We start from the raw sequence: 72089 nt of genomic DNA, 5'->3' as shown, positions 1-72089 counted from the left end.
AATATGACAAACCATTTAAACCTCACATTGGAAGAGAGTACTATTTTAATAGTTCTTGGCTAACTATAAATGGTACATATAAGTGTGGTAACAAGATGTAAGGCCTGTGAATATCTAACAATAGGCAGAAATGTTCGTTCATGTGTGACAGGTCAAACTTTAGACATCAAAGGATGTATTAAAGGGACACTCAGTCAAAATTAAACTTTAATTATTCAGATAGAGCATGCCATTTTAAACAACTTTCCAATTTTCTTCCATTAACTAAATGTGCACAGTCTTTTTATATTTAAACTTTTTGCGTCACCAGCTCCTACTGAGCATGTGCAAGAATAAGTGTGTATGCATTTGTGAATGGCTGATGGCTGTCACATGGTACGTGTATGCATTTGTGATTGGTTGATGGCTGTCACATGGTACAGGGGGAGTGGGAAAAGACATAACTTTTAAAATTGTCAGGAAAAAAAAAAAATCTACTACTCATTTGAAGTTCAGACTAAATGCTATTGCATTGTCTTGTTATCTTGCATTTGTTGATAATGCAAATCTACTGCGTTGACTGGTCCTTTAAATTGTTCTACGTCCTATGTAGTCTACCTAAAAGAATGCAAAATACATCATCTAGTATGTAGGTATGACTACTAGGGACGTTAGAACTTGGATATGTGGACATTTGGGATATATCTTGAATGAGATACGTTGCTCAGAATTATCCAGGCACTTTATAGATGTACACAATAAGAATGTAAATAGATTCAAGTGGTGTGCTATTGAAAAGGTTGGTAATCCACAAATAGGTGTTGACAAAAATAAAGCACTTTCTAGACAAGAAGTATTTGGCATATTTAAAAAGTGACAGGAGAGGTCTTCCAGATTAACACCTGTATGAACTGTATGACAGAAAGTGTCATATATATGCTCACATGTCAAAAGTGCAGAGTTCAGTATATTGGTCTCACTTCAAGGGACATTAAGACAAGAATTAGGGAACATATATCCACAATTTCCAGAGGTAAATCCCAAACCCCCCTGGTAAAACACTTCACTGAGAAACACAAAGGAGAAATAAATACATTAAGGTGGTGTGCAATAGAGGAAGTAAAAATCCCCAAAAGGGGGGGTAATTTAGATAAAATCTTAGCAAGAAGGGAGATGTTCTGGATTTTGAGACTCAGAACAAGAATCCCTGAGGGTCTCAATTCCAGGTATGATATCATTAATTATTGGGAATGATTATTCCCAATCATTGAACTCCAAAGGTTAGATTACCCCCAACATGACCCCTTACCTTACACATTATACAGGCACCTACATTCCTTCAAATTACCTTAATACAGTAACTAAAATATCTCTCTTTGTATTCCAAAACAGAGTGTAGGTTTTCAAATAAGCAGCAAATAAGTTAGTTAAGCTTCTAGATAAGGAAGAGGAGCAGCTATACACACAATAGGTCTGTGGTTTTCCACAGCCAATTAGATTAAAAGCTAATAATCCACCATGGTAAAATATTATGAGGGATATATAGAACAAACAAGTATATGTTATATCATTTACCCTCACTAAAAGTGTATAGAGGCACGTCTACCTAAGAAAAGTTGAGTGAATGTAATTTACTACAATTAATATTTTAGTATTTAAGAGGCCTAACACCATTTTTCCTACAATAAGGGGGTACTAAGTAGGTTTTTTCACCCCAGAAGTCCAAGCTATTGATAAGATTAGTTCCAAGGTGTTTTATCTGGCATATCCCTTTAATCGAATATGATGCAGAAAGTAGAATTTTCTGTTAAAAGTATGAGGAACCAAAGAACAGAAGATATAAGTATGAATTTAAATAGTGATAGGGTTAAGTACACAGCTGTAGGTGTTTAGCATTACCTGGGCATTAGAAGGAGGAAAAGCGCATAATGTTTTTAACCAATTAGAAAATATTCAGGTGTTCTTAAAGGCAGGGAGCACAGACACACAACAGGCTATGATTACGGCTAACAGCCGAAACGCGTAAGCCCGTGTGCTGCGCTCTTTCCCCAAAACAAGTGGCTAGGCTGTCACATATTTCTATTTTTGAATTTTTTGAATTTTAAAAATACATTCAATAAATCGTCAAATTTTTACGGAGTGTGGTTGTGTCTTTTTTCCTTGGAATATATTTAAAAAGGGACATAAAACAAGTAGAGATTGAGAAAAAATATATGTACTTTAAAATTCTTTACTTGCGAATTTATACTGAGGTGCCTCGTCATTAACTCTTTCTTTTAAGTTTTAGAATTGTACAGCTCTTACTCCCCCACACAATTCAGGTGCCTCGTCATTAACCCTTTCTTTTAAGTTTTAGAATTGTACAGCTCTTATTCCCCCACACAATTCAGGTGCCTCGTCATTAACCCTTTCTTTTAAGTTTTAGAATTGTACAGCTCTTACTCCCCCACACAATTCATTCTATGGCTGCATCTATAACCACCTTTGATTTGGTAGAATGCAAGACTTTAACACTTATCTGCTTGGAACATGCCTAGAAGCAAATAAGCTGCTGTGTGTTGAAATACAATGCCTGCCTGTGTTTCTAATGCCAAACACTGATAAGGGGGGTGGATCAGACACATCCAGCTGATTTTGCTTATTTTTGAAAATTATTTTAAAATACTTGCCAGCAATTTTTAAACAATTTTTTTATGCAAACTATTTTTACTTAATTAGCCCTTTTAAGATATGCACAGATCTCAGCACGTTTTATGGCATTTTAAGCTGGCTACCCAAACAAATGGATTTAATCCAGAGTATGTCATCAATTATTGGTAATAGTTTTCGCATGGTTAGGTGTGAGTATGAAATTCAATTGATTCTCAAAATTATAACTTTCAAAAAGGTTTTCATCAAAGAAGTTTACATTTTTTAGGTCTTTTTAAGCACTCAGTCTGTTTACTAAATGTGGTGCACTGATTAATATGATTTTACAGGTTTATCAGCAATTTTTGCAAGTAAAGACACTGTAGTTAGGAAGTGTCTTATTGTGTTTATTACTATGCTTGTGGTTATTTCCCTGTAAATATAAGTATGCATCTATGCATTTATTTTTGCTCTTATCTTGGTTTGCAATTATTGTTGTTTTGTTAATTTGACATTAGTAAAAAAAAAAAACTATATCTTATTATTATTTTCTCAGACTGTTTTACTTGTATTTACCTTTAACTTGAGTAATACGCAAATGGTTAAGCAGGTGTGAATGATTAGTAACATTCAATAGGAATCTGAATACTACTTTTAAAAAGTTCAATGACATATGCTAAGTCGGAGCTATGATTACGGCACTCACCCGAAACATGCAAGACCAGACAATGCCCAATGTTTCTTTCCTGTATTTTAAGGGTTTGCAATAAAGACTTTGTTTTATATTCTTCAATGGACTCCGGATTACATTTTTTGAATTATTAACTGCATTGGGGACTACGAGGAGTCCTTTTTCTATCCGGAGTACCATATTGGATTTCCCTGGCACCTACGTGAAGTTTATGAGGTACATCAGTGGTGAGTCTCCTTTCCCACTGCCCTACTGTTCAGCGTTCAGGAAGCTGTTATCTGATTGGCCTCTTCTGATTACAGCATGCTCGATGTTGCCCCGTTGATTTACTGTGGAGGGAGGGGCGTAGCTCTCCCGCCAGGTCTCAGAGGAATTTTGCTACTGGCAGCGTTCTGTTTGCAACCTGGGATTGCCTTAGCCGACACAGTAAGTACTGAGCATATTACTATATAAAAGAAGGTCTGAAGGATTAACCCTATTATGATTATACGAAGTGGCAATGTGTACTACCGATATGTTTGAAATGAGCGAAACTTGCTTTATTGGCACCAAGAGACTATTTTCGTAAACTGTATGAGGTTGTTTGCTTATTGCTTTAATTACATTACAGATATTGAACCTTTGTCTCTAGGATTTGTTGCTTTTGTTTGTTAATTATAATTTTTTTTCAAACATTCCAAGTAAAAAAAACAAAAATGTAATATATTCAACATATTTTATAATACACTGGTTCATGAGTATTTCATTGCAGTGTTAATTGATGTATATTTTGTATTCAATACTAAACAATTTATTGGTACTGGCATGTTTAGGATACAATGTCAACATATGTTTCATGGTAACCTCAATAGATTATACCTTATTTCTGCTAATGAAGGTTTATTATTTAAAGTGAAAGTCAATCCTAGCGTTGTACAAACGCTAGGATTGACTATTGAAACAAATAAAGGGGACTTTCATTCATGAAGCATAAGATACTTCATGTAGAAAGCTCCTTTATTTGTTTCAACCGATCGCGCTTCTTAGCTGCTACAGCAGCCCACGGCTAAAAAAAAATTTGCCAAGAGGTGACGTTTTCCCCTCTTAGCCAATAGCCATGCGGTAAATCCATCTCCCGTGGGCGCCAAGCCGGATTTACTGCACAGCTATTGGCAAAGAGGTGAAAAGTCAAAAATATTTTTGGCGTGGACGGCCGTAATAGCTAAGAACGGCGATCGGTTGAAACGAATAAAGGCACTTTCTGCATGAAGTATCTTATACTTCATGAATGAAAGTGCCCTTTATTTGTTTCAACAGTCAACCCTAGAGTTTCCAAAACGCTATGGTTGACTTTCACTTTAAGGGAAGTTAAGAAAACACAGATTTGCATAGCCTCCCCTAAGAAATATACAAAAGCCAATATTCCAGGTACCTTTGAAGTTGTTACTGGACCTTCTACAGATATTAGAACAAAAATTATGATAATAATAATAATAAACATATAAAGAGTTTTAAGTATGAAATGTATATCCTATTAATTACTTTCCCATTTAATTCTAGCAATTTTTCTGATAATTGTAAATAGGAAATTAAAATATGCATGTCAAATTTGTGGAACTTCCATTATGACTTCACATAGTATCCAAATACAGGAATAAGCTAACTATTGCAGAACACACACAACAGAAACAAATGGATTAAACACTTGGTTAAAGTCAGCTCCACAGCAGCAATGCACTACCTGGAGCTAGCTGAAGACATCTGGTTAATCGATGACGAGACACACCAATAGACAGCTAGCTCCACGTAGAGTAAGATATGTGTGTATACTTTTTCAACAAAAGATACTAAAAGAACAAAGTCAATTAATTTTCAAGTGTCTTAAAATGACATGCTGTATCTGAATCATAAATAGCAGAAAGATAGTGGAAAAGAGAGAGAATTCCACCTAGAAAGGATGCATATATATAGCACTCTGCGTCCAGACTGCAGGTGGGAATAACCTAGGTAGGGTAAAACTTAACTTTTATTAGACATTAAACTAAAATAAGGTTGCACACAAATTAAAATTCCAGGGTGCGAGTTTCCGATCAATAAAAATAGTGGTATGAATGAATCAACAGTATGACCTTATTATGCTCGTTAGATTCTATACCACTCTAGATTCACAATAGTCTATATAACATTGTGTTGTGTACTAAATCAGTGTTCTGTCGAGAGAGTATTAAAGTGAATGTAAATTTTGATGCTTAAGTGCCCGGTTTTTAAAACTTTGATTAAAAACAGGGGCACTTTAATTCATCAAAATTTACATTTCACTCCTGTTGTGACAAAAATACTTACCTTTTAATCTTCACAGCAGCTGCTGCTTCCTCCGGTCTCACAAGCCATTTCTGATGTCAGAAATGATTGATAGGTCATCCTCCAATCACAGATCCCCCCCCCCCCCGGGGGATTCAGTGTCTGATTCACTGCTGTGATTGGAGGAAGCCAGATACCTCATTTTAGACCCAGGAAGAGGCTTTGAAATGGGTGGAGGAAGCTGGAGCTGCTGTGAAGATTAAAAAGTAAGTTTATTTTCACAACAGGAGTGAAATGAAAATATTGATGAATTAAAGTGCCCCTGTTTTTAATCAAATTTTTAAAAACCGGGCAGTTTAGCATTAAAATTTACATTCACTTTAATTGTGGGTGAGTTTCATATGGATACAAGTTACAGCATTACAAAATAATTTGGTATTGGAAACTAGTTCAGCAGTGTCTATTATGTGCACACCGTTGAGTGATGGGCGAGGAATAGATGTAATATTCTACATGGGAGGTCTGGCTATGTGCAGCACGACCTAAGTTTCTGTAGATAGCTCTCTGTGTAGTAAGATAGAGCTACTAACAAAATCTTAAGGATAGAATATTGTTATACTGTACATGTATTTATATTTTCCCCCCAATGTGATAGGATATCACAATTACTATGTGAATTGTCAATTTGACTACTGCTATAAACGGTGGTCTGTTTTATTATGTGATAGCAACCCCCGAATCACTATGAGGGAAACTAATGGATCATACACCCTTGCAACGTGGTGCAGGATAGTCAAAAGGTTCACTTAACTCCAACAGAATTAATGCTCCTATTACATGTGGACTTTTAAATCATAATGGATGTTAGGAAGTGTATATGTTATGCTTCAACACATGTTTGATTCAACTTTCTGAATTTTTAAACAACTTTGCTACTTGTCAGCCATTGGTTGAGGATTTGTAAGGTAATAGTGATATGGGTATACCGTTTTCTATGCCTTTTTCACAATAATTACAAAATGGCAAGTGTTTCAAGTAACTATTATATTGAGAGTAATTATTAAACTCTCTAATAGTCAAAGTTTTTGTATGTAGAATGAATCTAGGTGATGGCTTTATATAACGTATTCTATACTTTTAACACAATAGTTGCAACATGGCAAATGTCTCAAGTAACTGTTATATTGAGGGTAAGTATTTAACTCTCTAATGATCAGAGTTTCTGTGCGTAGAGTAAATCAATCAAGGTATCAACTATAGCAATTTGTTCTAATTCTCAATACTGAATTTAAACCAAGGTTGAGTTCAAAAGATACAAAAAAATTACTGAACGCTACCGTAGGTAAGTGTGAGATCGCTATGTAATAGTATGGACGTGTTCTATACCTTTATTCAAATAGTTGTAAAATAGCAATTATCTCAGGTAACTGTTATATCGAGGGTAATCGTTCCGTTCTCTAATATTCAGGGTTTATGAGTATAAAATAAATCCAGGTATGGGCTATAGCAGTGAGCTATTATTCCTGACATTGGATTTCAATAAAGATTAAATTAATAAGATTCACAAGGATTGTGGATCACTACCATTTACAAGTATAAGAGGCTGTATGTAAGTGCAAACGTGAATGTTATTGGGTGCTAGGAACCATTCCCTCTTGTAAGTGTTGTAGACACTGAACTCTGTCACAACCCAGCTACTGCTATTTGACTTGCAAGTGCTTAATGGTAGATTAAGTTATAGGTTTTTCAAGTATGGCACAACCGGTTCACCACTATATTACTCAGATATTGCTAGTGTAATCCCTAGCAATCTGTCTAAGTGTTGTTACCTGGATATATATACCAGCTATAACTGTTGGCTGCTCTATAAATATAGTATGGTGTACCGTGCTGTATCCCAGGTTGAATTATTAAGTCTCCAAAAGATTACAGACCGCTATCAACTTTGGTATAAAGTCGCTGTGTTTCAGCGAGCGTAACTATTATTGAGTGCTGAGGTGCGGATCCCCAATGGAGTTTACTGTACGCTGCAGTCTGACACAACCCTGACACTACTATCAAATAGATATAGTGAATTACAGTCTAAGTATTAAAGTCTGGCACAACCCAGACACCACAATTACTCTCTAGTATCTATAGTAATATACTACAACATACGTCTCATTATATTATTATGATCGATACTGTAGCCCTGTGTTTAAAAATTGCCCCCTAGAGCTCTGTGTTGTTGTCTCTTTTCACTGTATCTGAATCATGTACGTTTAATTATGCTTTTCCTATCCCTTTAATATTCTGGTTGACTCCTACGTTTTGTATACATTTTTGAACACATTTCCTAATAAATATTTACACATTATCAACTGTTATTGAATATCAACGTATAACAACTAATACAGTTCTGCAAAGGGAATAAAGTAGTATGCACTTTTCTTTACCAGTTAAACTGGCTGTATTCCAATGACTCCTTTCTCGTCCACCATGTCGTCTTGGTCTAGGGCTTGGGATTTGAGGGAACGATTTACTCAGTGGAGAAATACTGTGCAGTGGGGAGTTGGGGGACTGTGGAATAACTGAAGCAGCCATTTTCAACCAAATCTATATACACAGAAAGAAGATCATAAGTACAGTGTTTGCAAGTGTGTCAATCTGAATTTAAGTTGTAGTACAAACATTTTATACATTCACATCATATTTTCAAAAACAACTTTTACATGCATCTCAAAATAACCTCAAAAGTCCATGACTCGCATAGTAAGTGAATTTTCTCCACACTTTGTGGAACCTCCCTTTCCATTAAAATATACATGCCTAACTAACCTACATGTAAGCACTGCAATATATAGAAATGTAGCATCTCACTAGAGCATGCATAACTAATTACACATTGCTATGGCGGTGCATGTAGATTCTACTTGGCTCCATTAAACGTGATATACAGTCGTCATTCCAACTTTGATGGAGAAATCGAACCCAGAACAATTAGCAACTCCTACATAATAATGCCAGATGCTCAGCTGTCACTCAAACGTGCTGATATCACCAGCTATTGAATAATCAGTCTATGCATGAGACCCAAGCACGTTATACACGATACCTGTTAAATCACAACACAAGCTCCACGCGACACATAACCACTTCCAAGCTTCATATATATAACATGGACAGTTCCTAAACAAAACGCTTTGTCCCACCTGGTATAACTACCCACACACGACTCGAAAAATCTCACCTATTATGTCATCTCTAGAGAGATGCTGTCAACAGTTAGACGGAAAAGGCGGGACTAGACATTTTGAACACTTCCCCAATCCAGTGTTTGCTTCTAGGTGACTGGTAGGTAGCCCGACCAATCGTTGCAAGTATAGCTTTGCTAAGGCTGGCCACGCCTTCTCAATGTTAGAAAAATCGAGTGCTTGTTGGTTGCTATAGACGCAGTTACAGACAGAAGAGCAACTGAACTGATGAGTGATGAGACAAAGTCTTTAAACGGTTTGAGAAGCACCAGCGTTTCTATAAAGTGCTTCAAAAAACTATTTCTAAATGAAATTGCTTCAAAGAGTGGTTGTTTGATTACAGTGTTTTTATATCGATATTATGTAATTAGCCTGCCTACGTCTTGAGGTGATTCGGGGGCTTTCTAACAGAAGAGAGAGAAGTGAAATGTTTGATTTTCTTGCCAAAACGTATATTTTTCATTAACATATTGCAAATGTTAAGATTGCTGTAGAAAGCATTTTTTTTTATAAAACACAAAAATCAGATTATGCCTGCATGACACCATGTCTAAGAACACCAATTGGGTATGTACTAAAAGGAATGACAAGGGTGAATGACAAAATGGAATGCCCATAGACTTTAATAGGATGTAAAAATAAAAGTGTTGAAGCAACAAAACTATGAGATATATCAACTAGATATTTACCAGATATGTTCCCCAGGTACAGTAGCATATTCTGAAAGTGAGATTACGTGAGATTATAGCTGCTTTCTATGGAATGACAAGGGTGAATGACAAAGTGGAATGCCCATAGACTATAATGGGATTACATTTAGTGCTATAGCAACAAAAATATGAGACATATGAAGTAGTAATTTACCACATATGTTCCCCAGGTACAGTAGCATATTCTGAAAGTGAGATTACATCAGATTATAGCTGCTTTCTATGGAATGACAAGGGTGAATGACATAATGGAATGCCCATAGACTATAATAGAGATACATTTAAAAGTTCTATAAAAACTAAAATATCGGACATATAAAATAGATATTTACCTGATATGTTCCCCAAGCAACTATAATCTCACGTAATCTCACTTTCAGAATATGCTACTGTACCTGGGGAATTTATTTGGTAAATATCTATTTGATATCTCTCATATTTTAGTTTCTATAGCACTTTAAAATGTAATCCCATTATAGTCTATGGGCATTCCATGATGTCATTCACCCTTGTCATTCCATAGAAAGCAGCTATAATCTGACGTAATATCACTTTCAGATTATGCTACTGTACCTGGGGAACATATCTAGTAAATATCTAGTTAATATGTCTCATAGTTTTGTTGCTTTAACACTTTTAATTTTAAATCCCATTAAAGTCTATGGGCATTCCATTTTGTCATTCACCCTTGTCATTCCTTTTAGTACACCCCCACCAATTGCCCTGCTGTGAATGCACTTTTTTGAAAAAAATAATTTTTATTGAGGTTTCAAATATTACAGACAGTATGTCGTGAAACACAGTAAAAACTATTTAGAATATGGTATTCTATATAAAATTTGTCAGCTTTTCCAGAGTACATAATATTTATGACAAACAGGTTTAAACAAGCATCAATAGAACCTCTTTATACATAGGGGGGTAGTTATTAACGTGTCAACTTTCCTGCCTTCGCCGGCCCAATACGCCCGCCTAAGCTCGCCTACCATCGCCGCCGCGGACCTGAAAAAATTCGCCTAAGTTATCAATAAATCTGTCTCGCTTCTCTTCGGCTTTTTGACAGCTTTATTGCTAGCCTGTCACTAAGCACCCACACTAAACTACACTGTTCTACCCCCTATACCGGAGCCCCCCGCAACTCAATAAAGTTACTAACCCCTAAACCGCCGCTCCTAGACCCTGCCACAACTCTTATAAATGTACTAACCCCTAAACCGCCGCTCCTAGACCCCGCCGCAACTCTTATAAATGTATTAACCCCTAAACCGCCGCTCCCGGACACCGCCGCAACCTACATTATACCTAGTAACCCCTATCCTGCCCCCCCTATACCGCCGTCCGCTATAATAAAGTTATTAACCCCTATCCTGCTGATCCCGCACCTCGCCGCAACTAAATAAATAGTTTAACCCCTAAACCGCCGCTCCCGGACCCTGCCGCAACCTATATTAAATTTATTAACCCCTAATCTGCCCCCCCTACACCGTCGCCACCTATAATACATTTATTAACCCCTATACTGCCCCCCACTACACCGCCGCCACTGTAATAAATTTATTAACCCCTAAACCTAAGTCTAACACTAACCCTAACACCCCCCTAACTTAAATATTAATTAAATAAATCTAAATAATATTTCTATTATTAACTAAATTAATCCTATTTAAAACTAAATACTTACCTTTAAAATAAACCCTAATATAGCTACAATATAAATAATAATTATATTGTAGCTATTTTAGGATTTATTTTTATTTTATAGGCAAATTTCAATTTATTTTAACTAGGTACAATAGCTATTAAATAGTTGTTAACTATTTAATAGCTACCTAGCTAAAATAAAGAGAAATTTACCTGTAAAATAAAAACTAACCTAAGTTACAATTACACCTAACACTACACTATACTTAAATAAATTATTCCTATTTAAAACTAAATACTTACCTGTAAAATAAACCCTAAGATAGCTACAATGTAATTAATAATTACATTGTAGCTATTTTAGGATTTATATTTATTTTACAGGTAACTTTGTATTTATTTTAGCTAGTTAGAATAGTTATTAAATAGTTATTAACTATTTAATAACTACCTAGCTAAAAGAAATACAAAATTACCTGTAAAATAAATCCTAACCTAAGTTACAATTAAACCTAACACTACACGATCATTACATTAATTAAATAAATTAACTACAAATAACTACAATTAAATACAATTACATAAACTAACTAAAGTACAAAAAATAAAAAAAGCTGTTACAAAAAATAAAAAAAATAAGTTACAAACATTTAAAAAATATTACAACAATTTTAAGCTAATTACACCTAATCTAAGCCCCCTAATAAAATAACAAAGCCCCCCAAAATAAAAAAATTCCCTACCCTATTCTACATTTAAAAAGTTCAAAGCTCTTATACCTTACCAGCCCTTAAAAGGGCCTTTTGTGGGGCATGCCCCAAAGAAAACTGCTCTTTTGCCTGTAAAAGAAAAATACAACCCCCCCCAACATTAAAACCCACCACCCACATACCCCTAATCTAACCCAAACCCCCCTTAAAATAACCTAACACTAATCCCCTGAAGATCATCCTACCTTAAGTCGTCTTCACTCAGCCGAGCCACCGATGGAACTGAAGAGGAGATACGGAGCGGCAGAAGTGATCCTCCAAGGGGCGCTGAAGAAGTCTTCCATCCGATGAAGTGATCCTCCAGGCGGCGCTGAAGAAGTCTTCCATCCGGGCGATGTCATCTTCCAAGCGGCGCTGAAGAAGTCTTCTATCCGGGCGATGTCATCTTCCAAACGGGGTCTTCAATCTTCTTTCTTCAGGATCCATCTTCATCCCGCCGACTCGGAACATCCTTCTTTCCCGACGGACTACCGACGAATGAAGGCTCCTTTAAGGGACGTCATCCAAGATGGCGTCCCTTCAATTCCGATTAGCTGATAGGAATTAAGGTAGGAAAAATCTGATTGGCTGATTGAATCAGCCAATCAGATTTAGCTCGCATTCTATTGGCTGATCGGAACAGCCAATAGAATGCGAGCTCAATCTGATTGGCTGATTGGATCAGCCAATCGGATTGAACTTGAATCTGATTGGCTGATTCCATCAGCCAATCAGAATTTTCCTACCTTAATTCCGATTGGCTGATAGAATCCTATCAGCCAATCGGAATTCGAGGGACGCCATCTTGGATGACGTCCCTTAAAGGAACCGTCATTCGTCGGGAAGTCGTCGGTGAAGATGGATGTTCCGCGTCGGCGGGATGAACATGGATCCGGAAGAAAGAAGATTGAAGATGCCGCTTGATAGAAGACTTCAGCCGGATCATGGACCTCTTCAGCTCCCGCTTGGATGAAGACTTCAGTCGGATCATGGACCTCTTCAGCTCCCGCTTGGATGAAGACTTCAGCCGGATCATGGACATCTTCAGCCCCCCGCTTGGGCTTGGATCAAGACATCGGAGGCTCTTCTGGACCAATCGGTGAACCCGGTGTGGTGAAGACAAGGTAGGAAGATCTTCAGGGGCTTAGTGTTAGGTTTATTTAAGGGGGGGTTTGGGTTAGATTAGGGGTATGTGGGTGGTGGGTTGTAATGTTGGGGGAGGCCATGAGATCTATCTCTGGAAGACCCCACATCTGAACAATCTGAGAAAACACATCTGGATGGAGAGACCACTCCCCTGGATGTAAAGTCTGGCGGCTGAGATAATCCGCCTCCCAATTGTATACACCTGGGATATGCACCACAGAGATTAGACAGGAGCTGGATTCCGCCCAAGCAAGTATCCGAGATACTTCTTTCATAGCTTGGGGACTGTGAGTCCCACCCTGATGATTGACATAAGCCACAGTTGTGATATTGTCTGTCTGAAAACAAATGAACGGTTCTCTCTTAAGCAGAGGCCAGAACTGAAGAGCCCTGAGAATTGCACGGAATTCTAAAATATTTATTGGTAATCTCGCCTCTTGAGATTTCCAAACCCCTTGTGCTGTCAGAGATCCCCAAACAGCTCCCCAACCTGAAAGACTCCCATCTGTTGAGATCACAGTCCAGGTTGGCCAAACAAAAGAAGCCCCTTGAACCAAACAATGGTGATCTATCCACCATGTCAGAGAGTGTCGTACATTGGGATTCAAGGATATTAATTGTGATATCTTTGTATAATCCCTGCAGCATTGATTCAGCATGCAAAGCTGTAGAGGTCTCATGTGAAAACGAGCAAAGGGGATCGCGTCCGATGCTGCAGTCATGAGACCTAAAACTTCCATGCACATAGCCACTGAAGGGAATGACTGAGACTGAAGGTGCCGGCATGCTGCGGCCAATTTTAAACGTCTCTTGTCTGTTAGAGACAGAGTCATGGACACTGAATCTATCTGGAAGCCTAAAAAGGTGACCCTTGTCTGAGGAATCAAGAAACTTTTTGGTAAATTGATCCTCCAACCATGTTTCCGAAGAAACAACACTAGTTGATTTGTGTGAGATTCTGCAGTACGTAAAGACTGAGCTAGTACCAAGATATCGTCCAAATAAGGAAACACCGCAATACCCTGTTCTCTGATTACAGATAGTAGGGCACCCAGAATCTTTGAAAAGATTCTTGGAGCTGTTGCTAGGCCAAATGGAAGAGCAACAAATTGGTAATGCTTGTCTAGAAAAGAGAATCTCAGAAACTGATAGTGTTCTGGATGAATCGGAATATGAAGTTATGCATCCTGCAAGTCTATTGTGGACATATAATATCCTTGCTGAACAAAAGGCAGAATAGTCCTTATAGTCACCATTTTGAAAGTTGGTACTCTTACATAACGATTCAAAATTTTCAGATCCAGAACTGGTCTGAATAAATTTTCTTTCTTTGGTACAATGAATAAGTTTGAATAAAACCCCAAACCTTGTTCCTGAGGAGGAACTGGCATGATTACCCCTGAAGACTCCAGGTCTGAAACACACTTCAGAAAAGCCTGAGCTTTTACTGGATTTACAGGGATACGTGAGAGAAAAAATCTTCTCACAGGAGGTCTTACTCTGAATCCTATTCGATACCCTTGAGAGACAATGCTCTGAATCCAATGATTTTGGACAGATTTGATCCAAAAATCCTTGAAAAACCTTAATCTGCCCCCTACCAGCTGAGCTGGAATGAGGGTTGCATGTTCATGCGGACTTAAGGGCTGACTTTGGTTTCCTAAATGGCTTGGATTTATTCCAATTTGAGGAAGGCTTCCAATTGGAAGCAGATTCCTTGGGGGGAGGATTGAGTTTTTGTTCCTTATTCTGACGAAAGGAACGAAAATGGTTAGAAGCCTTAGATTTACCCTTAGGTTTTTTATCCTGAGGCAGAAAAACTCCTTTTCCCCCAGTGATAGTTGAAATAATAGAATCCAACTGAGAACCAAATAAAATAATAAATTATTACCTTGGAAAGAAAGAGATAGTAATCTATATTTAGATGTCATATCAGCATTCCAAGATTTAAGCCACAAAGCTCTTCTAGCTAATACAGCTAAAGACATGGATCTAACATCAATTTTGATAATATCAAAAATGGCATCACAAATAAAATTATTAGCATGTTGCAGTAAGCGAATAATGCTAGATAAGTCAGAATCCAATTCTTGTTGCGCTAAATTCTCCAACCAGAAAGTTGATGCAGCCGCAACATCAGCCAAAGAAATAGCAGGTCTGAGAAGATGACCTGAATATAAATAGGCCTTCATTAGATAAGATTCAAGCTTCCTATCTAAAGGATCCTTAAAGGAAGTACTATCTTCCATAGGAATAGTGGTACGTTTAGCAAGAGTAGAAATAGCCCCATCAACTTTGGGGATTTTTTCCCAAAACTATATAGATTTTGCTGGTAAAGGATACAATTTTTTAAACCTTGAAGAAGGAATAAAAGAAGTACCTGGCTTATTCCATTCCCTAGAAATCTTAGCACAAACTTACTTCACCACCTCCATAGGAGGCAAAGTTTGTAAAACTGAATTGTGGGTGTGGTGAGGGGTGTATTTATAGGCATTTTGAGGTTTGGGAAACTTTGCCCCTCCTGGTAGGATTGTATATCCCATATGTCACTAGCTCATGGACTCTTGCCAATTACATGAAAGAAACTGGGTATATTTGGTCAAATATTTGTAACTTAACTGGGAGGTGGCAAACCACAACATTAGGCAGTAACAAATAGGTAGCCTATACCACAGCAATTATAGAGTGTTGAGATATGGGATGAACTGTTCTAGGCGAACAAGTAACCATAACTGTAATGCACAAAATACTGTAACAGGTGCAAAATAACTATGAAGCATAGTGTTATTATAAGTCATGCTACATCGACCTGGGGGATCCCTTGCATAATATGTATGAATTAAAATAAAGAAAAATAAAGAAAAAATTAATGGCCAATAGAAGGTAGGATATCCATTATATCTACCTCAGGAGTACAGCTAAGGCCCTGCATATTTGCAATATGTACTTTGCACTAGAAGTTAGGAAACTCAGGATTCTGGTGGTTATATACTGCTCCTATATAAAGTTGTAGGCAAAACTGGATATATTTGGTCAAATGTTTGTAACTTAACTGGGGGGTGGCAAACCACAACGTTAGGCATTAACAAGCAGGTAGCCCATACCACAGCAATTATAAAGTGTTCAGATATGGGATGGGTTATTCTAGGCGAACAGGTAACATTAACTGTACAAAATACTGTAACAGATACGTAATAACTAAGCATAGTGTTAACTAAAATATTTAGCAGTATTGGGACTGAACCCCTCTCACTTATATATAGTGTAACAGAGAACAAATCAGATACTAATGCAATCCAAATTTTAAAAGTGTACAGTAAATTTTGTCTTTTCCCTTAAGAAGATTACATGTATAACGATAGTACATTTCTGAGCGATGACATTGTTACAGGGCCAGCCTGTATAAAAACACAGTCTGTACGTCAGAGAGGAAAAGAACAATACACTAGAATGTAGGATTTACAATTTAAGTCCACATAAAGCGACATGAATACATCCAATCATCCTTTAGGGGAACAGGAGCAAGAGGAACCTAGTTTATGATCAGATACAATTAACATATGTCTAGTTGTCTATATATGCATAATTAAAAGTCACTCCCAAGAGAGCTAAGGACCAAATACTTATCTCCTGCTCAGCGCCGATGTAAGCTGGATAGCCTTTATGTATTTTCTAGGCTCAGGCCATCAATGACCAACTGTGTTAGAAAACTACTTGTACAGCACTCCATGATATTAAACCAATGGATACGCTGCCCTCTGATTGCTGGAAACCATTAGTCCTCCCGGGTCCCATTGGGGAGTCTGTGGGGTGTCATATGGGGAAGGCAAGTCTTGAGAATAAAAATTAGCTGTTGGCAAGAAGTGCTCAGTACCCCGGCGGGAGATATACAGTTGCGGCATGGCCAGAAGGTGAGCGGCACCCATAAAAAAGTCCCAGCGAATGCCATCTTGTTTAATGTGCAAAGTCCTCCGTGGGTTATATTCCGTTTCCTTTCGGCTCATCATCATGTCAGAGCTACATAGATCATCCGATGTATCGCGGGATATGGACAGACAGGCCAAACTTTCTGGAGTAACTATTGGGATTTTCCCCTTCATTCCTACAGGACGCAGTACCAATTCCTTATGACCAGGTTCCTCTTCTCCAACAACCCATCCGGGGATCAAAAGGAGGCGTCTGGGCCCCAAAGCGCCCCCTCCCTCTCCCTCAAGTGTGCTAGGTTCAGATAGGGTGTGCTGCTGTTCTGGGTGACGCTTGTCCCTATAAAGAATTTTATCTAGTGTGTCCCCCAAGGCGACATGGTGATCAATAAGTAGGCATCGTAGCTGTTCCAAAAAATTCAAAGGGATTTCCATAGTAGATGAATAGTAGAAAGCGTCAGGCAGGGGTAAGATAATAAATTGCGTTAACACTCTCCTAATGCTTTAAACTCAGCACAATGTGCTGCCTAACGACAAGGCCCAAGTGCGCCTCGCCGGGGGGTAAATGAAAGGCCTCACCCTTAGAATGTGCTCCGGGTGCTCAAAGTCATAATCATCTCATAGTTAATAGGCTCATCTAATGCAGGATCTTTAACGCTTCAAAAATCAGGCTATGTGGCAGGTAGATGAGTCGTCTGGAATAATATTTTAAACAAAAATGATGAAAAGGCTGGACCAGAGTGGTAATGTGCGACTTATCATGGCCGCCTCCCTGGAAGTCCCCCAGTAACTGATATTTTCAAAGGATTAATAACCATTGGGCCACTGATTTCACTATGAATAAATACAGGGTAGATCCCCCTCCATGACATGCAATTGTTTTCAGCCTGGCCCAATGGTGTTTTGGGCACAGAAATTGATGCGAACACTGGCATTGGTGCTGTAATTGCCATTTTTGAATAAGTAACATATATTTTCAAAAGGTTAATAACCATTATGCCCCTGATTTCACTATGAATATATAGAGGGTAGATCCCCCTCCATGACATGCAATTGTTTTTAGTGCTCTAATTCTCATTTTTGAATAAGTGATATTTTCAAAAGGTTAATAACCATTGGGCCACTGATTTCACTATGAATATATATATATATATAGACCCTCCTCCATCACATGCAATTGTTTTTAGCCTGGCCCAATGGTGTTTTGGGCACAGAAATTGATGCCAACACTGACATTGGTGCTGTAAGTTACTGATATTTTCAAAGGGTTAATAACCATTGGGCCACTGATTTAACTATGAATATATACAGGGTAGACCCCCTCCATGACATGCAATTTTCTTTAGCCTGGCCCAATGGCGTTTTGGGCGCAGAAATTGATGCCAACCCTGGCATAGGTGCTATACTACTCATTTTTGAATAAGTAACTGATATTTTCAAAGGGTTAATAACCAACAGGCCACTGATTTCACTATGAATATATACAGGGTAGATCCCCCTCCATGCCATGCAATTGTTTTTAGCCTGACCCGATGGTGTTTTGGGCACAGAAATTGATGCCAACCCTGGCATATGTGCTCTAATTCTCATTTTTTTAAAAATAAATAATATTTTCAAAGGGTTAACCATTGGGCCACTGAATTCACTATGAATATATACAGGGTAGACCCCTCCATGACATGCAATTGTTTTTAGCCTGGCCCAATAGTGTTTTGGCCACAGAAATTCATGCCAACCCTGGCATAGGCGCTGTACTTCTCATTTTTGAATAAGTAACTGATATGTTTAAAGGGTTAATAACCATTGGACCACTGATTTGACTATGAATATATACAGGGTAGACCCCCCCTACATGCCATGCAATTGTTTTTAGCCTGGCCCAATGGTGTTTTGGGCACAGAAATTGAAGCCAACCCTGGCATAGGTGCTGTACTTCTCACTTTTGAATAAGTAACTGATATTTTCAAAGGGTTAATAACCATTGGGCCACTGATTTCACTATGAATAAATACAGGGTAGATCCCCCTCCATGACATGCAATTGTTTTTAGCCTGGCCCAATGGTGTTTTGGGCACAGAAATTGATGCCAACACTGGCATTGGTGCTGTAATTGCCATTTTTGAATAAGTAACATATATTTTCAAAGGGTTAATAACCATTATGCCCCTGATTTCACTATGAATATATACAGGGTAGATCCCCCTCCATGACATGCAATTGTTTTTAGCCTGGCCCAGTGGTGTTTTGGGCACAGAAATTGATGCCAACCCTGGCATAGGTGCTGTACTACTCATTTTTGAATAAGTAACTGATATTTTCAAAGGGTTAATAACCATTGGGCCACTGATTTCACTATGAATATATACAGGGTAGATCCCCCGCCATGACATGCAATTGTTTTTAGCCTGGCCCAATGGTGTTTTGTGCACAGAAATTGATGACAACACTGACATTGGTGCTGTAATTGCCATTTTTTAATAAGTTACTGATATTTTCAAAGGGTTAATAACCATTGGGCCACTGATTTAACTATAAATATATACAGGGTAGACCCCCCTCCATGACATGCAATTGTTTTTAGCCTGGCCCAATGGCGTTTTGGGCACAGAAATTGATGCCAACCCTGGCATAGCTGCTGTACTATTCATTTTTTAATAAGTAACTGATATTTTCAAAGGGTTAATAATCATTGGGCCACTGATTTCACTATGAATATATACAGGGTAGATCCCCTCCATGACATGCAATTGTTTTTAGCCTGGCCCAATGGTGTTTTGGGCACAGACATTGATGCCAACACTGGCATTGGTGCTGTAATTACCATTTTTGAATAAGTAACAGATATTTTTTGAAAGGGTTAATAACCATTGGGCCACTGATTTCACTATGAATATATAGCGTGATCCACTCGGTCTGCCACAGAAATGTATAAATGTATAATGGTGGAGGACCGTAGCGCTCTATATGTCTTTCACAAAACATATATGACAAACAGAATACATCAGAATACATCAATTAAACTGATTCTGCATACTGCCACCGCAACACTGATAGCGGAGGACCGTAACGCCCCATAGGATTCTGTCAAAACATTTTACTGCAAAGACCTTCCCGCCAAAGAAATGTGACATGGCGGGGAATAGTGCAGACAATTAAAAATGCATTACAAAGCATTGTAATATTAAAACGATAGCAAAACCAATAGCGCATCCACAGTAAGGAGACTGAAGACTGCTGCTGTTAAACTTATACTGAGCATAATGGCTATATTATTTTGTAGCATATAATACCACAAAAAAGCTGTAACTCAGACCAAACTTGCTATCTGCCCATACAAGAAAATGTATATACCTCCATTCCTAAAGGTAATAACCCTTGTCTCGAGTCACATTATTTACCGAGAATAAGGCACCACAATAAAAATAATAAGGTGGACCCCTTGCTGCAACATAAGAGGATCACACATAAGCCCATAAAATCTATATTTGCTTATATAAAAAACAACCCTCATACAACTGTTAACCCTTTCATCACCATTAAAGAGGGAACAGCGTGTCTCACACTGCCTAGCAGGATATATCTTCTCCCCATAAAATCTGCAGGAGTCTATAAAGTGCACCATCTCCCTCCTTAGAAGACAAAAGGGCACTTACCTGCATCTGGCCGTCCGGCAGCAGGACAGATCACTAGGTTTGAGAGGCATTCTCCCTCACATGGACCTGTGGAAAAGAAGAAAGACTGAATAATCTTACTCAGGCTTTCAAGTTAGGGCAGCAACAAAATATTTGGAAGGCGCAGTGAGGATTATACCCCACAAGTTTCCAATTGCTTAAAAGCCACCACTACTCTACTGAAGAGACTGACATGGGCTACGTCTAAACCCCAGGAAGGAACAGAGCAAACTTGCTCTGCTCTAAAATAATAAAATATTGATTGAAGAATCTTCTTTCAGACACCTTAACTTTACCACCTCCTTGCTTTTAACATAGGCAAAGAGAATGACTGGGGGTTGTGGGAAGGGAAGTAATACTTAACAGTTCTGCTGTGGTGCTCTTTGCCTCCTCCTGCTGACCAGGAGTGATATTCCCAACAGTAATTGATGATGATCTGTGGACTCACCATGTCATTAGAAAGAAATGAGGATTACAGCACCTATGCCAGGGTTGGCATCAATGTCTGTGCCCAAAACACCATTGGGCCAGGCTACAAACAATTGCATGTTTGGAGGGGGATCTACCCCCTTTGAAAACATCAGTTACTTATTGAACAATGGTTATTACAGCACCTATACCAGTGTTGGCATCAATTTCTGTGTCCAAAACTCCATTGGGCCAGGCTAAAAAAAATCATCTGATGAAGGAGGATCTACCATGTATATATTCATAGTGAAATCAGTGGCCCAATGGTTATTAACCCTTCAAAAATATCAGTTACTTATTCAAAAATGAGAATTAGAGCACCTATGCCAGGGTTGGCATCAATTTATGTGCCCAAAAATACCATTGGACCAGGCTAAAAACAGTTGCATGTCATGGAGGGGGATCTACCCTGTATATATTCATAGTGAAATCAGTGGCCCAATGGTTATTAACCCTTCGAAAAGATTTGTTATTCAAAAATGGTAATTACAGCACCAATGCCAGTATTAGCATCAATTTCTGTGGCCAAAACACAATTGGGCCAAGCTAAAAACAATTGCATGTCATGGAGGGGGATCTACCCTGTATATATTCATAGTGAAATCAGTGGCCCAATGGTTATTATCCCTTTGAATATATCTGTTACTTATTAAAAAATGAGAATTAGAGCACCTATGCTAGAGTTGGCATCAATTTCTGTGCCCAAAACACCATTGGGCCAGGCTAAAAGCAATTGCATGTCATGGAGGGGGATCTACCCTGTATATATTCATAGTGAAATCAGTGGCCCAATGGTTATTAACTGTTTGAAAATATCTGTTACTTATTCAAAAATGGTAATTACAGCACCAGTGCCAGTGTTGGCATCAATGTCTGTGGCGAAAACACCATTGGGCCAGGCTAAAAACAATTGAATGTCATGGAGGGGGATTTACCCTGTAAATATTCATAGTGAAAGCAATGGCTCAATGGTTATTACCCCTTTGAAAATATCAGTTATTATTTTTAAAAAAATTACAGCACCTATGCCAGTGTTGGCATCAATGTCTGTGCCCAAAACACCATTGGGCCATGCTAAAAACAATTGCATGTCATGGAGGGGGATCTACCCTGTATATATTCATAGTGAAATCAGTGGCCCAATGGTTATTAACCCTTTGAAAATATCTGTTACTTATTCAAAAATGTGAATTAGAGCACCTATGCCAGAGTTGGCATCAATTTATGTGCCCAAAACACCATTGGGCCTGTCTAAAAACAATTGCATGTCATGGAGGGGGATCTACCCTGTATATATTCAAAGTGAAATCAGTGGCCCAATGATTATTAACCCTTTGAAAATATATGTTACTTATTAAAAAATGGCAATTACAGCACCAATGCCAGTGTTGGCATCAATTTCTGTGCCCAAAACACCATTGGGCCAGGCTAAAAACAATTGCATGTCATGGAGGGGAATCTACCCTGTATATATATTTATAGTGAAATCAGTGGCCCAATGACTATTAACCCTTTGAAAATATAATTTACTTATTCAAAAATGAGAAGTACAGCACCTATGTCAGGGTTGGCATCAATTTCTGTGCACAAAACATAATTGGGCCAGTCTAAAACCAATTGCATGTCATGGAGGGGGATCTACCCTGTTTATATACATAGTTAAATCAGTGGCCAAATGGTCATTAACCCATAGTTGCCAACAGTCCCTGATTTCCAGGGACAGTCCCTGGATTTTGTTGTATGTCCCTGGATTTTTTTTGTCCCTGGAAATGTCCCTGAAAATCTATTTTGCACAGCATTTGTTGTTTGCATATATATATATATATATAGATATAGATATATATATATATAAATTCCAGCAAAAAAGGCACTCACCTTTTTTTGCTGGACTTTTGGATACATTCTAAAGTGCACCCTGTCTGCTGGAAAGAACTGTTTGATGTGCTTGATCTTTTTGGGATATATATATATATATATATATATATATATATATATATATATATATATATATATATATATATATACTGTATATATATATATATATATATATATATATATATATATATATATATATAGATATATATAGATATATATATATATATATATATATATATAGATATATATAGATATAGATAGATAGATGATAAATAGATATAGTGTATTATTTAAATATAATTCATTCCTAATGGAATATTAGTATTATTGAATGGGTTCACATATTATTTGTCTTTCTAATTTTGATGCTGTGTTGTAAAACTAACCATATGCCCAGAATGTGACATTGTGTTCCAGAGACTGGGTAGGTGTAAGAGCTTGGTGCTGTAATCTGTATAATAAACTATGGATAAGTCTAAATTATACTATTACTTTCAACTGGGTGTGTTTTGATTGCAGAACTGAGTGGGCGGAGCAGTTGAACAGTAGGTCATCAATACTCCAGTAACCCGCTTGCTTGCTCTGCTGCAAAGTGTCCCTGGAAATTTTTTTGAAATGTTGGCAACTATGTATAACCCTTTGAAAATATCAGTTACTTATTCAAAATAGTAATATTTGTATTGGTGCCAACGAATGCCCTTTTTTAGTTTGTATATCCAATTGCTGTATAAAGGGATTCCACCTCTGTGTAACTACATTATATGAATCATATTATTATTTAAATAAAACCTTTATTTTTATTTTAAATTCAATTTAAAGCAGTCTGACAAAAAATTTGAATAAGAAACCAACTTCCATGAATAAGAAACAGAATTTCACGAATAAGAAACAGCTTGAATAAGAAACCAACTTCCTTGTCGTTAAAGATCCCATCTTATTTGTTTCATGTACAAAATAATTTCTATTATTCTATATTTCTATTTTTCATAAATATGCAGCTGCAGTACAAAGAACTGCAAAATATAGCAGCAGATTCCTATCTTCTCCTTCTCCCGCTATTCATGTCTCTATCACGTGATCACTAAAGGTCAGGCGAGTGATGTGCTATGGTTACTAGATGCTACCCTAATCATATAAACAACAGTTACCGAAATTACACGCAAGGTGGCGCTGACATATGACTCACACTTATAATATTCATTGGCTGTCCCCTGCTAAGCTGTCATGGAGGAGACTCTCTGCCAATTGGTGGTAGTGTATGCTTCCGGAAACTAAAAAAACGAGAAAGCTATGGCGGATGAAAGCAGAGAGGGAGAAGTGCAAGACATGGAAGGTAGGAAAGTCAACATGGTTATACGAACATGTTAGACGTGTTTACCGGCATATAAAATAGATGCGGTTCTGAGAGGCACGCTAGAGCCACGTTTACCGAGATGTTAATGTTTAAAATCGTCAGTCAGTGGCAATCATGTAGGGAAGGCATTAGTTTATTGACAGTGCTATGAAATGAATGAAGAGAGCAGTGAGTAACAGTATAACACTGACATAATGACGTGAATAAAATGGACTATGGTTAAAGGTGCATTGTACACTTGATTTTTCTTTGCATGTATGTTTTGTAGATGATCCATTTATATAGCCCATATGGGAGTGTTTTTGTAACCATGTATAGTTTTGCTTATTTTTTAATAACGTTGTGCTACATTTCAGATGCCTAACCAAGCCCCTCAGATGTATAATGTAGTCTACAGATTCCTGCTTGTTCTTGTTTGTTTAATTGGTCTTTTCATAAGTTAGGGAGAGCCTAGTATTCATGCTTTCTCAGCCCCTTTCAATGGGTGTCCCAGACTAACCTTATAAGAGTGCTAAACTGGGAGCTTCTGAGTGATTTTTAAAAAGATTTTATTCTGGAGATTTTAGATGAGTTTCTGTGCATATTCTTTATAGTTTTGTCTATTACATGCAGCTATATGAAAATTGGTGTATACTGTCCCTTTAAGTAGGGGAGAGTGCTGATATGCAAAGCATGGAATAAGAACACCTTATAGTAGTAAAATGGAATGTGGACCCTTCTTATGTACAGCATTAAAAAGGTTGGACGGCAACTGGGAAGAGTGACAGGAGATGAGGAATGGAAGTAGCAACCTTAGGAGCATATACAGTATGGGAGAAAACAAGAGAGGATTGACGTCAGTAAAGGCTGAGACATGGAAACCTTGACAGTGTTTGAGGAACGGTTGCACTTGCAGGTTACTTGGGGGAGTGACAGTATGAGGGAAACTGTAGGAGTAGACATGGGAGGAGTAATAGCATAAGTGGAAGGAACTGATGGAGTACAACTCGGGAGGAGTGAGTGACAGTTTGAGAAGAATAGAGGGAAAACTCCTTGGTTGACTAACCACAATAATGTAATGGGTGGGGTAACCTGGGATAAATACACCTAGGATGAACAAGCTGTTCAAGGAGAAGTTGGTAGTTTGAGAAGAAACGAGGGAGAAAATATAGGACAACAAAAGTATGCCTGTAAGGATTCATGACCAGAGGAAAAAGCAGGACACATGAGAATAATTACAGCATTTGCCATGGTGCTTAAATTTCTTGTCTCCCAATTTGCATTCTGCAGTACATTTATAAAAAGTGTATTTGCACGCTTCAACAGCTCTATTTATTGTGAGGGTATGTATGATGTAATATGCATGCATGCAAGCTACAACCAATACATTGTATGTTTGCTTTCCCAGCATGCAATCTGGTTTATCTCAGTGTTATTGTCTCAAAGCACCAGTCACCTACTGCAACACTGTCAGATTGTGCTCGTCATTAGGAAAGTAACCTTGCAGCTATAGACAGCGCTGCTCTCTAAAGGACTAACACACCCAAAGCACAGCCACACAGCAGCATAATCACAGTGTGTGCGCGCACCACATGGTACAATAACCCTGCAGCAGCTATGAGGGTCTCCCACTTGGTCTGTAGATAGGACAAGAAAGGGACAAAGTTATTTTCAGTGCAGTGTTTGATATATTTTGTTGCACCCTATTGTGAAAACTAGAGTATTTACACAGTGATTGCAAATATTAGCAAAAATATCTGATGAGGATGCATCTGGGTGTGTGTGTATATATCTATATATATCTATATCAATTTCAAGCCCTACGCTACTAGCCAGTACAAAAGCTTACTTGCTATTTCTAATCCCACCCACACCATACCCCCTCTTTGCATATGTTTAGCCATTGTGACACAATTGGTAATATTTTTTTTATTTTATACTGTAACAAATTAAATAATGCTACATACAGTAATAAATTAACAAAAATAAGTTAATAGCCGATGGCGAGTGGAAATTTTGATATATATATATAGAATGGAACACACCAACCATTAACAGCAGCCAGGTGCACTGCTAGATAAACATCCAATGACTCACCGTGTGTATCCAGGATCAGCAACTTCCTCAATAGGTACACAAGCAGGCAACACAGGCACAAGTTCTGCAAAAAAGGATTTTATTTACAGAAACAATATTGGCCCAGAGCCATAACGTTTAAGTTTCTGGTGGAGCCTTTATCAAATAGAGGCCAGAGAAGATATATATTATCTATCTCTATATTCTTTCATTACAGGGCTTGCAAAATATCACTCTAGTTTACCAATCGCAGACAAAAGTTGCTAATCTTCTATAATGTTAAAAAAGAAACCTTGACGAGGTACCTGGGCTTTTCCCATTTGGCCAGATGCGGTAACTAACTCTTCCATTGCTGCTTTTTATCTTAGTTGAGAGCTTGTGAGTGAGTGCTGGACTTTTTCTGTGTGTTTATATTAAAAAATATTATTTTTTGTATTTTTCCTTGTTTGGGCCTTGCACCCAGGCCTGACTGGGGTTAACTGCCTGTGACTCTGGTGGCAGTGCAGCTTCCTGAGAGTGCTGGTTTGCACCCAGGGCTGTACATGTTGCAGGGTCATAGGATATGTACCCGGTCCAGCCTGAGAGCCCATGTTTTATTTATTTATATATATATATATATATATATATATATATATATATATATATATATATATATATATATATATATATATATATATATAATTTCAAGCCCTACGCTACTAGCCAGTACAAAAGCTTACTCGCTATTTCTAATCCCACCCACACCATACCCCCTCTTTGCATATGTTTAGCCATTGTGACACAATTGGTAATATTGTTTTTATTTTATACTGTAACAAATTAAATAATGCTACATACAGTAATAAATTAACAAAAATAAGATACTAGCCAATGGCGAGTGGAAATTTTGATATATATATCACAGAAACTGTCAATATAGAATGGCACACACCAACCATTAACAGCAGCCAGGTGCACTGCTAGATAAACATCCAATGACTCACCGTGTGTATCCAGGATCAGCAACTTCCTGCACGCGTTGAAAAAGTCTTGGGGAGAACTATATTCACTATTGCCTGCAGACGCTCATTGTTGTACCACTCTACAGCCCTTCGGCGATCAAGCTGCCTTCTGCTACAGCCAATAATATAACATTTTGACTCATCAGTCCAGAGAACCTGTTGACATTTTTCTACACCCCAGTTTCTGTGTTTTCTAGCATAGTTGAGTCGTGTGGCTTGGTTTCCATGTCAGAGGTATGGCCTTTTGCCTGCAAGTCTTCCATAAAAAAACACTTTTGACCAGACTTATCCAGACCATAAATGGGTGAACCAAGATCCCACTGATTTCCACTGGTTTGTAATGCTGTTTAGCATTTAAAGTCTTCATTTCAAAGCTTTAAAAATTATGTATTAGGTGTTACTTATGCCAATTTTGAGAGGGGCCTGGAACCTAACTCCCTCACTTCCCATTGACATTTAGGTTTTTGTTTTTGTTTTTTTCTACATAGAATAGCTGTTTTGCCAGTTTTAACCACAACCCATTGAAATTTGCTTGCAGGGAAAGTAGACATCCTTATTTTATCAGTTTTATCTTTTTATACACAAAGTCCAATACTTAGAACAATTACAAAATTAAAATTTTAGTATGTATCTCTCCCACCCCACCCCATTAGAAGTGTATGATTTATTTTTGTGCCTTTTTACATTATTTTTCTCTACCCATTACTGCAGTATTGAAATTTTCATTATAAGTGGTGGGTTTCAACAGGAATAAGCTGCAGTTTCAGGTGACAAACTATAGGTAAAGGAGCACAACTCAGATGAGCAACTAGCGCTGGGGACCCACAGTGCTCTTTGCTGTAGTTAAACACACAGTATTGTACGACAATTTAGAACATGCCATTTTTCGACTATTAAGGCCCTTTAATACACTCCAGCAATTGAAGTTGATCTTTGGGAACACATTAAAGAGGAGGAAATGTTACAGTACATTGGCCCTTTAAAATGCTGTAGAAGTATACAATCCTACGTTTTCACTGGAGATGTCATATGCAGTATCTGGATGATAAAATGTTACTTCTTAAAAGGCCTCTGGAGAAAATGTTGATCCATTACAATAAGCTGACTCCCCCGCTGAACAGTAGCTCTCTGGGAGCCTGATATGCATCTCAGTAAGAGAAGATTTGACATAAATGATGCTTTGCAGGTTTACTGCATGACTCAATAAAGCTGTTCATTTATGATTGTGTTTTTTTTTTTTTTTTAAAGTTGATAGACGCAGGGAATCTGATGAATCAGCTGATGAAGAAACAAAGGAGAAGCAAGATGTGCCAGATGGAGAACAAAATGGAGACAAAACCTCTGGTATTCATATTATTCAACGTATAGCTATAAATGAAATGTGGCTCTAGATATTTCTGCTAATCATCTTTAATATATCACATTTAGCATGTCGACATACGTAGAGACATGGACCCCCACATTTCTTCTTTTATAATTCAGATAGCGCATGCAATTCTAAACAACTTTTCAATGTAGTTTGTTCACTTTGTATACTTTGTCGAAAAGTATACCTAGGTAGCCTTGGGGGGGAGCAGTGCACTACTTGGAGCCAGCTGCTAAATTGGTGGCTGTACATATATGCCTGTTGTCATTGGTTCACTAGATGTGTTCAGTTTGCTCCAAGTAGTGCATGGATATAGTGAGAATTAAGTTTAAATTCATAATATAAGTAAATTAGAAAGATGCATGCTTTATCTGAATTATGAAAGAAACATTTTGTGTTTCATGTCCCTTTTAGGGTACATTAAATGCAACAAAGTTGTATGGTGAATATGAAAGTGCACTGTTTTATTAACCTGTAAAAATGAGTTGTGTTGTATCTGTTTTGATTATGGGTCTAATGAGAAGTGCAATCTTATCTGTGGGAGAGGAGCTTATTGGCTGATAATGAGAATTCCCAGAGCAGTGTTGGTGGCCCTTAAAGGGATACTAAACCCATATTTCTTTCTTTATTTATTCAGCTTGAGCATGCAACTTTCTATTTTACTCCTATTATCAATTGTTCTTCATTCTCTTGCTATCTTTATTTATATAGCAGGAATATAAAGCTTAGAAGCCGCAGCTTTTTTGGTTCAGCATTGGGTAGCGCTTGCTGATTGGTGGCTAATTGTAGCCACCAATAAGCAAGTCCTATCCAGGGTGCTGAACCTAAAATCTGCCGGCTCCTAAGCTTTACATTCCTGATTTTCAAATAATAACAAGAGAGAATAAAGAAAAATTGATTAAAAGGAGTAAATTAGAAAGTTGCTTAAAATTGCATGCTCTATATGAATAATTAAAGGGAAAAAATTGGGTTTAGTATCCCTTTAAAGGGACATAAAACTAAAAAAAATCTTCCATAATTCAGATTCAGAACATACAATTTTAAACCACTTTCCAATTTACTTCTAACTTCTATTATCAAATTGTCTTTGTTTTCGTGTTATCCTTTGTTGAAAAGCAGGAAGATAAGTTCAGGCGTATGCGCAAGTCTCTGAAGCACTATATGGCAGCAGCTTTGCAATATCGTTATACATAAGCAAGAGCACTAGATGGCAGCACTATTTCCTGTTATGTAGGCTCCAGACATGTGAATGCTATATATCTAGATATCTCTTTAACAAGGAATAACATGAGAACAAAGCATATTTGATTACAGAAGTAAATTGAAAACTTTTTTTTAAATTATATTCTCTATCTGAATCATGAGAGAAACATTTTGGGTTTCATGTCCCTTTAACATGCTAACGTTTAGTTGCAAGTAAAAAAGGATTAAATAACCATTTAAATGTTGGTATAGATCAATTAGATTGAGATTCTCAATGTTGTTTTTTTAGTAATCTAGTGTCACATGTTTAGTTAAACATGCTACCCCCAGAATTTGGTACTTTAGTTAATAAAGGTTTATTGAAATTAAATTTGAATACGTATTAAAGATTTGTTTGATGCTCTTGTGCTATAAAATAAAGAGATTATTTTTATTACACTTTATCAGTGATATTATGCCCTTTACAGTCATGCACTTCCTGGTAAAAAGGAGGGTAAGATTTGTATCCATTTGCTGAAGACTTGTGACTCAGCTCCAGATGCTGCTTAGAACCTTGCGTACTGGTGTTCACAACTTGTTTGCTTTCTATTTGCAGTACATTGATATCACAATTAAAGGACCATTAAATACAGTTGAATTGCATAATCCATAAATTCATAGTTTAAAAAAAAAAAAAAAAAAAAAAAAGGTAATGCAATAGCACTTACTTACACTTTGGAAATGTATTCCATGTGCCAGCCTTGTGTATTATGACTGCTGATAGCAAGTCGCTCATATACATACACTGTAAACTATGGCGCATGCTCAGTAGGAGCTGGTGCCTCGGAAAGTGTGCATATAAAAATATAAAATGTGCAATTCCATAGTATAAAAATATTTGATTTGGTGCTCTATCTGAATCAGATTAAGGGCCAGATTACAAGTGGAGCACTTATTAACGCACCCGCTCCTGTTTTAATTGAGCTTGAAGTAAGTTTTTTGCTATGGTCAGGTTGAGCTCATATTACGAGTTGAAAGTAAGCTGTTTTCGTTTGAGCGCTAACCTGAAGTTAGAATATTGCGCAAACATAATTGCATTTTCTCATGTGCGCTAACACGAAATTCCAATGTTCTTCACATAACAGAATGTTCTATTTATTCATAAATATTTCTACATATACCCGATGGTTTTTGGTACAATAAATATATATACATGCTATGTGCAGAACATAGGAATGTGAAATATATTTACAGTAAATACACAGTTAAAACCTTTATAAACAATGAATATTGCATAAAAATGATTTTTCATATTTTCATCTACTTAACTGCAAAGTGCTCTAATGTGCACGCACACACACACGTATATATGCATGTGTGTGTGTATATCTATCTATCTCACTGCCTGGTCCAAAACAAGACGAGAAACCGGCTCAGCTTGAATGTGTGCCCCCCTCTAGACAAAGCTCTGGCAGGGACGGATTTAATCTTTTTCAAGATGCTTGGGAAAAGTCAGTTCAGGACCCTTGGATGTTGGAAATCATATCTCAGGGGTACCAGATGGTCTTTGGATCAAAGCCTCCTCAAGGAAGATTCATACTGTCTCTAAGTTCCTTGCGATCTCTTGAAGGTCACACGCTTTCCTGCTTCTGTTAAAGGGACAGTCAACACCAGAATTTTTGTTGTTTAAAAAGAAAGATAATACCTTTATTACCCATTCCCCAGTTTTGCATAACCAACACAGTTATAATAATACACGTTTTACCTCTGTAATTATCTTGTATCTAAGCTTCTGCTGACTGCCCCCTCAGTTCTTTTGACAGACATGCAGTTTAGCCAATCAGTGCTCACTCCTAGGTCACTTTACGTGCATGAGCTCAATGTTATCTATATGAAACATGTGAACTAATGCCCTCTAGTGGTCAAAATGTATTCAGATTAGAGGCAGTCTTCAAGATCTAAGAAATTAGCATATGAACCTCCTAGTTTTAGCTTTCAACTAAGAATACCAAGAGAACAAAGCAAAATTGGTGATAAAAGTAAATTGGGAAGTTGTTTAAAATTCCATGCCCTATTTAAAACATGAAAGGTTTTTTTGGACTTGACTGTCCCTTTAAGGATAATGGGGAAAGTCGCTGCTTTTCATTGTCGCAAATAAACCAGGGCTCTACTCCATTCTATTCCTTGTAACAAATAAGGCTTATTTTGGATCCTAAAGGAACATGAAACCCAATGGGGTTTTTTTCTTTCATAATTCAGATACAATGTATATTTTTCCTATTATCTAACTTGCTTTGTTCTCTTGATATCCTTTGAAGAAGCAGCAATGCACTATGGGGGGGCTAGCTAAACACATAGGTAAAGCCAATAATAAGAGGCATATATGTGCATCCACCAGTCAGCAGCTAGCTCCCAGCTCTTGAGCCTACCTAGGTATGCTTTTCAACAAATGATACCAAGAGAACTAATCAAATTAGATAATAGAAGTAAAATGCTGTTTAAAATCTCTATAGCTCTGTACCTGGACAATATTCTGGTGCAGGCATCCTTTCTTTAGCTGGCAATGAAACACACAGATGCGGTTTTTCATCTTCTTTGCAGTCACAGTTGTAAAGTCAACCTATCCAAGAGTTCCTTGACTCCTCCGACCTGGGGATCTGTCCTAAGGCCTATAATTGTTTCACTGTCTGGTACTTCTCTAACGGAACAGTATACTCAATCCTCTTCCTTATGTTGCTCAATCCAAGTTTTAGGCCTCGTGTTTGGTGCCTCAGATGCAATTTGATTTGCCATATTTGATCTACGTCCTGTACAATTAAAGGGACATAAAACCCAACAATTTTTGTTTATGATTCAGATAGAGAATACAATTTTAAACAACTTTCCAATTTACTTCTATTATTTAATTTGCTTCCTTCTCTTGTTATCCTTTGCTGAGAGGTTTATCTAGGTAAGCTCAGGGGCAGCAGATAACCTAGGTTCTAGCTGTTGATTGGTGACTGCATATATATATATATATATATATATATATTGATTGTGATTGGCTCACCCATATGTTCAGTTATATACCATTAGTGCATTGCTGCTCCTTCAACAAATGATACCAAGAGAATGAAACAGATTAGAAAATAGAAGTAAATTAAAAAGTTGTTTAAAATTGTATTCTCAATCTGAATCATGAGAGAAAATGTTTGGGTTTCATGTCCCTTTAAGAATGCTGCAGCAGTGGAGCGAAGATTGTGGATCATTCTTAGCAGATCCTGTTGAACCACAAGATGAGACATTTTTTTGATATGGTGGCAGACTCAACAATTCTCTATTCAAGGGGCTTTCTTTATTCAGGCCAGCATGGGTTATTACCACAGACGCCACTTTCCTAAAGGCTTGGAGTGCTGTCTCAGAGCAATGAGTCTGGTCTCTTCGGGAGATGGGGGTACCAATCAACATTTTGAAACTCCAGCCAATCTTCAGTGTCTTTTAGTGTTGGCCCAATACTCGGGCAATAATATAACTTGTACAATGGCTTGTTGGTGTTCATTACATCATTTTACAAAATACTACCACTTTAAAATATATGGCCACAAAGCCTGATCAGTAACGCACCTGCCTTAACTTTTTTTTTGTCCTAACCTATTTCATGGTGGTCTTGTGGAATCTCACTATCTTCTAAAAGAAAGCTAAATGTATGTTTACTTGATAAATTAAATGGACAGTAAAGGTTCAGTTTGAGGATGCAGTTTTATTTGTTCTTTGTTTCCCCACCCCCTTGTCTTTCCTGATTTTTCTGTTCTTCTTCATCTAATATGTCGTATATATATATAAGTGCAGAATTATTAGGCAAATGAGTATTTTGACCACATCATCCTCTTTATGCATGTTGTCTTACTCCAAGCTGTATAGGCTCGAAAGCATACTACCAATTAAGCATATTAGGTGATGTGCATCTCTGTAATGAGAAGGGGTGTGGTCTAATGACATCAACACCCTATATCAGGTGTGCATAATTATTAGGCAACTTCCTTTCCTTTGGCAAAATGGGTCAAAAGAAGGACTTGACAGGCTCAGAAAAGTCAAAAATAGTGAGATCTTGCAGAGGGATGCAGCGTGTGGAAAAACCAAGGCGCAAAATAACTGCCCATGAACTGAGAAAAGTCAAGCGTGCAGCTGCCAAGATGCCACTTGCCACCAGTTTGGCCATATTTCAGAGCTGCAACATCACTGGAGTGCCCAAAAGCACAAGGTGTGCAATACTCAGAGACATGGCCAAGGTAAGAAAGGCTGAAAGACAACCACCACTGAACAAGACACACAAGCTGAAACGTCAAGACTGGGCCAAGAAATATCTCAAGACTGATTTTTCTAAGGTTTTGTGGACTGATGAAATGAGAGTGAGTCTTGATGGGCCCGTGGCTGGATTGGTAAAGGGCAGAGAGCTCCAGTCCGACTCAGATGCCAGCAAGGTGGAGGTGGAGTACTGGTTTGGGCTGGTATCATCAAAGATGAGCTTGTGGGGCCTTTTCGGGTTGAGGATGGAGTCAAGCTCAACTCCTAGTCCTACTGCCAGTTTCTGGAAGACACCTTCTTCAAGCAGTGGTACAGGAAGAAGTCTGCATGCTTCAAGAAAAACATGATTTTCATGCAGGACAATGCTCCATCACACGCGTCCAAGTACTCCACAGCGTGGCTGGCAAGAAAGGGTATAAAAGAAGAAAATCTAATGACATGGCCTCCTTGTTCACCTGATCTGAACCCCATTGAGAACCTGTGGTCCATCATCAAATGTGAGATTTACAAGGAGGGAAAACAGTACACCTCTCTGAACAGTGTCTGGGAGGATGTGGTTGCTGCTGCACGCATTGTTTATGGTAAACAGATCAAAACACTGACAGAATCCATGGATGGCAGGCTTTTAGGTGTCCTTGCAAAGAAAGGTGGCTATATTGGTCACTGATTTGTTTTTGTTTTGTTTTTGAATGTCAGAAATGTATATTTGTGAATGTTGAGATGTTATATTGGTTTCACTGGTAAAAATAAATAATTGAAATGGGTATATATTTGTTTTTTGTTAAGTTGCCTAATAATTATGCACAGTAATAGTCACCTGCACACACAGATATCCCCCTAAAATAGCTATAACTAAAAACAAACTAAAAACTACTTCCAAAACTATTCAGCTTTGATATTAATGAGTTTTTTGGGTTCATTGAGAACATGGTTGTTGTTGTTCAATTATAAAATTTATCCTCAAAAATACAACTTGCCTAATAATTCTGCACTCCCTGTATATGTGTGTGTGTATATATATATATATATATATATATATATATATATATATATATATATATATATATATATATATATATATATATATATATATATATATATAATTTTTTTTAACAGATGAAAAAGGCACTAACTGGTTAAATTATGATAAAATATAACTTTTAATAGCGTCAATTAAAAGAAAGCAGCATAAAGTTTTGACATTACGTTCCCTTTAACAAATGCAAGATATAGCAAAAGATCTATACAGAGCTATATAACAACCTCCTCAAACCGTTACCTTAAATACCCAATATGTGAAGTCTCTGACCGCCGATCCGCAACTGCGGACCACATGCTGTGTCCAGTACTGATGCCGTCATCAGCGCATGACTCGTGCGATTCCAGCAAGGTATTTCAAACCACAAGAGCATTAACATTGAGGATAATAACTTTATCACTACATATGATACAATGCATCATCAAGTGAGCTCCATAGTCAGGAAACATTGGGACCTGATAAAAACAGATAAGACCCTGCCATTCCAGCACACACAACATCCAAGGATGGTATACCGTTGTGCCAACAATCTTGTTAAAACAGACCCTGTGAAATGCTATGAGAGACACGCTTGGCTGAAGTCCACTAAAAAGGGCTGTTTTAAATGTGGGGACTGCATCACATGCGACAGTATGTTTAAAAAGGGACACGTTTTTAACACCCACATCAAAACAAAATCAATCACAGGTTGACCTGCACCAGTACACGTCATTTACATCTTGATTTGCCCATGCTCCCTATTTTATGTAGGTAAGAGTCACTACGTTCTGGGAAAGATTGGCTAATCACCGCTGTGCGATCAGGGATGCATGCCACTTTGCCTGCTGTAGAAATAGTGTCTCAAGTCTAAGGACTATGTTAATTAACAAGGTACTACCACTGCTAATGGGAGGCAATAGGTCCAACCAGCTACTGCGTTTGAAGACCAGATGGATCTATACACTGGATACCATAGCCCCTAAAGGGTTGAACACAATGCTGGATATTGGGCCATTTTACTCAGGGGACTGAAATATACATGATTGTCATCTAGTATTCTCTAACAAATTATATCTGTATTAACCCAAAGACGCTCCTGGACAGCTTGACCATTATTGTCTAAATGACTGCACATTATGAATTGATTGTGCGTACTGTTAGACACACCTGACTGCTTAAGCCCTCTGTCATAAGGTTTTATACCATACTCCCTGATGCATGATTGATATATATTGCACTATATTGCACTTTTATGCATTGTTAGGTTAGGTGCATAATGATATATATATATATGCTGCACTTTATTTGAGATCGCAACCACTATGTTTTTATTAATCAATGTTTTTTACTAATTGGTATTTTAATTCAGTCTCTGCGCTGTGCTCAGTGTCATTCTTAATGTATTTGAGTTACATAGTTTCTATGTCTCAGATTTTCATGATATGCCTGTTTTGTTTAGGTTTAGAATGGCAAGAGATCGGTAAGATGTGATTGGCTACAGGGCTGTCACTATACAACACGGCCCCTGAATGTACGTGTCCGCACGAGTCGTGCGCTGATGACGACATCAGTACTGGACACAGCACGTGGGCCACAGTTGTGGATCGGCGGTCAGAGACTTCACATATTGGGTATTTAAAGTGAAAGTCAATCCTAGCGTTGTACAAACGCTAGGATTGACTATTGAAACAAATAAAGGGGACTTTCATTCATGAAGTATAAGATACTTCATGTAGAAAGCTCCTTTTATTTGTTTCAACCGATCGCCGTTCTTAACTGCTACAGCAGCCCACGGCTAAAAAAATTTTTTTTGCTAAGAGGTGACATTTTCACCTCTTAGCAAATAGCCGTGCGGTAAATCCGGCTTGTCGCTCATGGGAGCCAAGGTAACGGTTTTAAGAGGTTTTTATATAGCTCTGTATAGATCTTTTGCTATATCTTGCATTTGATAAAGGGAACGTAATGTTCTCGAAACGTTATGCTGCTTTGTTTTAATTGACGCTATTAAAAGTTATATTTTATAGAAGATCCCTTACCGTTGGGGTTTCCCAGCACAGATTTGGGTCATTCAAGATAATATTAGACTTATCTGTAAAACGCCAGATGAAATAGCGTCCTTTTGTTCCTCTCTGGACATTGAACCTATAAAGCCAACATCTGACAATAGCAACAGCCAGTTCTCTACCAAAAGACCTAACGACAGAATTCCAAATTGGCAGACTGTTTCCACAAAAAAAGGGAAAACTTTGATTCCAGTACCAACTAGATCACCTGTTACTAATCTAACTGTTTCCACAGAAGTGTCCTGAATTCTAGTCAATATTAATTTGCAGGGCCTTATACCAAGATAGTTTATCGTTAGAATTGCCTTTCAGTTTGAAATTGTTTATTTACCAGAATGAAGGAGATTCTGTTAGATGAGACCCAGGGGCTAGCAACACCAAATCCCCCATGTATTCTCTCAATATACCCTATGTTAGGAAGAGAGACTTGTATTGTAATCCATATACTAAAACTTCAGTATATATGTTTGTTTGTTATGTGTTTACTCTAATGCACAACTTAGTTCTCACTGTTAATATTTTGTTTTGCAGAAAAACCTGTGTTCAAACTTTTTCTCCCGAACCCAGAGCAATGTACAATGCAGCATTCCTGATCAAGTTCTATCAAGTATAGGTAATGATGTCGAGAAACACAGATAAACGCTCACACCATCTGACTTTACTGACGCAAAACGCTAAAGGGCTGAACTCACCTCATAAACGCAGCAAAGCACTATCTGACCTAGCTAAACGACATGCAGACATAATATTCTTGCAGGAGACTCATTTTCAATATCAAAGAGAACCAAAATATCTAGGGAAAACATACACCACACATTACCATAGCTCAGGACCCCATAAAAAAGCAGGAGTGAGCATCCTAATCAAAAAAGACCTCCCGTTCACGACTTCAAATATCAGTAAAGACAAGGAGGGCAGATTTCTAGGCCTAACTGGACTGTTATATGGAAGACCCATAACGTTAGTAAATGTTTACGCACCAAATAACAAGCAAAATTCTTTCTTCCACACTATGTTTAAGAAAACATTAGATTTGGCAGTAGGTCCAGTGTTTCTAGCAGGAGATCTAAACTTTCCCCTCCAGCCCCATAAAGATAGTTCCAATCCTAAAATAATGGTATCCAAAAAAACTACTACAACATTATGGAGAAACCTAAAAGACCTTAACTTATATGACCTTTGGCGTCTTATACACCCAGAAACAAAGGATTACACTTTTTATTCTAGCCCCAACAAGACGCATAGCAGATTAGACTATATTTTCACTAATCAGAAAGGCCTCCCTAATATACATAGCTGTGATATTTCCCCAACAGCATGGTCAGACCATGCAGCAGTAAAACTAAAATTCTCTTGGCCAGAAACGCAGTCAGATACGTTTCTTTGGAAGTTAGATGACACTTTACTGAACGACCCAGACACCCAATCGAAGATATCAACACTGATCACAGAATATTTTGCACACAATGTAAATTCTATAAATAATAAATATATGATTTGGGAAGCACATAAAAGTGTACTGAGGGGGGAACTAATAAAATTAAAAGCCCAGAGACAGCGTCATATGAGGCAACAATATAATGATCTGGCTGATGAATTTTCCCGAATGGACCTGGCAATAAAACAAAACCCAAATAATTTAGAAATATTCCAGAAGTACCAAACGGCCCGCTCAGCCCTAGACAGTTTTTTAGATATAGAGTACCATAACCTACAACGGAAAACAAACAGCATGTTTTATTATGAGAGCAATAGAGCAGGCAAACTGCTAGCGAGGGCACTAAAAAAGAAGCGGTTTAAGTCATATATTTATGAGATTAGGAAACCACAAGGTCAGAGTCCCCTAACCACAACAAAAGAAATTCTAGATAGTTTTAGAGAATATTATATTAATCTATATAACATTTCCAAAACACCACCCTCAGAGGAACACCTCATAAATCTCAAGTCATATGTAGCAAAGTGTAATATACCCAAAATTACACAAGACCAATTGCAGGACTTAAAGAAACCCATCACGGCGCATGAAATACAGCATGCGATTAGCACATTACAAAATGGGAAAAGTCCAGGCCCAGACGGCTTCTCATCAAAATATTATAAGCTCTTTTCCCAAAACCTAGTACCCCACCTAACGCCCCTTTTTAATGAAGTAACGGATAATAACCCGTTCCCTCCCTCTATGCTAGAAGCACAAATCTCAGTAGTCCCTAAGCCGGGGAAGTCCCCAGACACCCCGGCAAATTTCCGCCCAATCTCATTGCTGAATGTAGACATAAAATTATATGCCAAAATATTAACAGCACGTATTAATAAAGTCCTCCCCCAAATAGTCCACATCAACCAGGCCGGCTTTACGCCGACACGAGAGACACGTGACAACACTACTAAACTTTTAGCGCTAATGGAACATGCACACCGTATGCACACACCCTCCGCATTCATTTCAATGGATGCGGAGAAAGCCTTTGATAGGCTCAGCTGGAACTTCCTAAAGCAAGTTCTATCTAAATTTGGGTTTGATCAGGAATTAATTGGGAAGATCTTCTCATTATATAACACCCCACAAGCAAAAGTTAAGCTCAATGACTCAGTCTCAGACCCATTCCAAATAACAAATGGCACGAGGCAGGGATGCCCCCTGTCTCCACTACTTTTCGTGTTATCCATGGAAGTATTAGCCTCATATGTTAGGGATAACGAACACATAACAGGACATCGGATAGGACAGTCGGAATACAAAATTACAATGTATGCAGATGACATATTTACCACACTAACGCACCCTAGCAAGTCAGTCCCCGCCCTTATTCATTTGATACAAGAGTACGGCCTCTACTCTAACTTCAGTATAAATATATCTAAATCTGAATTGTTGGGTATTAACTTAGAGCCAGCAGCAGTAAAAACTCTGCAACAGCAATTTCAATTCAGAATTCAAGATAAAGCGATCAAGTACCTTGGGGTACACATCTCTCCTAATATCTCTGAAATAGATACAAAAAATGCTAACCAAGTTTATATGGGCAAATAAGCGACCACGCATAGCAACAGCAACACTTTACCGTCCAAGAGAATTAGGAGGCATGGGGGCCCCGAACCTACAACACTATAGGCAGGCAACCTTTCTGACCAGAATCGTTGATTGGTGTAAGAATGCAGTCAATAAAGAATGGGTCCAGCTAGAACATCAGTTAGCTAACAATACTCCGTTAGGAGGCTCCTGCTGGCTCCCTCCCAATCAAAGAGCACTTCCAAAAACTGTAGCCACAACGACATGGGAAACTTACAAATGTTGGGATAGGGTAATCAAGAAATATCCGCACATCTCCTCGACATACTCCCCGCTGACCCCGATAATGGGGAACGCACTCCATCCACTTAACCTTATAAAGAGAGGGGAATATCCCTTAAGTATACGAGAATCTCTTCCTGTCTGTGAATTTTACACAGCAGGAAAACCGAAATCGCAAGAAGACATTATTGCTCAACATGGCCCTAGATTTCAAGATTGGCTAGCGTATTTGCAAATATCCCACTTTCTCACCACACACCCGTCCAAAGCACATCTAACTCGACCTCTTACCCCATTTGAGAATATATGTATCAACCCTCTACCAAATCGAGGAATATTATCTCTCACACACAGACAAATTTTAGTTATATACTCTAAAACACTGCCATCTTATGTCAGCGCATGGGAGAAGGAATCAGAAAGCTCTATGCCCAGGCGAACATGGTATGATATATTCACACGCATGAGTAAAGCTTCTTCATCCATCTCTATTCAAGAGATGAATTTGAAACTGATGTGCAGGTGGTACTATACACCAGTGCGTCTACACCAAATTTTTCCCACAGTTTCAGACATGTGCTGGAGAAGCTGTCAAGATAGGGGCACGCCATATCACATCTGGTGGCAATGCCCAATAGTAAAAGATTACTGGGAGGCCATCAAAAGAGAAATTGAGAAAGTTTTGCAACTGTCCTTACCACTAAACAGCTGGACTCTTCTTTTTAACTCATTCCCTAAAATAACTTGTAAATATAGGCTAACACTTTTGACAATTATGGTCAATTCAGGGAAAAAATTAATACCATTAAACTGGAAGAAGCCAGACCTTCCTTCAGTGGAGGTATGGAAAGCTACAGTAACACATGCACTTACATTAGAGAAATACCACTTCAAGCTGACCAACCGACAAGACGACTTAGACTCAATACGATTTATATGGGACGAATATAGAAATGCCTGACTAGATAAATAGTGAGAGTAATAGCCGAGAATCTTAGTACCAATAGCAAGGTAATTTGTACGTCTTAGACACCAGATAAGCAAAGGAATGCAAAATTTTCACTTAACCATTCAAGCACAAGTACATAAACGCTCTGGGTTCTTCCTTCCCCTCTCTTTTCTTTGTTTTAATTTATCAAAATCCTAATAACTAGGAATTCCTTTCTGCAGTTAAATTGTTAATAATATGTTAAATGTATAAGTAGATAATGTGAAGCAAAGCTGTAACTGTACACCTTACCATTGAAAACTGTAAGCTTCTGAACTTTTCAATAAAAAGTTTAAAAAAAAAAAAAAAAAAAAAGTTATATTTTATCATAATTTAACCAGTTATTGCCTTTTTCATCTCTGTTAAACCTGGTTATTCTCTGACGTTGCACCCTGTGAGTTGTCTAACATTGGATTATGGAGTGCCTATTCTAGTGACTTTTTGAGATTTAATCTAACGTGATGTCTCGTGGATTCTCACCATCATAAATCAAAATTGATTTATTAGGTAGTCGCTCATTTTTGTTTTATTTTGAGAGTTGAAAAAAAAATACTTAGATATGCCTGTCATTTATGCAAAGTGATGTTGCTGAAATTTTGTAGAAATTTAAAAAGTGCAAAAAAGGATTCGACTGAAAGAAGTTGAGATTAGTGATGTATGCGTGTGTAAGGGCTAACAAAATATTATATTAACTTAATAAAGCTGAAATTTATCAAGTTTATCTAATTCAATGATCTGATTGTTCTGTGTTACATTGCTGACCTATAGTTATTGTTTTTATTTCAACAAAAGAACTGTCTGATTTTATTTATAACCAATGACAATAGTTAATATAAGACCATAAATATAAAATGTAAAATTTTGAAAGACAAAACCTTGCATGTGCACTACTTACATGGTAAGTGCCAGATAAGCATGATATGGAAATTATGTTAAGCATGATTATCTTGGTTATGCTTATCTGTTTTTCCCTGTTTGCCTTATTTGCACTAACCAACTTGCTGCTCTCCATGACTTTTTCATATTTCAGAATGTACAGTTTCATCCCCTAGGTCTCTATTATGTATGCCTGAGAGATTTAAAGGGACATTAAACCTAATTTTTTTTTAAATTTCATGATTTAGAAAGAGCATGCAATTATTATTTTTTTTTTTTTTTTAAATCTTTTATTTATATCCAACGATAAATGCAGAAAAAATCAGTGGCAAAGTAAACAATTTTTTTTGCCACAATCAACCAATTTACCAACAACAGGTCACATGGTTTCCTGCCACACAGGGCGAAAAACAACAAGTTAAATGACACACAGCTTATTCTTTTAGTAGTCTGCCTCTTAGTGGCTACAAAAAATATGCACAACTTGCTTCAATAAATATTGGATATTTTTATCAATTTTTTTTTTTATTAGCAACAATAAAACAAAAAACAAACCAACAAAACAAAAACAAAGAAAGGGACGAGAAGGATGGATTACAGTTCTACCACAGTCCCAACAATACTAACTCTGAATTCCTGACCGGGAAGATCAGATAGTCTATCTCAGTAGGGGAGAAAGTTTTAATGAATGCTGACCACTTTTTAAAGAATTGTCTAATATCATGTTAATCACTCTTATTGGTGTCTATCTGTTCTTATATACATTGTTTCTTCAGACAATTTTTAACCTCTGAAATACTCGGGATCGCTTTCATGTTCCATTTTTTTTAAATTAGATATCTAGCTGCTAGGACACTCATGTTGATTAATTTCTCATTTGTCTAATACCTTAATGTCCTTCCATAAAAATACAATGTAAACCAATGATAAAGCCAGAGGAGAGACCTTCAGTGAGTTATTTAACCAGTAAGAGTCTAGTAAGAGCATGCAGTTTTAAACATCTTTCTAATTTACTTCTAGTAGCTAATTTGCTTCATTCTATTGATATTCTTTGCATAAGAGCATATCTAGATAGGCTCAGTAGCTGCTGATTTGTGGCTGCACATAGATACCTTTTTGTTATTGGCTCACTCATGTGGATTGCTATTTCTTCAACAAAGGATATCTAAAAATGAAGCAAATTAGATAATAGAAGTAAATTGTAACATTGTTTATAATTGTATTCTCTACCTGAATCATGAAAGAAACATTTTGGGGTTTAGTGTCCCTTTAAGTTTACCTACAATAAGATCTGCTTTCTTATGGTTACAGAACTTGATTTAAAATGCTACTAAAGTCATGTATGTGACATTATATATTTTTTTTGCAATGTTATAAATGGACCTGATAAGACTTGGTGATAAAGCATAATAACCACTAATATTACCAAGAAAATCATTTTCTTTTGTTCTAAAGCTTATATTTTTGGCTCTCTTCAAGGCTAACACTGTTTAGGAATATTTATTCTCTTTTCTCGCCCCCCCCCCCCCCCGAATTATAGAAGCAAGAATGCAAGGCGCTAAATTTCACTTCATCCAAAAGGAAATCTAGTCTTGCTTCTCTAGGTGTTTTGCATGTCCATCTACATTCTTCAAGTTGTTTAGAACAAACCTTTACTAAGTTTTGTACAGAGAAGCTATGTTCATTGCAGATATCCGTATAGTAGGTATCCAAGGCTGTCATTATCTGGACTATATTCTTATGTTGGGTCCTTTGGGCAATCTTGGTTGCAGAGATTTTATATGTCCATCTTGCTTTTGAACATAATGATCATTTTTAATAATTCTAAATTTCTAAAGGCTGGGTAATCGGAAATGAAGCTGTTGGTTTGTAATCACATTTTGGAAGAAATAAAAGAAAGCTTGATCCTGATGGCGTGTCCAGTCTGGTATAAGGCAAACATTTGATTCTCTGAAGATCTGCTTGACTACAAACTCAAGCACGCTAGAGTGGAAAGTTGGAAAGGAAGCAAAACCATATTGCTGATAAATTTAATGGAACTCTGGGAAACTGGCCTGGTAATATGGAATTCATCTTCTACGCATCAGTTTATCTCTTAGGGTCAAGCAATTGTTGTACATATGCATAGGGACCCTTTTCAAGAGTAAGGAACCCTTTTTATAAGATTATGTCCTAATGCAGCAATAAATATTTATTTTTAATCCTGGCTTAAATATCCAAGTCACGTGGTTGGTTGGCTGGTTTCTATTTTTGGAACAATATGCAGTAAATTCCTTTTTTCCATATTATTGGATTTTTAGCTGATTTTATGCATTTCTTTATTTTTTTCTTTTTCTCATACCCTGTGAGAAATTTTACAGGATAAAAATCAGTTTTGGAATTTGACATACTATTCAGTTTTGTATTTCTTTCTTAAATGTTGCAGTCATATAGGAATTGTTTGCATCTTATTATAGTATTTCAGATCCTTAACCACTTTCTTTCGTTTATTATTGGTCTTAGTCCCCATGCTTCAAGGGTTATTTGATTTAAGAGACAACATTAAAGCTAGAAAGATCCAAAAGTCATCTTAGTCATTTGTTCAAGCAGCGGCAAATATAGACTTGATGTTTCAGAGGTATATCTAGGATATCACAATTAGCGGTAAAGATGTAGAGCTTTACTAGCTGTCTTCTGTAATGGGTTAAAATAAGAGAACAGCTTTTATAGCACGCTGCAAGTACAGGAGGACAAACGCAAGCATAGTGAGTAGTAACCATGCTGCTATCGTACCCATTACCCTTTTGTACTGCTCCCTTTTTCAGCATTCAGGAGAACAACTTAACATTAAATATCTTCACTGTTTAGTTGAACTGAGGTTATTAATACCCTTCTTTACAAGCCGTAATAGGTGAACTAGTAGAACTAGCTGGACTACATAAGAAAATGTGTGTTGGGATGTTACCTTAGAGTGTCACAACAGTTTGTAAAATGTATACACAAACAGTGTGTGAATAGGATATTCATTCAATTGGCAATATCTCAAAAATACAAAAACATAATGTATTGAGTAATAAGTATTAATTGATTACAGTATTTTGTGTATGAATAGATTTTTCTAATAGCTATAGTACCATATAATTATGTCAAATTAATATATGTAATAATCAACTAATATATTTTCTGTATTCAGGAGATTTGGAAGCACCAGTGGACATAGAGACTATCAACCTTGACCCAGAATCTGAGGTAATTGAGTTTGATTTACCTCACTGCTCTTACCTGCTTATTTCTAATGCCCATTTTCTTGTAGTTATACAGACAAAGCTTGTTTGTCCATTTCTATCCATGCTTGTGTTGAGCAGAGATTTTTACTTTTTTTTTTTTTTTTTTTTTTTTTTTTTTTTAACCATGTAGTGTCCTCTCAAATGCTTTTTTGTAATTATTTTTCCTCAGGATGTTGACCTTAACCACATAAAAATAGGAAAGATCCAGGGCTTTGAGGTACTCAAGAAAGTTAAGGTAAGTCTTAATTATGCATTGCTTGTGATTTTACACTGGCTCATTACTAAGTTGTGTTTTTTGTTTGTTTTTTTAAAGCCTTAAAGGGACATGAAACTTCAACTTTTTTCTTTTATGATTCAGATAGAGAAAACTATTTTAAACAAATTTCCAATTTACTTTTATCTAATTTGCTTCATTCTTCTGGTATCCTTTGTTGAAGAAACATCAATGCACATGAGTGAGCCAATAAGGTGAGGCATATATGTGCAGCCACCAATCGGCAGCTCCTGAGCCTACCTAGGTATGCTTTTCAACAAAGGATACCAATAAAGCTAAACACATTAGAAGTAAATTGGAAAGTTGTTTAAAATTGTATGCTCTGATATAAACAACTTTCCAATTTACGTCTAATATCTAATGTGTTTAGTTTTATTGGTATCCTTTGTTGAAAAGCATACCTAGGTAGGCTCAGTGGCTTCACATATATACCTCACCTTATTGGCTGGTTTCTCAACAACCGGGCCACAGCCCGACATACCTTAGCTGCTGGGGTTGCCAGATATCCACCACAAAAATACTGGACACTGGTAATATGCGAGTCACACAATGGTTGTAGTGATTTGACTGCCAGTAGCACACACAGAGCAGTGTTTTACACGTCATGATTCCCAGCCAAAAGCACATAGCATTGATTTTACCCAAATGTCAGCACACAACATACACATAGCATTTTTTTATAATCCTTCCAAGACTGCCAGTCTCATTTTTACCACCCTTGTATGCCAGTAGTATTGGAGCAGTACATGTGCAAGTGTTACTCCTTTCAGTGCTTTTTTGTAATGTATAGAGGCATAGGATGTACTTTAAAATTTAGCTGCTACTCAGGATACTTAAAAAAAACAAAAAAAAAACGGAAGAGTCTTCTAAAAAACTGGACTGTTCAGTTAAATACTGCGCACCTGACATCCTTACCAGCTGCACAATGGCACTCGGACAGGCCTGCCCGTTATTCTTCATGTGTGGAGCAGCAGGCCTTTCCGAGTGCCATTGCACGTGTGCGCTGTATGCATATAGAGGCAGTACAGTGGGGGGACAGAGCGCAGGAAACGGGACTGGACCTGGATAAGTAAGTAATTTCAACCAATTGACACCAATGAAAATGATACATCTATATCAGGCCCTGGACACGTCCGGCTAAAATGTACCGGGCCTTGAAGTCATCTGAATCATGAAAGAAAAAATGTGGGTTTTGTGTCCCTTTAAATAGTTATTTGTTGTTGGACATAACGGAGGTATCTTTCTGTATTTCCTTGCAGCTTGTTTCACGAATATCATAACATAGTTGAAATCAGAAGTGGGTGATTTTACTTTTAAATTACTTACACTGTAAGCATTATTTCATGCAAGATTTTAGCATGATATTTTTTCTTTTTTGTTTCACTATGAGCACTAATTTAACATATGATGCACCACCCTTAATAATGATGAACAAAAACTTAACTCTCCCACTGACATGACGTAAAAGCCCAAACTCACTACTTTTTTTTTTTTTTTCCTTCATGTTACTATTGTCCTGAAACCTAGAAATGTTTTTATATGTTAAAGGGACATTAAAGTCCAAATAAATCCTTCATTTGTCAGAACATGCAATTTTAAGAGGCTTTAATTATGTTACCAAATTGAATTATTTCTATTTCAAAGCTGTTAAATATCACCTCCCTTCACTCCCACTCCAGTCATTCTCTTTGCCTATGTTAGTGATGGGAAGTGGTAAAGTGAGGTGTTAGAAAAGATTCTTCAATCAAGAGTTTATTATTTTGAAAGTAGTACAAGATTTTGCTGCTTTGTTCTAGGGTGTAGCCGTAGTCCATATCGGTCTCTTCAGTAGAGCAGTGGTGGCTTTAGAGCAATGAGAACTGGTGGGACATAATTCTCACTGCGCCTCTCATATATTTATGCTGCCCTAATTCCTGATAGCCTAAGTAAGATTACTCAGGCTTTATTCTTTTTTCCACAGGACTATGTGAGGGAGAGGACCTCTCAATCCTGGTGAGCTGCCCTGCTGTCGGGCAGATTTTAAAGGTAAGTGCTAACTTTTTATTCTGAGTCTGGGAAAAGGATCTCAGGAAGTGGAGCACTTTATTTTCCTGAGACATAACTCCTATTGTTAAAGGAAGGGGACCCTGTGACAGCAAGTTGTAAGCAGGCACTGGGGCTGAGGAGACTAGAAGGGCTTAATCACTAGGGCTGAGTAAGGAAGGACTCAGTAGGAGGTGATTGTTTTTGGTGACGAGGTTCAGTTAGCTTCACATATTTGGGCTAAGTTGCTATCTAACCAGCGGTAGCACTATTTTACCTCAGGTTTGACAAGAGGTTCAGTTAGCTCCCGGTGGCTTATTTTTAAATACTACAATAATGGCGACCGGGAGATTGATACTTGTAACGCCCACGATGGGCGGAGCTTGTTTAGCGCCGATTTGAGCTGCGCACTCTGCTATTTCTAATACATTGATAATGGCGACCGGGAGAGTGATTGTTATCGCGCCCACGAGGGACGGAGCTATGTTTGGCGCCGTTTTGGGCTGCGCACTATCTATATCATTTCCGATTTAGGAAAGTAAAGTCTTTGTTTAGTTGCAAGCTCAGTCTTTAGTATGGTCACATATGTGGGACCGGACAGCGCCACAGCTGCGTTCCGGATCCTTTTATGAATAAAAATGAAGCCAGTATCTTTTCTTTCTTTCTAGTTACATTTTAAAAAATACTAGGTTTCTGAAGGACAGATGGGTACCTCAGCAAAATTAAGCTGAGGTGTAGATAGGTTCTACTATATTTGTGTACTAATCTAACTTCTGCACACAAAAATATAAAGTTACATTTTAAAATTTTAATGAGACAGTAACGTTTTTTATGTTAATATTTTTTTACAAAATTTAACATGTTTATTTGTTTAACTCATCCCTTGTGACTTAGAAGGGACCAATAGACCCTTCTAGGTGTCTCTTGGTTTTATGTTTTGATGCCAATGTGCTTATAAAAATATTTTTTTCTGAACCTACTCTTTCTAAGGCGCATGCTGTTTAGGAGTTTGACAATGGTCAAGATATGCCACAAATTTCTCCTAATGTGTCCCAAAAAAATGTTATATATATTTCATGCATTGTCTGTTTGTCCACACTGTAGAAAAAAGTACAAGAGGACATATATTCAATCAATATTCCGAATGTTTCTTCCCTGTATCCTGGAAGAGGAGGATACTTCGGTAGTATCTGAGGGGGAATTCTCAAACTCAGATGGGGTAATACCTTCATCTGATCCTGAGGCTGCTTTCCTTTATTTTTAGCTTGAATACCTCCATTTGTAACTTGTGGAGGTTTTAGCTACCCTGGTCGACTCCGACACTACCGGCGTAGTCTATCCTAGAGAGTCCAGTAAATTATCCTAAATGTGCCCTTCATGGTGGAAGTATTTCCTGTACCAGATAGGGTTATACAGATATTTGCTCAGGAATAGGAGAAACCGGGTATCCCTTTTTTCTCCTTCCCTATATTTAAAAGGATGCTTTCTATAGTGGACTTTATCAAGGAGTCTTTGCAGAAGGGAGATACTATTCCCTTAGAGGATAGTAGTTCCTTTTGGATCATATGCAGGATAAGGACCCTATGATTAGAAGTTAGAGGGTTTACATTAACAACCTGCGGTTGGTATGGCTACTGTCACAAGTGCGGCTTACTGGTTTGATGCGTCGTCTGTTTCTATTGGACAGACTCCCCTCTCGAAGGGATAGAATAAATGCCCTTAAGTTAGTAAACTCCTTTAATTCAGAGTTTCCTTAAGCTGGGAGCTATTATTCAGGCTTTGTCATATTGGCCATAGAGCAGTATGGTTAAAATCTTGGTCTGCGGATGTTTCATCTACAGGATAAGAGAAATAAGCGAAAGGTTGTCAGAGAGAATTTTAGGTTCTTTCGAGATTTCTAGGGAAATCCTTTCCCTCCTTCTACCAAGCAGGAGCAGTCTAAGCCTTCATGGAAGACCCAATCAGTCTTAGAATAATGAAAGAAGCCTGCTGTTGAATCAAAGACAGCATGAAGGGCATGCACCCGATCCGTAAGGGGGCAGGTTTTCCTTCTTCTATCAGGTTTGGCTTTGTGATTTTATGATCCTTGGGCGGTGTACATTGTGTCCCAGGGATACAAGTTAGAGTTAAAGACTTTCCTCCCAGGGGCAGGTGTCTGTTTTCAAGATTATCGGCAGACCAGACTAAATAAAAAGGCGCTTTTACGCTGTGTACAGATCCTCTCTGACCTGGGAGTGATAGTTCCTGGTCCAATGCAGGAATGAGGTCTGGGATTCTACTCCTATCTGTTCGTGGTTCCCAAGAAGGAGGGAACCCTCAGACCTATTTTAGAATCCACTCAGGGTTCGCAGAGTACCGTATTTCAAGATGGAAACTATCGTTCCATTTTTCCTTTGGTCCACAACGGTCAATTATGACCACGGGAGATTTGAAGGATGCATACTTGCATCTTCCCATCCACAAGGACTATCTCAATTTTCTATGGTTTGTCTTTCTAGACAAACATTCCAGCTCGTGATTCTTTCCGGCCTGGTCTCAGTTCTCGGAATTTTTTCAAGGGTTCCGGGATCACTGCTGCTGGTGCTCTGATTGCAGAGACACCTTTTCTGGACGACATTCTGGTTCAGGCGCCTTCCTTTCGACAAGCATGGTTTCGCACGATTGTTTCTGCGGTCTCCCGGAGGGAAGGTGAATTTGGTAGAGAGTTCCTTAGTTCCATCTACAAGGGTAGTTTTTCTTGCAGAGCTATATTATATTAGTCTCCTCGTCAATGAAGCTGACGGTAGTCAGGAATTCAAGGATTTCGTTCTTACCTAGCACTTCAGTCCCATCAGTGACTCAGTGTATGGAGGTATTTGGGCTGATGGTAACGACAATGGACATCCTTCCAGTTGCCCGTTTCCACCTTAGTTCTCAACAGTTAAGAATTCTTGGTGGTTGTCTCAGGATCCTTGCTTCCAGGGAACCTGCTTTCGCTATTCTTCTGGGTGAGTGTGACAACAGATGACAGCCTTTTGGGCTGGGGAACTGTTTGGGGTCCTTTAAGAACAGGGAACATGGACTCGGGTGGAGTCTGTTCTTCCCATAACCATTTTAAAAAACGAAATCATCTCCTAGCCTGGCCTCAGTTGGCTTTATCAGGTTTAAGTTAGATCTTACTTCAGCCGTCGAGGACTCTAAGTTTTCGCGGCCATGACAGAGGTAGTCAAGATCGTTCAGTGGGCTGAGACCCACAATGTCTGTCTGTTGGCGACCTGCATCCCAGAAGGGACTTCTGAGTGTCGGTCTTCGTAAGTAGGCAGACTTTTTACCAAGGGGGGAAAACCCAGCCGGTAATGTTCCAGCCGAATCTCAATGGGGTCAGTTACAATTGAATCTCATTGCTTCTCGATACGTTAACTTGGAATTCCAGTCTTGCATACTTAATTCCTCCGTTTGTTTTTCTCCTGTAGTCTTGGCTCGAACTAAGCAGGAGAAGGCATCGGTGATACTTATTTCACCGGCATGGCCCGCAGGATTGGTATGCAGTCCTGGTGTACGTGTCACATCTTCCTCCTGGGAGTCCTGTGGAGGAAGGACCTTCTACTTCAAGGATTCTTCTTTTATCCGAAAGTAGTTCTCTGAAGCTGACTACTGGAGGATGAAAGTTTTTTTATTTTATCCAAGCGTGGATTAGGAATCGGTCACTGAGACCATGAATCAGGCTCTTAAAGGGTTATAAATATTTTCTTTTTTCAACTAATAAAAACATGTCATCAGCTAGGTAAAGGTTTACATATTTAATCCCACTTACTTTGATTTTTAAACTAAGTTTGCTTCAGAATAAAAATTATATTTTTATTTCTCCTCCAAACGGCACTAATGCCCGCCCCTAAATGTAGGCTGGGTTTTCTCATTACCTATGCAATTCCATTAACCAATAGCAGGGCAGCAAGAATCATCTAATTTGCATATTTAGATTAGAACTGTTATTTGGGCTTGTCATCTAAGTACAAGAAAAGTTATTCTTCTAGTATCTGGCCAGTGCCAGAAAACTGCCTGAAGCATAGTGAGTGGTTGCTGCATGCATGGTTAGTGTAGGTTGTAAGCGGCAAGATGAGTGACAGATGAGACAGAGATACATCAGCGGCTGTGATCAGTTAAACATATTTATTTCCTCTAAAGCACACGCTCCTATCAGGTTCCTTACCGGGATTCCTGTGACACTGTCTAATTAGTGAGTATTGCCTGAGTCAGTGGGGGACCGAGGACACAATGTCACTGAAAGGAGCTGAGCAGGCAGTTTGCTCCCTACACTGGGACGTCCCTGGTCCCACAAGCAGAGGTCTTAAGCTTCTACAACTAACACTCAGCAAATGAGCATCCATGGGCAGGTTTATGATGTATACTCATTACTCAGCAGGAAAACAAGATTTTACACTAACTGCACCAGCGTCCTCACCACTCCTAACACTAACGCTGTATGCTCGACTCTGCAAACAGCCCACTGTCTAGGAGCTACTGCAGCGGAGACAGCTCGTTTGTCACAACGATCAGATGTACCAGAGACCTCACGGAACAAGCCCAAACCCCTCCAGACCAGGGAATACAGGAACAAATGATAGTGGAGCCGGAACTTCTTCCACATAAAACATATGAACCTTATTGTCACATTAATAAAACCACAGTATATGGACAATAAAGCTCATATGTTTTGTATGGAATAAGTGCCGGCTCCACTGTCATTTGTAATTTGAGGGCAATCACATGATCTGTTCCTAGTATTACCCCGCCCGCACTCTGCTCCGGCTCCTAAGCTTGACAATGAGATTTGCGCATGCGTGGATCACAGAGAAGACAGAATGCGCATGCGGGTCGCCATGACTGTTCTACCTAAGTAGAACAGTTTGATTTGATATACATAATGAGGATCTGGAGGGGTTTGGCAGGATAAAGGTTTATTTTTGTAAATTGCAGGTAAACAAACAAAAATTGCTTAAAGATGTTATTTGCAAAGTAAAAGTTTGTCACAAAGTTTGCAATCGTGTAAAGTTTTTTTTTTAGGTTTACTATCCCTTTAAGCCTGTGTCTAGGAAGATTTTACCCATAGGACATGGCACAAATATTTATAATGGTGTGAATCCAGGGGTTATTCCTGGAGTTGAATCGGGATTCCTAGGATATTGTCTTTTCTCCAAGAGGGTTGGAAAAAGTACTATCGTCAAGCACCTTTAAAGGGTTGAATTTCTGCCTTATCTATTTTATTACACAAGCGTCTGGCAGATGTCCCAGATGTACAATCCTTTTGTCGGGCCTTGGTCAGGATCATGCCTGGGTTCAACCCAGTTACTCCTCCATGGAGCCTTAATTTGGTTCTTAGAATTCTTCAAGGGGCTCTGTTTGAGCCTATGCTTTCCTTAGTTATGAAGTTGTGATCTTGGAAAGTTTTATTTCTTGTTGCTATTTTTTCTGTTCGCAGAGTGTCAGCGCTCTCGGCATTGCAGTATGAGTCCTCTTATCTTATTTTTCATTCTGATAAGGTAGTTTTACGTACTAAATAGTTTCTGATTGGAACATTAATCAAGAGATTGTTCCTCCTTTGTGTCCCAATCCTACTTCTCAGAAGGAACGGCTTCTGCACAACTTGGATGTGGTTCGTGCTTTCAAGTTTTACCTGCAGGCGACTAAGGATTTTCATCAGTCTTCTGCATTGTTTCAAGTTTTTTCAGGAAAACGTAAGGGACAGAAAGCTACGGCTGCTACTTTTTCTTTTTGGCTGAAGAGTATCATACGTTTTGCATATGAGACTGCTGGGCAGCAGCCTCCAGAGAGAATTAAGGCTCATTCCACAAGGGCTGTCGCTTCCTCATGGGCATTCAAGAACGAAGCTTCGGTGGAATAGATTTGCAAGGCTGCAACTTGGTCCTCTCTTCACACTTTTTCTAAATTCTACCAGTTTAACACTTTTGCCGCTTTTGGGAGAAAGGTTCTTTAAGCAGTGGTGCCTTCCGTTTAGGTTCCCTGTCTTGTCCCTCCCTTATCATCTGTGTACTCTAGCTTGGGTATTGATTCCCATTAGTAATTAAGGTGATCCGTGGACTCATCGTGTCATTAAAGAAAACAAAATTTATGCTTACCTGATAAATGTATTTCTTTTTTGACACGATGAGTCCATGGCCCACCCTGTTTTTGTAAGAGACAGGTTGTTCGGTTTATAAACTTCAGACACCTCTGCACCTTGTTACTTCCTTTCTCTCCTTGACTTCAGTCGAATGACTGGGTTGGGAGTGAAGGGAGGTGATATTTAACAGCTTTGCTGTGGTGCTCATTGCCGCCTCCTGCTGACCAGGAGGTGAATATCCCATTAGTAATTAAAAAGATCCGTTGACTCATCGTGTCAAAAAAGAAATTTATCAGGTAAGCATAAATTTCGTGTTTTTAAAAAAAAAAAAAAATTTGGGGGGCGGAGTTAACCCCTTCCTGCCCAAATAAGTTAAAAAGTGAAATCACGCGATCATTCATGTGATCGTGTGATTTCAATAATGGGATTGTGTCTGGGGGAGTGCCTATGATGCTAGCCACGCCCGCGATCCCATTCAGGAAGCGCCTTTGGCTTACAGGGACATTAAACACTTTTTGAGATGGTTATACAAAATTATAAATCGTATAAATATTAAAAGGCCTGCAATATACTTTCCTTATTTATTTTGTCCCCTTTTCCTGCACTTGCACTCTGAAATTGTGAGCTTTTCAGTTCCTGTTAGAAATGGAAGTGCAGAACACTGTTATATTCCACACAGCCATTGGCTGCACACTCTAATGACCTATTTATAACTGTCCCTAATTGACAACAGTAGAGAAGGTAACCTAAGTAACAACATAGCAGCTCCCATTGTTTTATAGACATTAAAACTTTACACTTATTTTGTCAATATTTAAACAGCAAATACAACTTTAAAAACAACATCTTCATGTCGGAAACCAATTTGGTTTTCCAAAGAAGTAGCACATGCTGTAAAGAGAAAGATAGCTTAGAAAAATTACAGACCCACACAATCAAATGATGATATGAAAATATGGAGACTCCAGCAAAAAAAGACTAAGCAGTTAATTAGGAAGGTTAAAGCTCATGCAAAAGAGAAGATCGCACAGTCCGTAAAACATGGGGACAAAACATTTAGATATATCAGTGAAAGAAGAAAAACTAAGGTAGGAATAGTAAAATTGAAAACAGTTGATGGTAGAAGAATAGGAGATAAGCAAATTGCAGACTGTCTCAATGATTACTTCTGTTCTGTTTTCACAAAAGATTGTGAAAATAAAATGTCTACGTTTAAAGGGACATGATACCCAAATGTTGAAACACTTGAAAGTGATGCAGCATAGCTGCAAAAAGCGGACTAGAAAATATCACCTGAACATTTCTATGTAAAAAAGAAAGATATTTAACCTCAAAATGTCCTAAGTATTCAAGCCCAATTGCAAAGAACTTTAAGCAGCAAATCAGTATGGTTGTACCGGGACACGCAAGGGAGTGAGCCTCGTGCATACTCATGTTATTTCCCTATTCAGTTTAAGGAAGTTTACTATGAAATCTCATGAGTTCATGTCCTCAGCACTGTTGATGATGATTGGCTGCAGTTCATTTCTTCTTTTTTTTTTTTTACCTGCAGCTAGGCAGTAACTGAAATATAACTTTTTACACAGCACTTACTCTGCTGAGCTGAGGAGATTGTAAGGTAAAAATATCTTCCTTTTTTACATAGAAATGCTCAGGTGATTTTTTTCCTGTCATCTTTTTACAGTTATATGCTAAATCGCTTAAAACTGATGCAGTATGAGTATTATGTCCCTTTAAGGGATGCTACGAAAAATAGAAACAAGCTTAACACTAATCTTTTTACAGAGGATGAGGTGTTTTTTTTTTTTTTGTTTTTTTTTACATTTTTAAAAATAAATTATAAAAAGTCAGTGGCTCCTGATAATCATCCAAGGGTTTTAAAAGAACTTCGATCAGTTCTAACTGTCCCATTAACTGATCTGTTTAATCAGTCACTATTAGTGGTGTGCACCTAGCGCCTACTAGAAAAGAGACCGTTAGCTTTGATATATTGACACCTAGTTGTCAATTATGGAAAGGTCGAATTAATGGAAAGTATACCAAAGCGCCAACTTGACGAAGGCTGGGTCTGGACCGATTACAATGATGTCAATTTTTACATAAACATTTTATTATTTAAACATTTTATTAAATAAACAAGTTAAAAAATTAAAAACATGTATCCATGAGTAAACGAACAGATTTATACACCAATAGCAGCTAAATGAGATATTAAACAAATAGTGATAGAGCCAATTTAGCACTTGAAATGACAAACAATTGTTCCTAAAAATGTGTAATTCTGTTACAAATTACAAACTTATCAAAAATGAATAAAGCGCTCAGTGCAGGCTTTGACTGTGTTGGGACATCAATGGAATTAAAACTAGTATACACTACCACAACACATGAAAATATGAGAATATTGAGGGATAGTGAGAAATATGTGAAAAATTTGTGATCTTCAACAATGGTGAAATAAGAACAAAAATACAAAATAAAATACCACAAAATTTGGTCAAATATCAAGAGTTGATGTGTTCAAATTGTGAATATATCCAAAGCTATAGATGTATATAGTCAATGAACCAATATATGCTGTGTGTCCCTTTAAGAAAAATCCAAATGTCTAAAAAAAAAAATGTGAATACTGAAAACAATAATGGTAGTCAAAAGTTGTGTTCAAATCGTGAATATATCCAAAGCTATAGATGTATATAGTCAATGAACCAATATATGCTGTGTGTCCCTTTAAGAAAAATCCAAATGTCTAAAAAAAAAATGTGAATACTGAAAACAATAATGGTAGTCAAAAGTTGTGTTCAAATCGTGAATATATCCAAAGCTATAAATGTATGTAGTCGATGAACCAATATAGGCTGTGTGTCCCTTTAAGAAGAATCCAAATGTCTAAAAAAATAGTTTTTTTGTGAAAAAATGTGAATCCTAAAAGCTGTAGTAGTAATTGTCCAAATGTGAGTACTGGGGGTCAATGTCAATGCGTTTCGGTCATGTTAAGACCTTTATCAAGACTACTAAGTCTTGATAAAGGTCTTTCCATGACCGAAACGCGTCGACTGGTAAGCATACTTCCATATATTTTATTGATTTTAAAACAACCTACACTATTGTATCTTTCTTTTACAGAAGAAGGACCCAGGGATTGTAACAAACATTTGCTAAGAAAATAGTATTCTGGTTTGAAAACGGCTAATAGGCATTGGCATTGACCCCCAGCACTCACATTTGGACAATTACTACTACAGCTTTTAGGATTCACATATTTTCACAAAAAAAAACTTCTTTTTTTTTTTTTAGACATTTGGATTCTTCTTAAAGGGACACACAGCCTATATTGGTTCATCGACTACATACATTTATAGCTTTGGATATATTCACAATTTGAACACAACTTTTGACTACCATTATTGTTTTCAGTATTCACATTTTTTCGCATTTTTTTTTTTTTTTTTTAGACATTTGGCTTTTTCTTAAAGGGACGCATAGCATATATTGGTTCATTGACTATATACATCTATAGCTTTGGATATATTCACGATTTGAACACATCGCATCAACTCTTGATATTTGGCTAAATTTTGTATTTTGTGGTGGTTTATTTTGTATTTTTGTTCTTATTTCACCATTGTTGAAGATCACAATTTTTTTCACATATTTCTCACTATCCCTCAATATTCTCATATTTTCATGTGTTGTGGTAGTGTATACTAGTTTTAATTCCATTGATGTCCCATCTGGTTTCTACTATGTGTTAAACACATAGTCAAAGCCTGCACTGAGAGCTTTATTCATTTTTGATAAGTTTGTAATTTGTAACAGAATTACACATTTTTAGGAACAATTGTTTGTCATTTCAAGTGCTAAATTGGCTCTATCACTATCTGTTTAATATCTCATTTAGCTGCTATTGTTGTATAAATCGGTTTGTTTACTCATGGATCCATGTTTTTAAATTTTTAACTTGTTTATTTAATAACATGTTTAAATAATAAAATGTTTATGTAAAAATTGACATAATTGTAATCGGTCCAGACCCAGCCTCCGTCAAGTTGGCGCTTTGGTATACTTTCCATTAATCAGTCACTATTAACAGGAGCTGTTCCAGATGATTGGAGAATAGAAAATGTAATACCTCTTCATAAAAAGGGCAGTAGGGAAGAATCTGCTAACTACAGGCCAGTTATTTTAACTTCAGTAGTAGGGTAATTAATGGAAAGCCTCTTAAAAGAAAGAATTATGACTTACATAAAGACAAACAATTTAGAGGACCAAAATCATCAGATGATGTCAGACTAATCTAATTGACTTCTTTGATTATGTAACAAAAGTATTAGACAAGGGTTGAACAGTTGATGTAGCATATCTAGATTTAAGCAAAGCATTTGACACTGTCCCACACAACAAACTAATTCACAAACTGTATCTCCTTGGTTTAGACTCAGAAGTTGTGAACTGAGTGGAATGCTGGCTTAAGGACAGAAAACAAGTGTCGGGGGGGTAGACAAAATGAGAAGTGATATACAACAATTGGAGTATTGGACAAGTGACTGGGATCTAAAGTTTAACACAGGAAAGTGTAAAATTATGCATTGTCAGTATATGGCCGGGTTATAACACAATATCATTTGGTGCTGATAGCCAAATATATAATAATATATATATTAATCTTCATATATACCTTGACAGCATTTAGGGAAGAAAAATCCAAATGTTAATTACAGACTGAAGGACACTTTACTGACTGTTACAAATGAGGAACAGGACTTGGGAATTATTATTTCAGATGATTTAAAATTTAGTAGACAATGTAGTACTGCAGCGAGTAAGGCCAGCAGAATGTTTGGATTTATATGTATTGGTAGAGGTATTTGCAGCAGATATAGTAAGGTTCTTATGACACTTTATAGATCATTAGTTAGGCCTCATCTTGAGTATTGTGTGCAGTTCTGGAGGCCATATCTTCAGAAGGACATCAACCATCTTGTGTCTGTCAAAGGAGGGCTACCAAAATGGTACATGGTCTAAAAAATAAAACTTACGAGGATAGGCTCAATGACCTAAATATGTGTAGCTTAGAGGAGAGAAGGAAATGAGGTGATATGGTAGCAAAGGTACGTTAAAGGCTTAGTAAATCTGAGGCTATGGGTATTTTATTTAAAATGGAAAATTCAAGAGGTCATGATCTCAAGCTGAAGAGTAGTAGATTCAGGAGTAATTTGAGGAAGCATTATTTTTACAGAAAGTGATTGATTTATGGAATAAACTTCCTCAAGAGGTAGTAATTTCAAACACTGTGGGGGACTTTAAAAATGCCTGGGACAAGCATAAGGCTATCCTACGAACTAGATACGTTTTTATACTTTTAGGTAATATCGGGCAGACTTGTTGGTCTTATGGCTCTTTTCTGCCGTCAATATCTGTTTATTCTCAGACTAATATTTTATTTGAATGCATCATTCTATCTACCATTTATTTAGTGTTTAATTTCCCTTTAAGTACAGCCAAAAGGCTAGGACGTTCTATGCCATCCTAAGGGTGTTAAAACCCAGTGCGGTTAGGACGGCATTGAACGTCCTAAGGGCAGGAAGTTTTTAAATACTCATTGTTTGCTGGTGTTTTTGTATGTCACTCATTGGTGTTTGGCTGTTATGGTAAACCATAGAAGAAATTAAATATACCCTGCATGTCCGAAGTCCCCGACACCCTCACCAAAAAGTTGATCATTTAGCTTCTCATACAAGAGTATAGGTTCCTTAGTCTAGTTGGATTTCTAAATTTCCATTCATTGAGTTTGAGTTGATAATTTTTTCCATTTAGTAAATATTAGAGAATATGAACCATTACATGAAATTACAGAAGGTGTTAAGTTCTCGCTCATGTTTTTTGGTTAATTGTAATTTGCTAGTTCCATAAGACTATTCTCCATAAATGTAACGCACAAACAAAAATGTTTGAATTCAGTATTTTTATTTTTATTATACAAGCTTGTATGTAGGCTAGATGTGTATCATCTTTGGACCCGCCTTCATCCTATTTTAACATACTATTATACATTGTCCTTTACTCCTTCAACCTCCCCTCTAACCTTCCTATTCTCATTTCCTCTTCCTTATAGACCCTGTGCCTGCGTCAGAACTTAATAAAGTTGATTGAGAACTTGGAGCAGTTGGTGACATTAACTGAGCTGGACCTGTATGACAATCAAATCCGTAAAATCCAGAATGTGGAGACCCTGAGCCAGCTCCAGTGAGTCAGCTCAGAAAGGGGCATTTCCACCTGCTTCCTTAAAGCTTATATCCTTTCTTTCGTAATAAAGTACATACATTTTGTTATTTCTCAAACAAAGCACGCTTATTTGCTTGGCCATTTGTTAATCATGATCAAGAGACCCAGTGACATAGGAAAACTAATAATCTGATTCACTCAGCAATACAATAATTTGTCTTGACTATCTTTCTTCAGTCATAATAATGAAATATCCTACATGTTAGGCTTACCTATGTTACCATTTAATATGTTTTTGTAAGATGCATGTGTTTTAAGAACGTTACCAATGTGCTTAGATCAACAAGCTTTTGTGTAAAAATTGGAAATAAGCATTTTATGATTTCATATTAATGTCTCTTGCACTTAAGAGTTTAACAATTTTATGGTTAACTTTTCCCCACAGAATCCTCGACTTTTCATTTAACCTTTTGAGACGGATTGAGGGTCTAGACACTCTCTCTGAACTACGACGTCTGTATCTGGTGAACAACAAGATTAGTCGGATTGAATGTCTCGACTCTTTAACCCAGCTCCGGCTTTTGGAACTTGGCTCAAATCGTATAAGGGTGAGTAGGATGGAATTATTATCATTTTATTTGTATATCGCCACAAAATTCCGTAGCGCTGATATGTCAGAGGATGGGTGTGTCAGAGTTAGTTGGAGGGGAGAGGAAGCAAACAGTTCTGCTATGGTCCTTCATCAATGGAAGCCGGGACTCCAGCATCGAGCTTAGTACCGTAGTTGCTATATGGAATAGACAGTCAGTGTGCTGTAATCCTGGGTAGAAATGAGAATACAGCAGCGCAAACCTTCTGTCAGGGGGAAAAACAGTGAGTGGAGCTTGAAGTGTTTTGGAAAGGACCAAGGGTCAAGCAGGACCACTCTAGTGGACAGTTTGAAGCTTACAACTGTGGCTCACAGCCTGATTAGTAAGTAACGAAACTTCAGTGAAAATAGCTAACCCATGTTTAGTGCATGTAGTTCATTCAAACCAGTAACCTAGTTGAAACTTGTACACTAGGAATGTGTGTTTTATATCAAAGCAACTGCAGGGCTATAAATAGCACTACCTAGCTCACAACATGCAGTAGAACAAACAACTCTCCTTTCTTAGCAGTGGAATGATAAAGAGCCATATAATTGAGGAATAGTAATTAATCAGTAGCCTAATGCTGTCAGCTAGCCAATAGAGAGCCATCTACATCAAGCACTAATGGCATGAAATTAAAGATAGTATGTTTGTAGGGGGTATAATGTTAAACTAAATTGTTTACAGGTGATTGAGAACCTGGAGTGCCTCCGTGAGCTTGACAGCCTTTTTCTGGGTAAAAACAAGATCACCAAACTACAGAACATGGACACATTGAGTAACCTCACTGTATTAAGTGTGCAGGTAAGTCCCTCTTTCTCTAAAATACAAAGTGTAAAAATATTTATCAAGGTCTGATATTATTACATACTCCTCAGCAGTGTGAACAAATTACCATATTTTGCTGAACTTAAGAAAAGTGTTTTTTTATTTAAAATCTAAATAATGATGTAAAAATATACTGTTATGCTAAATAATGTTTAAATATAGTGTTATGCTAAATAATTGAATTTGAAAAGATGCACAGATAAAGTGATATTTTTCAGAGTTCAGCCAACTGTGGCATGAGTGCTGTGTATGACACTCAACGTGATTTTTAACTGCGCTCGGATTGCTACAGATCCAGGGTCTGAACTGAGATTAGATGTATGTGGTTGGGAGGGACTGCAGATCTAGGGTCTTACCTGAGATGAGATGTGTGTATGTGGCTGACAGAGGGGCTACAGTTCCAGGGTCTGATCTGAGGATTGCTGTGGGTATGTGACTAATAGAGGGGCTGCAGATCCAGGGTCTGATCTGAGGATTGCTGTGAGTATGTGACTGATAGAGAGGCTGCATATCCAGGGTCTGATCTGAGGATTGATGTGAGTATGTGACTGATAGAGAGGCTGCAGATCCAGGGTCTGATCTGAGGATTGCTGTGGGTATGTGACTGATAGGGAGGATGCATATCCAGGGTCTGATCTGAGGATTGCTGTGAGTATGTGACTGATAGAGGGGCTGCAGATTCAGGGTCTGATCTGAGGATTGCTGTGGGTATGTGACTGATAGAGGGGCTGCATATCCAGGGTCTGATCTGAGGATTGCTGTGAGTATGTGACTGATAGAGGGGCTGCATATCCAGGGTCTGATCTGAGGATTGCTGTGAGTATGTGACTGATAGAGGGGCTGCAGATTCAGGGTCTGATCTGAGGATTGCTGTGAGTATGTGACTGATAGAGGGGCTGCAGATCCAGGGTCTGATCTGAGGATTGCTGTGGGTATGTGACTGATAGAGGGGCTGCAGATCCAGGGTCTGATCTGAGGATTGCTGTGGGTATGTGACTGATAGAGGGGCTGCATATCCAGGGTCTGATCTGATGATTGCTGTGGGTATGTGACTGATAGAGGGGCTGCAGATCCAGGGTCTGATCTGAGGATTGCTGTGGGTATGTGACTGATAGAGGGGCTGCAGATCCAGGGTCTGATCTGAGGATTGCTGTGGGTATGTGACTGATAGAGGGGCTGCATATCCAGGGTCTGATCTGAGGATTGCTGTGGGTATGTGACTGATAGAGGGGCTGCAGATCCAGGGTCTGATCTGAGGATTGCTGTGGGTATGTGACTGATAGAGAGGCTGCATATCCAGGGTCTGATCTGGATTTTGGGGCTTGCAGATGGTTTGCATGTCCAAAGGGCTGATCGTGTTTTTTTTTATCTTCCTTTTCTTATTACACATGATTGAGAAAAATGCTTGATCGTTTTGTAGTATTACTTATTTACGTCACTCACAAAAGGTTGCCTCTGAAACCAAAACAGTTTCTTGGCCGTGCCTATTTTTGTTGTTTGTTTTTTTATTATTGGTATTCGTTTTTATTATTATTACTACTACTACTACTACTAAGGATCTACAAGGCAAGGTCCTTTTTTTAATGTTTAAAAAATTAACTGCTCTAGAGATTCTTTTTTGTGTCTTTAAAGGAAAAATGTTGCTATTCTTTCTGTACACCTTTTTATAGCAACCTCACATAAAGACTGAAATACAAAAAGCAGATTATTGGTTCTTTTTGTATTCTTTTTAATATTAACTTGTGGCCAGATATGAAAATCTAACTGATCCTACACTTTGTGGTTTTCAGGATACAGTCTCTGACAACTTATCAGTAGTAGTAAATTGGAGGAAGACTACAATTTAGCAATGTATTTGTATTGTGACTGTAGTTATTTTACACATCTGTGGCGGCAGTGCATATGTTCATAGTTTTTTTTTTTTTTTCAGAGTAACCGACTAACAAAGATTGAAGGTCTTCAGAGTTTAGTGAATCTGCGAGAGTTGTATCTGAGTGACAATGGCATCCAAGTACTTGAGGGGCTTGACAACAATGTGAGTCTTACCATAAGATATCATTATGTAGCAAATGGGTTGCTTACTGATCCGTGATAAGAAACAAGGCCCAAAGGTGGCATGTAACGGAGAACAATGAATATTCTTGCTTTGTTGTTTCAGACTAAACTTACTACCTTGGATGTTGCATCCAACAGGATCAAAAAAATTGAAAATATTAGACACTTGACAGACCTCCAGGAATTCTGGGTAAGTTTTTAATGTTACTTTTAATTTATTATTTGGGGTGCATAAATCCTTATTAAATCAAACCATCATTTTTTTATGTATGATGCACTTTTGTTGGGGGTGGTTGTTTTGTTTTTTTAATTAAAAAAAAACTGGTGATCCTGTGTAATATACTCAGAAAGTGTGTTAAAGATTTTGCTCAGTTGTAATAGTAGATACTAGCCCCCCCTGGAAGGAAACATGAAGATGGGATTTTATAAAGGTAAGAGTTTAGCAGAGATGGGGGGGACATTGAATCGTGAGATTTGAGAAAGCAATGTTTAACACTTTGGGAAAGGACTTTATACTACTTTTTTTAAAGTTTAACTTTAAAAGTGTGCTGTCATTGTGCTTGGAAATGTTTGTTTTTTTAGTTTTGTAAACAACCATGGTTCTTGTGTAATCAAAGATCTACAATGGGTTGTACACGCGCTTGCACACAGACAATGTACATTTTACAGGACTAAACATTTCAGCTTCTCCCAATTTTTAGGAGATTAAAATTAGAGGGTTGTTCACCATCTTTTAAAGGACATGGAAGTCCTAATTAAACTTTCATGATTCAAATAGAGTATTTCAAAAATACCTTCTCTGTTCACTTCTGTTATCATATGTACACTTTTCTCTGAATCCTTTGTTGAAATAAGTGTTAGCTGAAAAAGCGCACACACAAATACCTGATTTTACATTGGGATTCGAACACTAATTTAGTCATTATTCTTAGATTATACATTTCCAGTATTCTCCACAGACGGGTGTCGTCATGAAGTAGCCAGGTGGGGGCAGTGTAATACTATGCAAAATTTTAACATTTTCTGTTTGTTTTTTTATTCATGTTGGTTAAGCTATCCAAAGCAAACATTAATTACAAAATGTAACTTACATTGGTTTAGTGGTAATTTGTATATCATGCATTGAAAAAAATCTAATTTTAACATAATATTCCATCTTTGTTGTCAGTAATATCAGCGGGGTGGTGTGGCTAGTTTAAAAAGGCCCTGGAAAGAAAATTAAATTCTCTTTAGCATTTCCTTGTACTGATGTTTCTCTTCCTATCCCCAGATGAATGATAACCTAGTAGAGAACTGGGGGGATCTGGAAGAGCTGAGTGGAGCACAGTCATTACAGACAGTATATCTGGAGCGGAATCCACTGCAGAAAGATGCACAGTACAGAAGAAAAATTATGCTGGCCCTGCCTTCAGTGCGCCAAATTGATGCAACATTTGTCCGGTTCTGAGATGACCCCGGGTACTCTGCTGATATGTGGAGTAGAAGATAGGGAGGCAAAGTACCAAATGAACTTTCATCAAGTTCTTGCATAAGCATATCTTTATTTTTATCATCTTATCTTGCTGTACCCAGTTTGTTTCACTCATGTAATGTCCCATCACATAACCTTAGTGCATGATCCAGTCTCTCAAGCATCAAACTAAATTTTATTTGTTCAACAACTTGATGCTAAATTATACCTCTGGGCTTCCTTTACTAATTTGTAGTTTCTGCCTACCTCCCATGCACTAAATCACACTGCACACGTTGCTTGTTCCCAAACTCCATTGTACACTGTTTTATTGCACTAATGCTGATAAGGGCCCCATATGTATTGGGTCATGATAAATGTGCAGTGAATTTTATCAACAGGGGTGTGTGTTATATACCATGTAGAATGAGACGTCTTTCTACACTGGACCCAGTCACCTTTTTGTTAGTGACGCTTTTTATTTATTTATATATGATTATGCAGTATCCTTATAAGCTGTTATTTTACTATGTCTGCATGTACTGACATTGCTCCATCACAATGCAAAAATTGTTTACTTTCTGTGTGGTGCAGAGTTGCCCTGTTCAGTTTTGTGTTTCTACACAAGAGTAAAACAAGTTACATTTTAATCTAAATGATAAAACATAAAATTATTTTATGGGCTAGTGCTGGCATCTGCAAAAGTTCTAACGCAACTAGAAATAAAGAGGTTCTTCATGCTGTATATGCCATGCTCCAAATTAATTGGATCCATAAATGTTTAATAGTTACTTAAATTATACACACATTCATTTAGAGGCAGTGTAAATTATAGTTGGTTTCTCCTTAAGGTGTTTCCAGTGAATTCCAGTTATACCAGCAATAGAGTATAACATGTATGTGAATTTCAGCTTTGTTTTATTTTTGTATATGCAATAGATGTTTTACTCATTAAAGCTACATCCCATTCAAATGAGCTGAGCTTGTAAAGACAGCAGAGTTCCTTATTTTTCTCTATGCATACTAAGGCCCCCTATATTATCTGTCTGTGTACATAATGAACATTACGCTGTTTAAAAGGTCAAAATAAAGGTAAACAAGCTACTTGTAACTAATTTAACATATCCCAGCAGGTAAAATAGATCATTGGGAACACATTTAAGGGGATAACAAAAATTGCAGTACAAAGTCGATTTAAGTACCAACAATGCAAGTATATCATTAAAGGGACACTGAACCCAATTTTTTTCTTTTGTGATTCAGATAGAGCATGCAATTTTAAGCAACTTTCTAATTTACTCCTATTGTCAAATTTTCTTCATTCTCTTGCTATCTTTATTTGAAATAAAAGCCATCTAAGCTTTTTTTGGGTTAAGAACTCTGGACAGCACTTTTTGATTGGTGGATGGATTTTTTCCACCAATCAGCAAGGACAACCCAGGTTGTTCACCAAAATGGGCCGGCATCTAAACTTAGATTCTTGCATTTCAAATAAAGATACCAAGAGAATAAAGAAAATTTGAAAATTGGAGTAAATTAAAAAGTTTCTTAAAAATTCATGCTCTATCTGAATCACAAAAGAAAAATTTTGGGTTCAGTGTCCCTTTAAAGTTTGTACTCAAAGATATGCTACAAGTTTTCCAATAGGAAACCGTGCACAATAGTTCATAAGTAGCAACAAATGTGGCTTCAGATAATTACAATCTCAATCTTTCTAAAGAGATATAGAAATCACTGTTCACCAGACTTGCATTATTGTTTAAAGATAAAGAGTAATGCAATGTTGCTATTCTTGCAGAAGCTGAATGCAAATGAGCTGGCAGCCTTGTGTGCGTAAAATAAATGTCCCAGAAGAAAATGGAGTAGATAAGAAATAATTTTTTGCCCTGTATTTAATTTAACATTACTAGACTAATAGCTTCAAGTCATGAACCCCTAGGCTTTTTTCTTCTATAAAGAGCTTACTAATGGTGGGATTGTCTTGGCCACATTACATTATACTCACAGTTTAATATAACCAAAGTCAATTTTTTTTTTTAATACATTATATCAGAAGTCAAAATTTAAATTTCTTTTTAAAGACACACTGAGTCCACAGATCATCATCCTTGTGGGATATTCACCTCCTGGTCAGCAGGAGGCGGCAAAGAGCACCACAGCAGAGCTGTTAAATAGCTCCTCCCTTCCCTCCCACTCCAGTCATTCTCTTTGCCTACGTTAGTGATAGGAAGAGGTAAAGTGAGGTGTTAGTATAGATTCTTCAATCAAGAGTTTATTATTTTTAAAGTAGTGCAAGATTGTGCTGCTTTGTTCTAGGGTGTAGCCGTAGTCCATATCAGTGGCTTTAGAGCAATGGGAACTGGTGGGACATAATTCTCACTGCGCCTCCCATACTTTTCTGCTGCCCTTATCCTGATGGCCTAAGCAAGTACTAACTCAGGCCTTATCATTTTCCACAGGGCTATAGGAGGGAGAGGACCTCTTAAACCTGTTGGGCTGTCCTGCTGTCGGACAGCATTAAAGGGCCACTGTGAGTAAATATTTTCTATGCCTGTTACTAACTAACTACCCCAAATACGCTTTTTATCAATATCATTTCATTAACATATCTCTACCGTATATCAGAAATCTTGTCTGCAAATTTAATTGTTTTCCAAACCCACTCCGTGGGTACCCTTTGCTCTGTACCAATCCATTTACAATACCTAGGTTTCAAAATGGCGCTTTAAACACAAAGTTATTGGTTTAAGTATTTTGAACACTCAGTGCTGAAAATAGTGGGCAGGATAACGTGACATCATCGGCTAATAAAAGATATAACTTTTAGAACTTTATGAAACTTTGTTTTGGAGAAAATATAGGTCAGTAGGTTTTAATTAATGTTTATTAACTTTAATATGTTAGTTGTTTAGCTTAAAAATTATAACAGAAAGTAATCCTTTAAGGTAAGTGCAGACTTTTTATTCTAGGAAATAACTACAAAGACTCAGAAGAAAGTGGGCACTTTAATTATACCTTTAATATATATAAGGCAAATGGAGCCTTTGACATGGGACTTCAGGCTCTCTATGTATGGAGGGTGCTTTTTTTATGGCAGTTTATGTACAGGATATGATAGTGAAAGACAGCACTTATTTTCCTTCTGCGGCACAGGAAAAGGGTTAGCCAGACCCCAATGTATATCCAAAAGAAAGTATTTATCCAGCCATCAGTTAAACTTTAAAATAGACCTTTATTCATTTCTTACAGGGTCCATCATGTCAAACAACGTTTCAAACCTATACTAGGTTCTTAATCATGTCTACTGAATAGTGTACAGGTGTGTCTTTTATACCTGTCCAATTTTTAATCAGATTGCACATCAGTGCCATCTTGTGGTCAAAATTTAAAATTACATGTGACAAACAATTTAAAGAAATTTATTATGAATTGCTATATTTTAGTTTGGTTTTTCCATTATTCATGTATGTTTGTCACATGGAAATTTAAAACCAAATTTATATACATACAATTAAAACCTATACACATTATAATATCAGAATCAAATATGCTGTTACAGGTATATGCCATCATAATCAAAAGAATGACCATTCAAAATCTTTATTTAGGCCTTCAGGTGTCATTGTGTTTAGTCTGTTTATCCAAAACATCTCCCTTTTTTTAAGCATCTGGTCCCTGTCACCTCCCCTCCTGGGTCTGTCAACTTGTTCAATAACTTGAAACCTAAGTTGACTGATGTTATGACCCATGGAGAGGAAGTGACAGGAAACAGGAGCTTCCATATTTTTATTTCTAATGTTGGATTTATGTTCAGTGATTCTTGTTCTTACTTCCCTACTCGTTTCTCCTATATAAATCCTGGCACACGGACATTTGATAAGATAGATAGAATATGTGCTTCTACATGTTAGATGTTTTTTTATAGGGTATTTGGTTCCCTTAATGGGGTGAAAAAAATCTTTTCCTTTTATTATTGAACTGCAGTGACTGCAATGTAGGCATGGATAACACCCTCTATTGTCTGATCCCATTGTTGTTTGTATAGTCTTTCTATTGCTACCTATATCTGCCCTTACTAATTCATCTCTCAAATTTTTAGTTTTCTTATAGGCTACCATAGGAATGTTTTTGAAATCCTCCACTTGGGGATTACAGTCTCTCAATATGTGCCAGTGTCTATTTATGATGTGTGATATTTTTGTTCCTAGGGAGTTGTATTGGGTTACAAATATCATCCTGTTTTCTTTTTTTATATTTTTAGTGTTGTCAGTTTCCTTGTTTTTAAAGTATTTCAACTGTTTTGTAATTAATTCTTCTGGATACCCTCTTCTTTTGAATTTATCTGCCATTTCATTTAGTCTTATGTCACATATCTTTTCGTCAGTCACTATTCTTTTTACTCTTTTAAATTGACCTTGAGGTATTGCCTCTTGTTTTTTTTGAATGAAAACTGTCATATTGTAATATTTTATTTTTATCTGTGGGTTACACATACAAATCAGTTTTCAAAAATCCCTGTTCTTTATATACAAAGGTGTCTAGAAATGCTACTCCTGTTTCCTCCATGTTAAGTGTAAATTTGAGACCAGCTACAGATGTGTTGAGGTGTTGAACAAATTGCAGTAGGCTACCAGTGTCACCCCACCATATGCCAAATATGTCATCCACAAATCTCCACCATGCCGCACCATATTTTAAAAATAATGGATGTGAGTATATGAATTTCTCTTCTATGTGGGACATAAAGATGTTGGCATATGTTGGGGCTACACTGGAGCCCATTGCTGTGCCTTGCTTTTGTAGAAAAAAAGTGTCTTGAAATAAAAAATAGTTGTGATACAGTATGACAGATAATAAACTTATCAGAAATTGTATTTCATGTTCATTGTATATATTGTTGGTTTTCAAAGTGTTAGTTACTGCTTCAATGCCACTGGTGTGTTTGATTGATGTATATAAGCTTGTAACATCTAATGTATACAGTATGCATTTGTCTCCAATCTGCCAATATCTTTTAATTTAGCAAGAAAATCATTGGTGTCTTTTAAATATGAAGATGTATCTAATAGATAAGGTTGTAATACTTTATCTAAAAATATTGCAATTTTTGAAAAAATGGAATTTACTCCTGCCACTATTGGGCGTCCTGGTGGTTGATGTTTGTCTTTGTGTATTTTTGGTGAAATATATATTACTGGTCTTACTGGGTTTTTTTCAATGAGGCATTCTTTGAATTCATTTGTAATAATACCATTTTTGATTGCTACAGATGCTTAAAAAAAGGGAGATGTTTTGGATAAACAGACTAAACACAATGACACCTGAAGGCCTAAATAAAGATTTTGAATGGTCATTATTCTTTTGATTATGATGGCATATACCTGTAACAGCATATTTGATTCTGATATTATAATGTGTATAGGTTTTAATTGTATGTATATAAATTTGGTTTTAAATTTCCATGTGACAAACATACATGAATAATGGAAAAACTAAACTAAAATATAGCAATTCATAATAAATTTCTTTAAATTGTTTGTTACATGTAATTTTAAATTTTGACCACAAGATGGCACTGATGTGCAATCTGATTAAAAATTGGACAGGTATAAAAGACACACCTGTACACTATTCAGTAGACATGATTAAGAACCTAGTATAGGTTTGAAACGTTGTTTGACATGATGGACCCTGTAAGAAATGAATAAAGGTCTATTTTAAAGTTTAACTGATGGCTGGATAAATACTTTCTTTTAGTTTATGTACAGGCACTGGGAGTAAAGCTTGTCACTATCGTTATTTTTTTTATTGAAAGTAAAGCCGATCGGGCTGTGTAGATGTTAACACCCACAATGGGCGGGGCCAGCATTTTGCGCGCTTCACTCTTCCTTAGAGGTTTACGCTGCGCAGTTTCATCTAGGCTGGCATCCAGAGACGTTTCCGGTTTAGCTGTGGGGCTAATCGGCTCCGACTTGCAGGACAGTGACGTCTTATCGCTCTAGAACCGCATGGTTTTTTAGGCTGAATAAGCAAGCGGTTGTTGGCACTCCAGAGTCTTTTTCTTCTGCACCGCTGGGACATTGCAGTGAGACCAGTCAGCAGGTAGGCGCCTCAGCAGAGCTGCTGAGGCGTAGAGGTGTCTGATTGTTGATTAAAAACATTTTTATTTATTTAAATGTGATACGTTTTTGTTTTAAGCAGGAAAATAGTTTGCATTTACAATTTAAAGGCACAGTATCCTAAGTACTCTGTTTAAAATTTGCCTTTCATTTTACAACATGCAGTAAAAAAAAGTTCAGTTTTAAAATTTAAAGGGCCAGTAACCTTTTTTTTGTATTAAAAATGTTATTCTTTTTGCTCATTATATTATTGTCTGTTCTCTAAAATGGATTTAGAAGCTGTGCAAAATGTTACTTGCGCCATGTGTTTGGATGCCAATGTGGAACCACCAGTTCCTTTTTGTCCCTCGTGTATTGAGGGCTTTAAGCTATAGAGCGAAAAATTTTCATCAACAAAATTTTTCAAAGGCAGATGCTTCTCAGCAATCTAATGATCTCCCCAAGCGTCCCAATATTTAACGCCCGCTCAAGCAGTGCCCTGTACTTCTACTCTAGCTCCTGCTGGAGTTACTTTAAAAGACATAGCTGCACTTATGTCTTCCACAATTTCTGATGCGTTGTCTGCCTTTCCTATGCTACAAGGCAAACATGTGGTCAGTGAGGTTTCTGATGCTATGGTGGCAATCTCGGATCTACCCTCCC

General features: G+C 37.5%; 2 protein-coding genes across 2 annotated transcripts in view; one reads left to right on the top strand and one right to left on the bottom strand.

The window, feature by feature from the left end:
* Positions 1-8757, bottom strand: part of PASK (PAS domain containing serine/threonine kinase) — a 426576-nt gene extending 417819 nt beyond the window's left edge. The window contains exons 1-2 of the mRNA XM_053709902.1: positions 8673-8757; positions 8014-8173 (exon numbers count right to left, since the gene is read on the bottom strand). Of these exons, the coding sequence (XP_053565877.1) occupies positions 8014-8161 (148 nt within the window). The 5' untranslated portion in view covers positions 8162-8173; positions 8673-8757. The remainder of the gene's footprint in view (positions 1-8013; positions 8174-8672) is intronic.
* A 15443-nt stretch (positions 8758-24200) lies between these two features.
* Positions 24201-66304, top strand: PPP1R7 (protein phosphatase 1 regulatory subunit 7). Its single transcript, XM_053709901.1, has 10 exons — positions 24201-24327; positions 28653-28748; positions 45649-45704; positions 45912-45977; positions 60254-60384; positions 60809-60971; positions 61683-61799; positions 63754-63858; positions 63982-64068; positions 65149-66304. Exons 1-10 carry the CDS (start codon positions 24285-24287, stop codon positions 65323-65325), a joined length of 1041 nt encoding a protein of 346 aa, XP_053565876.1. The 5' UTR covers positions 24201-24284; the 3' UTR covers positions 65326-66304.
* The last annotated feature ends 5785 nt before the right edge of the window (positions 66305-72089 follow it).

This window comes from Bombina bombina, chromosome 4 (assembly GCF_027579735.1).
Source record: "Bombina bombina isolate aBomBom1 chromosome 4, aBomBom1.pri, whole genome shotgun sequence".
Lineage (NCBI taxonomy): Eukaryota > Metazoa > Chordata > Amphibia > Anura > Bombinatoridae > Bombina > Bombina bombina.
This window is presented reverse-complemented; position numbering and strand designations above follow the sequence as displayed.

Coding starts and splice junctions, on each gene's coding strand:
- PPP1R7 (XM_053709901.1), top strand. CDS start 24,285: ATGGCGGATGAAAGCAGAGAGGGAGAAGTGCAAGACATGGAAG. Junction 61,800..63,753: donor TCACTGTATTAAGTGTGCAG/GTAAGTCCCTCT, acceptor TTTTTTTTTCAG/AGTAACCGACTAACAAAGAT. Junction 64,069..65,148: donor CAGACCTCCAGGAATTCTGG/GTAAGTTTTTAA, acceptor TCCTATCCCCAG/ATGAATGATAACCTAGTAGA.